Source organism: Bos grunniens, chromosome 6 (assembly GCF_055505025.1).
Source record: "Bos grunniens cultivar Pamir isolate PY7600 chromosome 6, Bosgru_T2T1.0, whole genome shotgun sequence".
In the NCBI taxonomy this organism is placed as follows: domain Eukaryota; kingdom Metazoa; phylum Chordata; class Mammalia; order Artiodactyla; family Bovidae; genus Bos; species Bos grunniens.
In genome coordinates this window covers 88,212,628-88,280,570 of record NC_141170.1, presented here as the reverse complement: position 1 = coordinate 88,280,570, position 67,943 = coordinate 88,212,628, and the positions used below count along the sequence as shown (strand labels likewise).

The 67,943-nt window shown below is 38.4% G+C and overlaps 1 long non-coding RNA gene across 1 annotated transcript; it reads right to left on the bottom strand.

Moving 5' to 3' along the window:
• Positions 1 to 53,200: 53,200 nt before the first annotated feature.
• On the bottom strand, positions 53,201 to 67,039 carry LOC147370977 (uncharacterized). The gene is made up of 2 exons (XR_015165671.1): positions 66,375 to 67,039; positions 53,201 to 55,251 (listed from the first exon to the last, which is right to left on the bottom strand). It is a non-coding gene; the product is annotated as an uncharacterized LOC147370977 (long non-coding RNA).
• Between the last annotated feature and the right edge of the window lie 904 nt (positions 67,040 to 67,943).

The window sequence follows — 67,943 nt, the reverse complement described above, 5'->3', positions numbered from 1 at the left end:
ATCATAAAGAACATGTACTCTTAGAGAACACAGTTCTATTCTGAAACTAAAAAGGCCTCTGAAGGGACTTCCCTGGTGGTCCATTTGGCTGGGACTCTGTGCTCCCAGGGCAGGGGACCTAGGTTTGATCCCTGGTCAGGGAACTAGATCCTACATGCCGAAACTAAGAGTTTGCATGCCACTACTAAGAGATCCTGCATGCCGCAACTAATACCTGGGGCAGCCAAATAAATAATTAATTTAAAAGGCCTTTGAAGATGTCCCTCACGTTGGCAGTATTCCAGAATCAGCTGGATCAGAGTGATACAGCTTAATATAGAACACTGCAACCCTGAAGACTTGTGAAAGCCAAAATAGTGTCTACAGCAAATGAACGTATGATTAATGCTGATGGATCCAACCTTCACTGGGTGACATCTGTCGAGATTTCTTGAGGAATGAGATGTAGTTCCAAAAAGAAAAAATCAAATAACTAGTCTCTGAAATACACAAATGTTAGCGCTATTTTTAAATTTTTTTTCTTTACCTGGAAGCAAAGATTCTGAAGACGTAACTAATCTTCAGTCTAATGTGTTTGACTATTGATTATATATTTTTAAAAAAAACTAGCAAGGGACTTGGTTCATTTTTTTTAGTTAGCTTTTATTTTGCCTTTCAGATAGAAAAAGAGACATACTTTGAATTGATCTGTGCTTGGTGATCACAGTAATGACTATAGATTAATGAAGCAGGAAGCACTTGATAAAACTATCTAGATAGCTAAAATGCTGAGGGTTCATTCAATCATTCAAAAAACATTTATTGTTTGTTCTATGATAGACACCATTCTCTGGAGGGATGTAACTATTGTTAAAAATAAACTAAGTCTGTTTCCTTCTAGAGTTAATATTTTAGTGTGTCTGATAGGCAATAAAATAGGTACAATATTTCAAGTGGTGATAAATGCCATAAAGACTGATAAAGCAGGTAAGGATAAGTGAGTAATGACATGATGGAATGGGATGGTGTTTCAGGATAAGAGCTTTTGGAGGAGGTGATATTTAAGCAGAATGTTGAATGAGCCACACAAGTACATGAGGAAGAGCATTTCAGGTGAAATTAAAGGCAGAAAACAAACAAAAAGATCTTGAGAACAAAATGCATTGAATTTGTTTTCAAATCAGCAAGGAAGCAGGTTTTATGGGAGTGAAGTGTACTAGAGAGAGACAGGTGAGATCAGGGAAATAGCCAAAGGCAAGTTGGCAGGCTTTGTAGCCCATGAAGTCTAGATTTCATTCCAGTGTCCACAATGTCATTGGAGGTTTTCTAATAGGGGTAGGACATAATTCCATAAATTGCCCAGACTTTAAAAGGTAAAAGTAGACTCAGGGAAACTAGTTAGGAGAGGATGGTGGCTTGAATTTAGATGTGGTAATGGTAGATAAAGTAAGAAGTTGTGAAATACTGCAATAACTTAGAAGTGGATATGAAGATATTTGCTAGTGGCTTAAATATGGGATGTGATTTTTTATTTAGGCCATATTTTTCAGTATGCCAAATTTTAGTTCCCTGACAGGGATCAACCCACTCCAGTACTCTTGCATCAAACCTATGGCCCCTGCATTGTGAGCATGAAGTCTTAACCACTGAACTGCCAGGGAAGTACCTGGAGTGTAATGTTTAAGATAAAAAGGAATAAAGAGGGATCTTATATTTTTGCCTTGAATGAGAAGACTGTTAACTGAGCTGCAGACTCAGATCAAGGTAAATGGAAGATCAAAGGTTTTTAAGGGAAAATCAGAGTTAGATTTATGATATAAATATGTGTAAGTATTAGAAAAAAAGAAATCTCAAACTCCTAAGTGCCACAGCATAAAGATCAGATTTACACAAAAATTAGGAGATTCTAACATTACTTATGTTTCTAGAAGGGAATAGACTTGGGTATTGGGAAGAGATGTTTCCATTTTTTAAAAAATGCATTTCTATGCTTGTTCAAGGCTTTAAAAAAATCTTGTTCATGTATTACTTTTATTTTAAAAGTTTTAATATATCAGTAAGAATTAAGTAGTTAAAAGAGAGATTATATAGTAAACAGAATGAAAAATCAATAGCATTTAGCTGCTTAGAGAGATTTTAAAACTATCCAACCTCTAAAATCTTTAATGAGCCTTAGAAGCAGACAGGTGCATCTTTGGCCCTCTCCTCTAACGTGACATTTGGCATCAACATCAACTTGCTCTTAGTTTAAAGTTTGCTTTCTTTCCCCAGCTATGCCTTCTGCTGCTCCACTTGTAGCATGATATGCCCTGCCTCAGGCTCTAAAATGGCTTATATGCATCTATCTCAAAAGCATTTGTCATCTGTCCTAATCCAGTGCCTGCTAAAGACCAAAACCAGTTGGCCTCGATTAGTCAAATGAAGCCTGTTTGTTTGCTCTTTGAAGCTAGGTAGCAAATACAAGAGTTTTCCAACTTGCCATATTACCTGATGCTTCTGACATGAAATCAGTTAGCATAGTAGCTGTCATGAAGTCATTCTTTCTGTTTAGATAAGAAAGTAGCCAAAGCTCTCAGGTTGATTTTAACAGACTCCTATAGAGAAAGGATTAGAGCCTCTATTAATACACTCAGTCCCAGGATTCCTAGAATATGGGCTATTCTACTGATCTTCTCCCCTCACATTCTTCCAATGAATTATTCTTCTCTCCACAGTGGGGTCTTATTTCAAGGGCGTTCACTAGCTCACTTATAATGTCAACTTGCTATTTTTAAAATGAGATCATCAAATCATTAATTCACTTTAATGTCAGCTTTATTGAGGGCCGATTTTGAAAGTACAATTCAACAAGTCTTGACAAATGTACACGGTTGTGAACTCTTCATCACAGTCAAGCTGTAATCAACTCCAGCACTCTCCAACAGGTCACCACTGCCCTTTTGCAGTCATTCCTCTTCCTGACCTTCCAGCTTCTGGCAACCACTAGTCTGCTTTCTGTTACTATATTTTTGCCTTTTCTAGAACTTCATATAAGTGGAATCATACAGTGTATAGTGTTTTTGTGGATGACTTCTTTCTCTTAGCATAATATGTTAAGATTCATCCATGTCTTTGCATGATTTAAGTCGTTTGCTCCTTTTTATTGCTGTATCTCATTATATGGATATGCTATATTCTATTCATTCATTCACAAGTTGATGGGTATTTGAGTTGTTTGGCTTATATAAACTTATAAAAAGGTGCTTACAAATTTTTGTGTGCATATATCTTTTATTTCATTTGGGTAGATACCAAGAAGTAGGGTTGCTGGGAGTTGGATTTAAGTCTACTATTACTTCTGCTATTACTAATCTACACCTTACTATTTGTTTTTTATTGTGTCCATGTGTTTCCAGCTCTTTCACCCCATCCTCTGCCCTTATTCTGAATCTTTTGTAGTAATTATTTTTAGCATTCCATTTTGTCTCAACTACTGGTTTGAGAACTCCATGAACAGTATGAAAAGGCAAAAAGATAGGACACTGAAGTCAGTCAGTGCCCAACATGCTACTGGAGATCAGTGGAGAAATAACTCCAGAAAGAATGGAGAGACAGAACCAAAGCAAAAACAATACCCAGTTGTGGATGTAACTGGTGATGGAAGTAAAGTCCAATGCTGTAAAGTGCAATACTGCATAGGAACCTGGAATATTACGTCCATGAATCAAGGCAAACTGGAAGTGGTCAAACAGGAGATGGCAAGAGTGAACACTGACATTTTAGGAATCAGCAAACTGATGGACTGGAATGGGTGAATTTAACTCAGATGACCATTATATCTACTACTGTGGGCAAGAATCCCTTAGAAGAAATGGAGTAGCCATCATAGTCGACAAGAGAGTCTGAAATGGAGTACTTGGATGCAATCTCAAAAATGACAGAATGATCTCTGTTCATTTCCAAGGCAAAGCATTCAATATCACGGTAATCCAAGTCTATGCCCTGACCAATAATGCTGAAGAAGCTGAACAGTTCTACGAAGACCTACAAGACCTTCTAGAACTAACACCCCAAAAAAGATGTCCTTTTTGTTATAGGGGACTAGAATGCAAAAGTAGGAATTCAAGAAACAACTGGAGTAAGAGGCAAATTTGTTCCTGAAGTACAGAATGAAGCAAAGCAAAGGCTAATAGAGTTTTGCCAAGAGAATGCAGTGGTCATAGCAAACACCCTCTTCCAACAACACAAGAGAAAACTCACACATGGACATCACCAAATAGTCAACATCAAAATCAGATTGATTACATTCTTTGCAGCCAAAGATGGAGAAGCTCTATACAGTCAGCAAAAACAAGACCAGGAGCTGACTGTGGCTCAGATCATGAACTCCTTATTGCCAAATTCGGCCTTGAATTAAAGAAAGTAGGGAAAACCACTAGACTGTTCAGGTATGACCTAAATCAAATCCCTAATGATTATACAGCAGAAGTGAGAAATAGATTTAGGGGACTATATCTGATAAAGAGAGTGCCTGATGAACTATCAATGGAGGTTTATGACATTGTACAGGAGACAGGGGTCAAGACTATCCCCAAGAAAAAAAAATGCAAAAAAGCAAACTGGCTGTCTGGGGAGGCCTTACAAATAGCTGCGAAAAGAAGAGAAACAAAAAGCAAAGAAGAAAAGGAAAGATATACCCATTTGAATGCAGAGTTCCAAAGAATAGCAAGGAAAGATAAGAAAGCCTTCCTCAGCAATCAATGCAATAAATAAAGGGAAACAATAGAGTGGAAAAGACTAGAGATCTCTTCAAGAAAATTAGAGATACCAAGGGAACATTTCATGCAAAGATGGGCACAATACAAGACAGAAATAATATGGACCTAACAGAAGCAAAAGATATTAAGAGGAGGTGGCAAAAATACACAGAAGAACTATACAAAAAAGATCTTCACGACCCAGATAATCACGATGGTGTGATCACTGACCTAGAGCCAGACATCCTGGAATGTGATGCCTCAAGTGGGCCTTAGGAAGCATCACTACGAGCAAAGCTAGTGGAGGTGATGGAATTCCAGTTGAGTTATTTCAAATCCTAAAAGATGATGCTGTGAAAGTGCTGCACTCAATAAGCCAGCAAATTGGAAAACTCAGCAGTGGCCACAGGACTGAAAAAGGTCAGTTTTCATTCCAAACCCAAAGAATGCCAAAGAATGCTCAAACTACCACACAATTGCACTCATGTCACACGAAAGCAAAGTAATGCTCAAAATTCACCAAGCCAGGCTTCAACAATACATGAACCATGAACTTCCAGATGTTTTAAGCTGGTTTTAGAAAAGGCAGAGGAACCAGAGATCAAATTGCCAACATCCACTGGATCATTGAAAAAGCAAGAGAGTTCCAGAAAAACATCTATTTCTGCTTTATTTACTATGCCAAAGCCTTTGACTATGTGGATCACAACAACTGTGGAAAATTCTGAAAGAAATGGGAATACCAGACCACCTGACCTGACTCTTGAGAAACTATATGCAGGTCAGGAAGCAACAGTTAGAACTGGACATGGAACAACAGACTGGTTCCATATAGGAAAAGGAGTGCGTCAAGGCTGTATATTGTCACCCTGCTTATTTAACTTATATGTGGAATACATAATGAGAAACACTGAGCTGGAAGAAGCACAAGCTGGAATCAAGATTGCCAGGAGAAATATCAATAACTTCAGATATCCAGATGACACCACCCTTATGGCAGAAAGTGAAGAAGAACTAAAGAGCCTCTTGATGAAAGTAAAAGAAAGTGAAAGAAGAGAATTAAAAACCTGGCTTAAAGCTCAGCATTCAGAAAACAAAGATCATGGCATCCAGTCCCATCACTTTGTGGCAAATAGATGGAGAAACAGTGGAAACAGATGCAGACTTTATTTTGGGGGGCTCCAAAATAACTGCAGATGGTGACTGCAGCCATGAAATTAAAAGATGCTTCCTCCTTGGAAGAAAAGTTATGACCAACCTAGATAGCATATTAAAAAGCAGAGACATTACTTTGCCAACAAAGGTCCATCTAGTCAAGGCTATGGTTTTTCCAGTGGTCATGTATGGATGTGAGAGTTGGACTGAGAAAAAAGCTGGGTGCCAAAGAATTGATGCTTTTGAACTGTGGTATTGGAGAAGACTCTTGAGAGTCCCTTGGACTACAAGGAGATCCAACCAGTCCATCCTACAGGAGATCAGTCCTGGGTGTTCATTGGAAGGACTGATGTTGAAGCTAAAACTCCAATACTTTGGCCACCTCTTGTGAAGAGCAGACTTATTTGAAAGGACCCGGATGCTGGAAGAGATTGAAGGCGGGAGGAGAAGGGGATGACAGAGGATGAGATGGTTGGATGTCATCACCTACTCAATAGGCATGAGTATGAGAGTTGGGGAGTTGGTGATGGACAGGGAGGCCTGGCGTGCTGCAGTCCATGGGGTCGCAAAGAGTCAGACATGATTGAGCGAATAACAACTGATCTATTGGTTTATTAACCTAAGCTTTCTGCTTTATTTTCTCATGGTTTCTCAAAGTATCTACAATATGCATATTTTAAATCTTATCACAGTGCTCATTCCAATAAGAATATATCCTTTCACACCTAAGTAATTAATAGTATTCTTCCATTTCCCCTCCTCTTTTGTGCTATTTTTGTCATATACCTTACTTTTATATATGTTATACACTCTGCAATGCACTATTATTATTTTTTGCTTTAAACAGTCAATAGTCTTCAGAAGGGATTTTAAAATATAAGAAAAACACCTTTCATAATTTCACATTTTTTGCCCGTGTTTAGGCATCTTTATTTTTTGTGTGGGTCCACATTTCCATCTGGTATTGTTTTCCCTTTGTTCTTCCCGTAACATTTCTTTTGTAGAGCAGGTCTACTGATAATGAATTTTAAGTTTTTATTTGTCTGCACTTCACCTTTATTTTTTGAAAGAGGCTTTCACTGAGTACCAATTCCATGTTGGCAGGGTTTTGTTTTTTCCTTTTTCAGTATTTTAAAGATGTTGTTCCATGTCTTCTGGCTTGCATAGTTTCTGACAATAAGTTCCTGCAGTCCTTTTTTTTGTCGCCCTGAATTTTCTTTCTTTCCCCCCTCTCTCTCAGGCTGCTTTTAAGATTTTTATCTTCATCAGTCTTGTCATCTAGGCATTTATGATGTGTTTTGGAGTGGTTTTCTTCGTGTTTATTTTACTTGGGTTTTGTTTATATTCTTCAATCCATGTGTTTATATTTTTAATGAACTTTGGAAATTTCTCAGTCCTTGCTTCTCCAGTTTTTTGTGCTTCTCTACCCACTCTGGCACTCCACATACATGTACGTCAGAACACTTGATACTGTCCTTCCTGTCATGTTGCTCTGTTCATTATTTTCTGATCTTTTTTCCCTCTGTGTTTGTCATTTTGGGTAATTTCTATTGCTGTGTCTTCAAGTTTGCTAATTTTTTCCTGCAGGGTCTAATTTCCTTTTAATCACATCTAGTATAATTTCTACCCATATATTATATATTTCACCTCTAGAAATTTCATATGGATCTTTAAAAATATCTTCCACTTCTCTCTGCATCATGTTCATGTTTTCTTTTACCTCCTTGAACAATTTTCTTATCTCCTAATTCCATCACCTCTGTTATTTCTGGCCTGTTTCTATTGACTGAATTTTCTCCTGGTTATAGGTCTGGTTATAGGTCTCTTTTTCATGCCTCTTTGCATGCCTAGTAATTTTTTATTGAATTCTGAACACTGAGAATTTTACACTGATGGGAGTTAAATGTAGTTGAATTCTTTTAAATAGTAATTTGCTCTGAGACTCAGTTAAATTTCTGGGAATTAATTTAATCCTTACAAGCTTGCTTTAAAACCTTGTAAGGATGTGTCCAGAGAAGCCTTTAGTCTGTGTTCTGAGTTATCTCATGCCTAAGGTGATATCTTTCCAATCACTCTCTCCAGTGTCTATATATTAAAAGGTTTTTCTGCTCTGGCTGGTGGGAACACAAATTATACCCAACTCTTTCTAAATCACAGGAATTATTTAGTTTGCTGCCTCCTGATGGTTCTGTCCCAAGCTATGAGTAATTAGTATCTCTCACACATGTGCAGATCAGTACCCAGCCAAAAAGTTCAGGAGAGCTTTCTGCATATCTCTGGAGCTCTCTCTTCCTCTGTGCAGCTGACTCCTGTCTTGTAAATTTAACTGCCTTGACCTCCCAGAATTCTGATCCCTGTCTCTTCAATGAATTGAGAACTCTGGGCTCTCCTTGGGTTTCATTCCCTGTGCTACGGTTTGGAAAATTCTTTCAGACCTTAGTCTGGGGCAGTTATAGAGCTCTCTTTATTTGTTTTCCTCTATCAAAGATGACAATGTTGCTCTGCCAGTTGTCCAATGTTGAAAGGCATTGTTTCATATAGAGTGTTCATTTCTTAGTTACAATGGAAAGTAAATTTGGTCTCTGTTACTCCATCATATTAAGAAGCCTAAATCCCATGCATCCTTTTATGGCTATAAAATAAAACCTACAAAGATAAAATACAAAACAGGTCTTTATACTCTTTGCAAAACTCTGAAAAACTCAAATATACAAGCCTGCACACATATGCATGGCCCTTGTGCATTTCGTTATTTTGAAATTAGTATGTGGTTCCCTCTTAGTGTTTAAAAAGCAAAAATTAAGTGCTGTAAAAGATGAGAGCATTAATAAGAATAAGTAAAGAGAATCCAAGATAATGGTGACTTATGGTTACCAGGAGGGAAAGGGGAGAAAGGGATAAGCTGGGAGACTGGGACTGATATATACATGCTGCTATATAACATAAAATAGATAACTGATAAGGACCTACTGTACAGCACAGGGAACTCTTCTCAATACTCTGTAATGGTCTACATGGGAAAATAATCTGATTCACTTTTCTATACGGTAGAAACTAACAGAAGACTTTAAATCAACTATACTCCAATAAAAATTTTTAAGAAAGGGATAATGAAGTAAGCCAGAAAGAAAAACACCAATACAGTATACTAACGCATATATATGGAATTTAGAAAAATGGTAACAATAACCCTGTATACGAGACAGCAAAAGAGACATTGATGTATAGAACAGTCTTTTGGACTCTGTGGGAGAGGGAGAGGGTGAGATGATTTGGGAGAATGGCATTGAAATATGTATAATATCATATATGAAACGAGTCGCCAGTCCAGGTTCGATGCACGATACTGGATGCTTGGGGCTGGTGCACTGGGATGACCCAGAGGGATGGTATGGGGAGGGAGGAGGGAGGAGGGTTCAGGATGGGGAACACGTGTATGCCTGTGGTGGATTCATTTCAATATATGGCAGAACCAATACAATATTGTAAAGTTTAAAAATAAAATAAAATAAAAATAAAGAAAGGGATAATGGTGACTTAACTGTGCAAATGGTTAATAGTTTTTCATTACTGAATAGCTGTTTACATTTCTATAGTGCTCATCTCCAGAATACCAAGCCATAGCACCAAACCTGGTCTTTTTTCTTTTTTCTGATCACATGATTAGACTATTTCTCAGCCTCCTTCAAGTTACATGTGACTGTTTGCCAGTAGAAAATGAGAGGAAGAGGTAAGTACCACTACTAAGCCTAGGTCATGCAAACCTCCCATACACAACCCACTGTGTTTTTCCATCTATTGGGGTGTCTCTGAAAGTCACATATGAAAGATGGCAAAGCCACAGGAAGGAAGGAACTGAATTAGCACTTGCAGTAAAGTTATTCACCTCAGAAATTCCTGTTTTGACTTTATGTGAACAAGAAAATAAAAACAAAATCCCTCATGTTAGATACTGATTTTGGGGAGAATTTATCTTGCTTAAAAAGTGATCTATTATACCTCAGACATGCCATCACTTAAGAGTAATCGTGGGCTTCCAAGGTGGTGCTCATGGTAAAGAACCCACTTACCAATGCAGGAGATGTAAGAGACGCAAATTCGATCCCTGGGTGGGGAAGACCACTCCAGTATTCTTGCCTGGAGAATCCCATGGACAGAGGTGCCTGGCGAGCTACAGTCCATGGGGTCCCAAAGAGTCAGACACAACTATAACGACTTAGCACATACAAAGAGCAATTGTAGTTTAAAATGTTTTTATTAATCAATCATTACTTACTGAAGATAAACAAGAATATTTTCTACACAAATTATAACAGGGTTAATTTTAGATGAATCATTAATAACGTAAAGAAATAAAATCCTCCTTTCCATAGAAACCCCTAGGTATTATCAATTTTAAAATAAACAGGAAAATTCAGATATATTCATAATCCTGTGGTTTGCAATCTGACTTGTGGTTCAAGGCAGAGGATAATTTTAAGCCCCCAAAGGCCCTCCTAATCTTGGCAGAGAAGAGATAAACAGAGAGAAGAGTGTTTTTTTCTTTGCTTCCCCATTTAAGTTACATTGCTACTAATGTGTCTTATCTTACAAATGGTATGCCAAAGCACCTCGTGTTTAAGATTAAAATCCTATTGCATGTTTGAAAACTCCAAATTAGAGTTTAAGCGGTCCTAATATTTTTCTAAACTCTCTCACCAATTGAGCTTTGTGTCTAGGCCTCTGGTCCCACATTTTAAAAATGTTTTTGCAATATCAAGCGTCTGTGTGTTTCTCTTAATTATATAGTAAAAGGCTCATTTCATTTTCAATATTGGATCCATTCCTCAGTAACTAGAAGAGACATCAAATTCTAAGCTAATGAACTACAGTAATTATGTAAGCCACTTTCTTACTCATACTGAACACCACAAAAGACAACTTAGAAGAAAAATTACAGCCTTATAGTTGGCACACACATACATGCACATAAGTGCTTTTAAATGTTGTTATAAGTTTTTTATCTAACTATTCCTTGGGACTTACAAGTGAAAACCAACTTAGGTACATAGGTTATAAAGTAAACATATCACACCAAAAGGAAAACACAGCTTTGAAAAGATATGCTTTGTAGATAAGGTTAAGTTCAGGATGTGACCTTTTTCTTTTCAGGGGTTGGGAGGAAAGAGGTTGGAGGGAGAAAATGAGAGAATATGAATAAATTATAAAGGAATCACATGGATATATATTACAGAAATATATTTGTTATATATTACATATATATAATATGTATGTATATATATACACATTTTGTAATATATATATTATAAAAGTATATTACAGAAAGAAAGAAAGAGCACACTGAAAATTCTATCCTAGATATTGAACTCAAATTTTCTACAACTCCCATATGGAGAGACTGAAATGCTAAATTAATCAACTGGTAACAATATAAAATTATATAATTTGGATTCTTTGTAGTACATGATAATTAGCAAGGCTGAATAAGATACTCCTTCCCCAAATAACTGTGGACTCATTCATATAAATCAGCAGTTAAGTAGATTTTTAAATTTTAATAATTATATTTTTATTGAAATAGAGCTCATCTATTTTCAAATATCAGTTAAACAGTTGTATATGTTTATAATCTTATAAGGTAGTTCAGACAGGTGAGTATAAGAGTAAAAATACTCACCAGTCCGAGATGGGACCAACCACCCTGGATGTTGCTATTTAGCAGCATAGAAACAAGATTTTATTTCTTTCTACATTTTCAGGCATTAAAGAAATTAAAATAATTCTATTGACTGAGTCTAACTGCTTTAACCTCTACTTTATACTGTCAAGCAATTCTTTCACTGTGAATACATTCTGTTATTAGAGGAGATCTAAATGTTTCAAAATCTATTTTATTTTATTTAAAAAACACAAAAATGAGAGTAAACAGAGCTAATGAGTTTCCCTATTTATGAGTATTATTGTTTTCAGTTCATTTCAGTCATTCAGTCATGTTCAAGTCTTTGCGACCCCATGGATTGCAGCACGCTAGGGTTCCCTGTCCATCAACAACTCTCGGAGCTTGCTCAAACTCACATCCATTGAGTCAGTGATGCCATCCAACCATCTCATCCTCTGTCGCCCCCTTTTCTTCCTGCCTTCAATCTTTCCCAGCATCAGGGTCTTTTCCAGTGAGTCAGTTCTTCACATCAGGTGGCCAAAGTATTGGAGTTTCAGTTTCAGCATCAGTCTTTCCAGTGACTATTCAGGACTGATTTCCTTTAGGATTGACTGGTTTGATCTCCTTGCAGTCCAAGGGACTCTCAAGAGTCCAGCACCACAGTTCAAAAGATCCATTCAATTGTTGTTTTAGAGATCGACCAAATCAACTATTATTTTAGAGAAATAAAAACTTTAGGAAACCGTAAATATATTATCTTAAATTCTTGAAGAGTTCCATTTTTTAATTTTTTGGTTGGGGTTTATCTAGTCATTATGTTCCAAACAGCAATCTTTAATAAGCCATAATGTAAAGGAAATAACATATCTTTTATTTAATTTGGATTTCAGAACGCTCTCCATGGAAGAACAAATTCCATGTCAAAGCTTTCTTATCAGTAGGAGCTCATTACCTTGAAATAACTACAAAAAGTAATAAATCATGGGCTGTTGAAATTGGAGATGCTATTTCCAGTTGTACTGTATTGATCAATTATCAGCACAATTGTATTTCTGGGATTGTATTTTTGATTAATTATCTGCATGAATGCACAACTCCCAAGTAAAAGATATCTAATTTGAAAAATTAACTACAAAATTCATGTGGCAATCAAGCCTGGAAATAAAAACTGCAAAGTGGGTGGAAATAGTTGAAACTTGCACAAGAAGGAAAAAACTGAGTGCAATATTTCCATTTGGGACAAGGAGCAAACTCAAAATACAGACAAATAGATGAACCATTTTAGAGGAAGAACATAGTAAATGAAAAGAGAACTTTTCCTTTTAAAATGGACTGTGTATATTGGCAGCTAAAGACCCTAAATTATTTCTTTATTTTAGTAGATTTAGGTCACAACAGATAAGTACTAAAATTGGATTTCCAGAGTATACATTATGTGACTAAATTCAAACATGAATATCCATTGCTTAACTGCTAAGTATTGAGGTTGACAACTTGAAAACTGAAGTTCAAAGACATTGTTTCTGTGAACATCTAAGACCTTTCATCTCAAGCATTAAGTTATATCATAAAGGTAATGTAAACAATGTCTTTACATTTTAAAGGAATAATTATGAAATAGTTTCCTCATGAGAAAATCCAAGGATCTCAAAAAAGAACCTCAGTTCTTCACAGAAACACATAGATGCAGTATTGTGTTAATCAAGGTTCCTCAGACAAACAGAACTATTAGGGTGTGTGTGTGGGTGTGTTTATCAAAAAGGAATGGTTCACGTGATTATGGCCCCATGGAACGTTATAACATGGCCTAAGTGTCAAAGTGCCTGTGTCAGGATCCTGTCTCGACTTATTCCCTGGGTGACCCTGGATAAGACAATGCTAAGTGCTTCTGACTTTTGACTAGCAAATTAGGGATAATAACTTAAGTCCTTATTTCTACTGTTTTTATTGTTGTAAAGATTAAATGAAATGAGATTTCACATGTAAAATACCTAGAAGAATAACTAGCACATAGTAGGAACTCACCAATAATACACTGTATTACACAAAATTCACTGAAACAAAATTCTTAAAAATCATTGTTTTGCATATTTTTTCTTTTCTACTTGATTTTTTTCAGTTTCATACACAAACCAATAGTTTTCACTTGCTTCACCCATTTTTCTAAGTGTTCAATAGCACATATAATAAAACTTATGTTAAAAGGTTTTAACACAATCATAATATGAATGTATCTTATATTGATTAACCAGCATGGAGTGGTTATTAACTGCCATCAAGAGAACACAAAGAAAAGTAAGAAGAGTAAAATATGTTCATTTTTCTCAAATAATCTTATCCCAATTGAAATAAGTTAATAAATGTGACTTAATAAATTAATAAAGAGAAACTAATCCTAGACATTATAATAGTACAATGGGGACAAGAATTCCTCATGGTTATTAGAGGGGAACAAGGATTTCCAGCCTTCTCCTCTCCATCTCAGAAGAGCTAACCTGTTGGCAAAACTGAATTTTGGGTTTGTTTATGTACAGTAAGGAGAATGAGTAAAGCAAACAGAAAGTTAAAAAAAAAAAAAAGGCAGACAAGTGGGTAGATCAGCATAATAAAGAGGAGGAAGAGGGGGAAAGAAAGAGGTGGGGAGAGAAACAAAATTCCTTGGGCTAAGTATCCTGGGTTAGTGGATGGTAGTGACCCAAAGTCTAGAGTTGCTATAAAGTGCAGGATATTAATATGGGTAGCTGGCTGTTCTTTTAAACTTCATCCCATCTTTTTCTGCTTTTGGTTCACCCCTTGTTTCATCCTACTGTTTGATTTTGCTGGAGCCTGAGCTCAAGTTTTGAGACCTTACTCTAATTGCATTTGTCCCCTTATTTCTTTGAGCAGGCTCATGGTCATACTCCCTTCTGGCCTAGCACTGTCACTGATCCGTGCTACTGAGTGAGCCACCTCTGGCGTGACCCCAGAAACCATTTTCCTCCTATGGCTCCTTCTCTGGGGTGAACAGCCTGGGATGAAACAGAAGTGCTCAGACCTTACCAGCCAACCCCTGGCCCCTGGTGTTTGAGTGTCAGAGAGTAAGAACAAAGGTTAGCTGATGCTAATTACTTAATACATGAAATTGTTTTCTTACATATTACTATGAGACAAGTAGCATTCAGGGTAATTAAAGGGGAGAGAAGCCGAGGGGCAAGAGATTATAATAGTTAAGTGGTGAATTACAAAAGCTTGTAAAAGTAACTGCTCCCAGTCAAAAAGATGCCTATAAAGAGAACCAACAGACTGTGGCAACCACAAAGGTAAGAGAGGCAAAATATAATTGGGACAGTTACAGTGACTTTGAGGTCTCGTTATGGGATAACATCAAGACAGTCATGGAACTATCAAATACGATGATGGAGTATTAGATTTGGTGGGTACTGACACTAAAGTGGAAAGTGAAAAAGTTGGCTTAAAGCTCAACATTCAGAAAACGAAGATCATGGCATCCGGTCCCATCACTTCATGGGAAATAGATGGGGAAACAGTGGAAACAGTGTCAGACTTTATTTTTCTGGGCTCCAAAATCACTGCAGATGGTGACTGCAGCCATGAAATTAAAGGACGCTTACTCCTTGGAAGGAAAGTTATGACCAACCTAGATAGCATATTCAAAAGCAGAGACATTACTTTGCCAACAAAGGTTTGTCTAGTCAAGGCTATGGTTTTTCCTGTGGTCATGTATGGATGTGAGAGTTGGACTGAGAAAAAAGCTGGGTGCCGAAGAATTGATGCTTTTGAACTGTGGTGTTGGAGAAGACTCTTGAGAGTCCCTTGGACTGCAAGGAGATCCAACCAGTCCATTCTGAAGGAGATCAGCCCTGGGATTTCTTTGGAAGAAATGATGCTAAAGCTGAAACTCCAGTACTTTGGCCACCTCATGTGAAGAGTTGACTCATTGGAAAAGATTCTGATGCTGGGAGGGATTGGGGGCAAGAGGAGAAGGGGACGATAGAGGATGAAATGGCTGGATGGCATCACTGACTTGATGGACGTGAGTCTGAGTAAACTCCGGGAGTTGGTGATGGACAGGGAGGCCTGGCGTGCTGCGATTCATGGGGTCCCAAACAGTCGGACAGAACTGAGCAACTGATCTGATCTGTTCTGATCTGACACTAATATAACCAAGTTTGTGTTTGCCAAGGTCAGCTTGTTTCAGAGATGGTAAATCTTGCTGTACTGGAGTTATGCTGGAGACGGAGAACAAGACAAGTTATTTGAGTCTCTAAATGTTTGCTGAAACCACAGGATGAAAACTGCTTCCTCAGTAGGGAGAAAATGAAAACAATCACATCAATGCCTCTAAAGAAACATCCAAACAAGTCCTGATTTATGAAGACCTACATGATGGTTTTAAAAAGGTATAATGGTTTCTAAAATTTCCATAAAGGGAAGAAAGTAAAATTAACTCTAAATTGACTCTTTTTCAGGTACTATCACATAAAGATATTTCTGGACTTCTTAGTTGAAGGCTGCTGCTGCTGCTGCTGCTAAGTCGCTTCAGTCGTGTCCTAATCTGTGTGACCCCATAGATGGCAGCCCACCAGGCTCCCCCGTCCCTGGGATTCTCCAGGCAAGAACACTGGAGTGGGCTGCCATTTCCTTCTCCAACGCATGACAGTGAAAAGTGAAAGTGAAGTAGCTCAGTCGTGTCGAACTCTTAGTGACCCCATGGACCGCAGCCCACCAGGTTCCTCCGTCCATGGGATTTTCCAGGCAAGAGTACTGGAGTGGGGTGCCATTGCAAGACAGTTCTTTTTTTTTTTTTTTAATAAAGGAAATGGTTGCCAACTACTCTGTGAGTGAATATTTACTTTTTATAAACTCCTGCTCATGCCTAATAATGTCTCCTATGGAGTTCAGTAATCTAGATTGGGGGAGGATCAATTCCACAAACTAAGTCAAAGGTTCTGACGAATCAGGACCAGCTTTTCTGAAGTGTTGGTAATGCTTCAGTGTAACCTAGGATTCAATAACCTGTATGTTAGTTAAGGTAAAATCTTCAAGCGTTTAAATCTTACACCCGAGTTCCAGATCTCTGAGAGTAGCAATTTCATAATGGAAAGTCAGTTGCTGGGTTTAGCTTTGAGTTATTTCTTTCCATGATCTACGACATTCATAAAAGAATATCCATTCCAAAAGATTTTCAAAATGACATTTATTATGTGTCCCTATGCGCAAAGCTCTGTTGGGTTGTTTTGCTAAGGCATGTTTTTTAAAAATACCATTCTTCCACAGTGTAAACAGGAAAGATTTGGAGTGGGCGGATTAGTCAGAGGATGGAACCAGGGAAAGCATGTGGGGATGGAGACTTATTATGGAAGCATAAAGTGAGAGAAGTGACATTTCTTGGCTCCGTTCCCAGTATTGTTTGCCAGACATGTTTTGTGTGTGAAACAAGCAGCGTTAACACCCGATAGTACCATTTTCTAATCAACTGGTAGTACCTTTAAGGGAAATTAAAATTCCAAAGGATTAATTAAAATTAACCTTTGATATACTTGCCAAAGGCAAACCTAAAGAACAGAAGCAACACTGAGGAGCCCCACTAGTTTCACTTCTGTCATCTGTAATAAATGATTAAGCTTTGCCAAAAGCAAACCAGTTACTTATCCTTACTGTGTCTAAAAGATTCATGTAACTCACTCTAAGATAGCAACTGTGTCCCAAAACAACTGGCAGTGAGTCGTGAAATGGTCTTCAACCGAATTTCAGTCATTTGAGCAGTGTGGCCAAATCATAAGGCTCATTTTCCATGTCCCTAAACCTCAATCCTGTTAAGTTAGGCTACAGGGGAAAAAAAAGGAGAATAAATTAAATCCAGCTGTGATCATTCTGCATCCCTCTACATAACCCTAGAGATGTTTATGCGACTGCAAGGTTTCAAGGAACATGTTATGAAAATCCCTGCAAACTCTTTGTTGTTTACACTGAAATTCCCAGGAAGAATTAGAAACTTCAATAACTGTGAGGAAAACAGGAAAAGGGGCCTTTGATCAACACTTAACCTCTATTGTAGCTTTCAGTGGTAGAGCATCAGAAGAAATGACACCAGTTATTTGTAGGAAGAATTTGGAGAAGGGTGTTTTTACACTAAAATTTAACGTATTCCCTAAAATTATTAGCTAAGTGACTAGTAAGGAAATGTGAGGGTGGAGGCACACAGGAGGCACATCTCCTCCTGGAGAAATGTAAGCGAGAAACTGCAAGTTTAATATGTTAAAGATTACGTTAGTGAGGACAAGAACGTACAGTTTTAGACATGCGGAAATATTGTCTGTGTCTAAAGAAAATCTACATGAAGTAGCTTTTAAAAATCTAGAAGCCTAGGAAGCTGGTTCAAGTGAAGCCCTGATCCTGATTCTGAGCTTCAACTCTGTTCTTTTACCTGTTCCTTGTTTTATTCGTAAGCCCAGGCATTAATGAAGGGTTGAAGTTTAAATTTAATTTACGTTTGAATTTAAATTCATCTAAATTCATCACAGGAGGGAGCTGGAACACCTAAGATTTTGATTGAAGAAACTTTCTAATTCGTAAATTTATAGCCAGGCAGGTAACTGTTCAATTAATTGGTTCTTTGTGTGTATAAATGTTTCTCATTTTTAGTAAGTGAGAAGTCACCAAGAATCAGACTATCTTTCAGAAATGTTGTCAGAAATGTCTGAGATGTTTCCCTTCTAGCTTTTTCTCAAACTGAGGTGAGAGAAGGCTCTCAGAGAGAGGTCCCAAAGCCTCTCCCTTGCTCCCATGGTTGCTACTGAATTAGGAGGAGCTGCCGTAACCAAGGACCGTATTCCTTATATGGACTTAAGCAATGTGCTCTTCAAAGATCTGTGCTTGCTTGTATTGTGCCAGCTCAGCATTGGCTGTTCTCAAGGGAAAAAATTGTGAAACTTCACAAACCTGAGTTAGAATTAGAGATCATAGCAGCCAAGTCATAGTTCATGGTCAAGTGCCAACAGTTTGACACTCAGGGGAGTCAGGATGAAGGGCATCTTATTAATATGGATTGACAGTGTCAGAAAGGTGAAGTTCTGCCTCCTAAACCACCATACCCATTTAAGAGTTTTTCCTTAAAAAGAAATTGACTGGCAGTGAAGATTCGAAATGTAGAAGGGAAAGTTAGTGGCATAAGGTTTAAAAAAAAATCTATACTTTGGAACAGAAAAGAAATAAAGCAACTAATTCAGAGCTGAATGAAAATAGAATTGGGGATGAAGAAAACCATAGAATGTGAAAATGGGGGGAAAATGGAAAAATTAGAAAAATATAATATAACAGACCAGGTAATACTGCAAACTTAAAAACTGCAATAATTCAGTGTCTTACTATATTTGCCTTTTAAGTATTAACTAAATTTGAAGTATTTCTAATGATGGGCAATTTAATACTTTTGTTGGCAACTTAAGTTCTTGGCTGAACTTGCTAGTGCTATTTATGGACATTTTCCCTCGCCTGCCTGTAAAAATACATCACTGAAATATTTTTAACAGCAAACCTTGTATGAGACAGTTTACTTTCATGACCTGTCAGATACCTGTGGTTGCTCCTAAGTAGCCTCACTTGTAAACACTTGTTTGTGGATTATTTCCCCTCAAATTGGTGTCATCTAAAAAAATCGTAGTAGTAGTGTATTCATTGAGGATGCACTATATATGGCTAAAACTTCACTTTACAGGATTTCACACCACTGCAAGCACTTTGGTTGCTTCCAGGAATAATTTTTAGGTCTCAGTGGCCCTGAAGAAGGATCTGCTTCCTCTTTAATACAAACCAAAGCTGCTGCCATGTTATTTTTCTTTAATCTTCAGCACTGTAAGTAACAAGAACCGGAGAGCATAAACAAAACAACAACAACAAAAAGAATTTATTTTTAAAATGAGCTATAGGGGTGGGGGTTTCAGACAAGTATAAAATACCATTCTCTACCAGGAATATACTCACATTATATAGATCAGAAATGGCAACTAAGTTTCCTTGCATGTGTTTATCATGGTCATTGATCACTTGCTATGGAGAATCACATTAAGAAGGGTTTACAGGTTTAGTTCAGGCTCAACAAGAGAAAGTGTTCTGATTTGGAAATCTTCAAGAATTTTCTCAAAAATGTTAAGTTTAGAGGAATTATGGTTATATTTGGCAAGGAGAAATGTTCTAGCCAGTACACAGCACAGAGATGTTTATCTCTACCCACCACTACTATTAGAATACTACTAGTATTCTGCTGAATGAATAAACTCGTTTTCTAAAAAATTAAAGATCTCTGAGACATTTAGAAGAGCTGTTATTGTAGTTGTTTATAGTTTGGTAGTAGTTAATGAAATAATCTAACCCCTAGGTGAGATCAATTGAGCCATGGGAGTGAAATGGGAATTGATTATGGGAGAAGAGAAGAAGTAATAATTTGTGGGCAGGAGACACTAGAAGGCTTCCTAAAATGTAAAATTCTTTTGAGAGATTTTGGCTGTCTGGATTGCCAGTGTCTTATCTAGGTCACTGATGAAAACATCAAATGGAACAAGGCTTTGGTTTGACACCTGCTAAACATTATTTATGTCTTAAGGCTGACATCAAACCATTTGTAACCATTCTATTTATAAGTTTCCTGAGCACCCTTCTGAGTTTCCAGATATAAACTATAGTAGTGCTCTTGGCACTTGGCTGGTAGATTTGCCTGAAAATATAGATCTCTGAATTATCATAGGAATCTTCTTTCATAACTTTACTTTCCTCTGTAGCTCCAGGATGGTGGAAATTGTATGAGACAAAGATAGAAAGATTTGTATTTTAGCTCTAGAGTTCTAGCTTTAGTTAATTGTGTCATTTTGTACAAATTGGTTAATCTTTTTGGACCTCAGAAATGAAGGTAATCCAAGATCAGTATTTCCCAACCTATCGGCCTCAAATTCCAGAATGTCCTATCTACTGCCAAGGGCCCACAAATGCATGTGCACCCCAGAATTGTCTGACTAAGTACACTACCACATGTGAAAGATTGTGGTTACTGTCTCCAAAGAGGACTTTTGAAAATGGAGGAAAACATTGTCATAGTTTTGAACAAGCTTCTTTCTCTCTTAGCCTTTAACACATAGACTCCTTCCTCTATATTTGACAAGAGGAAGAATATTTGACAAGAGCTAAGAATAATCACTTCTGTTTTACAGTAAAATAACCTTGAGGCATAGAAAAGTATAATTAAGCTCTCAAAATTCTCCAAGCCAGGCTTCAGCAATATGTGAACCGTGAACTTCCTGATGTTCAAGCTGGTTTTAGAAAAGGCAGAGGAACCAGAGATCAAATTGCCAACATCTGCTGCATCATGGAAAAAGCAAGAGAGTTCCAGAAAAACATCTATTTCTGCTTTATTGACTATGCCAAAGCCTTTGACTGTGTGGATCACAACAAACTGTGGAAAATTCTGAAAGAGATGGGAATACCAGACCACCTGATCTGCCTCTTGAGAAATTTGTATGCAGGTCAGGAAGCAACAGTTAGAACTGGACATGGAACAACAGACTGGTTCCAAATAGGAAAAGGAGTACGTCAAGGCTGTATATTGTCACCCTGCTTATTTAACCTATATACATAGTACATCATGAGAAACGCTGGACTGAAAGAAACACAAGCTGGAATCAAGAATACCGGGAGACATATCAATAACCTCAGATATGCAGATGACACCACCCTTAATGGCAGAAAGTGAAGAGGAACTAAAAAGCCTCTTGATGAAAGTGGAAGAGGAGAGTGAAAAAGTTGGCTTAAAGCTCAACATTCAGAAAACGAAGATCATGGCATCCAGTCCCATCACTTCATGGGAAATAGATGGGGAAACAGTGGAAACAATGTCAGACTTTATTTTTCTGGGCTCCAAAATCACTGCAGATGGTGACTGCAGCCATGAAATTAAAGGACGCTTACTCCTTGGAAGGAAAGTTATGACCAACCTAGATAGCATATTCAAAAGCAGAGACATTTCTTTGCCAACAAAGGTTTGTCTAGTCAAGGCTATGGTTTTTCCTGTGGTCATGTATGGATGTGAGAGTTGGACTGTGAAGAAGGCTGAGCGCCGAAGAATTGATGCTTTTGAACTGTGGTGTTGGAGAAGACTCTTGAGAGTCCCTTGGACTGCAAGGAGATCCAACCAGTCCATTCTGAAGGAGATCAGCCCTGGGATTTCTTTGGAAGGAATGATGCTAAAGCTGAAACTCCAGTACTTTGGCCACCTCATGTGAAGAGTTGACTCATTGGAAAAGACTCTGATGCTGGGAGGGATTGGGGGCAAGAGGAGAAGGGGACGACAGAGGATGAGATGGCTGGATGGCATCACTGACTTGATGGACGTGAGTCTGAGTGAACTCTGGGAGTTGGTGATGGACAGGGAGGCCTGGCGTGCTGTGATTCATGGGGTCGCAAAGAGTCGGACACGACTGAGTGACTGATCTGATCTGGTATTATATGATGGCTTCATCATTGTAGTAGGAATTGACTGCTATTGTTTGAGTACGTTTGTTTTCTTTAATTAAGTGCAATATATGATCTTTATTATATTTGGTTCCTTTCCCTGATAATTAAACAAGCATAAATGTGTGAGTACATAATTGATTTGATTAAAATGTCCTTTGAGTAAGAGATTTCAATGAGAAACAGGAGCAGTGTTCAGTGAGCTACCTTTATAAAAGATGTAATTTGACTTTTGCCAGAAATGACTGGTGGAGTTTCACTGTCAGCTAACATGAGCTGCAGAACCTTGGCAGTCTGCAGGGCTAGCTACATGCCAGATACTCTTTTCACACTGCCAGAAGATACCTCACCTATGATGTAAAAACTCACAAGACAGTTGAGCTCAGAATGCAGGCTATGTATCCAGTAGGACACCAAAAAAAGTTGCTTGGGTCATACAAACAAACTGTATTTGGAACTGACGTCTTTGAGAGATCAAAATGCCATTGATATTTTAAAAGCTTTATCTTAACAAATCTTCACAGGGAGAACACATGGAGCTACAGACACACGTATGTCAGGTGTCTTAACTGATGAATGCCAGGAATTGAGGAATTTCTTAATTGTATCTAGGAAGATACACATTGTCCATTTCCAGGAGTTGGTAAGGTTAAAAAAATTCTAACCAGAAAGTATGATATTCCAGCTTAAAAGTGGAGGTTTAGCAGGATAACACATAAATTCAATGATTCTTTTCTTTCAGATCACAGACTTTATGCTGTAGGTGAGGGATACACTGTGAGTTTCCTTCAAGAGGTTCATGAACTTGTTTAGGCAAAGAGTCTTAGCCGTTGGCTGATTAAATAATATGTTTTATGTATTTGTACTGCTATCTGTTAAATGTACTATTAGCCACTATTGTGGCTAATATAATCTTAATTTGTCAAAAGGTACTAACAACATTAGTGGCTAACAGGTAAAGAAACCACCTGCCAATGCAGGAGACATGGTTTGATCCCTGGGTCAGGAAGATCCCCTGGAGAAGGAAATGGCAACCCACTCCAGTATTCTTGCCTGGGAAATACCTTCGACAGAGGAGCCTGGTGGGCTACCATCCATGAGGTCACAAAAGCACTGGACATGACTTAGCAACTAAACAACAATGACAACAACAACATACATATATATTTGTTTAATCTACTGATCTTAAGAGTTTAAGAAGTATCACACAGGGGTCAATGAAATTTTGCTTGTAAAGGACCTTCACTGTGAAAAGGTTAGGATACAGTCTTAATGGATTTCAGGTGGACAGGCTGGTGGAGAGATATTTTTGGCAAAGGAGTTTTCTTGCTGCAGCTGCCAATATGATAAAAAAAGAGCAAAGCATATCCTGAGAAAAAGCAACCTTAACCAGCATTCTACATGCCACAGACTAAATTTTACTTGTAAGAATAAAGCTTAGTGTAAGAAGTGATTTCTCTCCCAAATCCAAGATGCCACCTTATTTCTAAGTTATTGGACCAAAATAATAACAAAAACAACAGATTCCAGGTATTATATGCCTCTAAATCACTGGTACTTTAAAGTTAGTGAAACTAGATAACACCTATTTGCTGTAAGAGGTAAAAAATGATAAAGTACTAGCTAGAGGAATATTAAACTGCTATGGGTATAAGAGTTGGGGTTTTCCAGGCGGCACAATGGTAAAGCATCCGCCTGCCAATGCAGGAGACGCAGGAGATGCAGGTTCAATCTCTGGGTCAGGAAGATCCCCTGGAGAAGGAAATGGCAATCCACTCCAGTATTCTTGCCTAAAAAATTCCATAGACAGAGGCTCCTATGGTCCATAGAGGCTATATGGATTATAGTCTGTATGGACTATAGGCTATAGTCCATAGGGTTGCAGAGAGTCAAACATGACTGAGCGACTGAGCACACACCACACACAGCTTTAAGAGGCTCAAGAGAAGCTAGTTATGGCAAGCGAGGTGGCTACCGCCCTCTAGTGGTTAGTGGTTCTCGCTCCCTCTCACCTCCAGTACCCTAGACACTTTGCTAAGAAGTTTCCAGTTTCCTCTTATTCAATCAAGGCACCTCAAAAAAACAAAAAACAAACAAACAAAAAAAACACGGAAAGATAGAAAAAAGAAGTTTGAAATCTATTGCCATTCTCATCTTCAAATCCTAAGAGATTTTATCTTCCCAGGTTAAAGGCACACATACATATTCATATAGTTGGGTTTTGCTGTTGCTCTCATAAATTTTTGCATTTAACAAAAAACATTTCTTGAACATCTACTACAAAACCAATTACACACAAAAAAATTATTCATTAAAAAGTATGACATAATCCTTACCCTGAAGAAACTTTTAATATAGGAGAGGATATGACAAACATATAGAAAGAAAGCTGAGTGCCATAAAGGAAGCTGAGTGCTAAAGAATAGATGCCTTTGAACTGTGGTGTTGGAGAAGACTCTTGAGAGTCCCTTGGACTGCAAGGAGATCCAACCAGTCAATCCTAAAGGAAATCAGTCCTGAATATTCATTGGAAGGACTGATGCTGAAGTTGAAGCTCCAATACTTTGGCCACCTGATGCACAGAACTGACACATTAGAAATGACCCTGATGCTGGGAAAGATTGAAGGCAGGAGGAGAAGGGGGCAACAGAGGATGAAATAGTTGGATAGCATCACTGACTCGATGGATGTGAGTTTGAGCAAGCTCCAGGAGTTGGTGATGGACAGGGAAGCCTGGCTTGCTGCAGTCCGTGGGGTTGCAAAGAGTCAGACACTGAGTGACTGAACTGATACTGATATACAAACATGAATTTTTTTTTACAATAAAGCCGAAGAGTAATAGTGTTTTATTTACTAGAAAAGCAACTCTTTGATCTTACATACTTGACTCACTGGTCACTGAGATGATTTTCAGCATTGAGCAAAATTTTTTAAAAGAAAGTTGTAATGGAGAGGATGCCAGTGTTACAAAAATTGACACAGGTTTATGTGTGATGGGGGAGAATGAGGACACAGTCCTAGCTGTGTCTCTATTTAAACATGTTCTTAAACTGTTATATTAAATTGTTGCTTTGCTTGTAAGAAGACAAAAGGCTGGTAAGCCATTGTCAATAGTTTTCACTCCTTTTCCAGGTCAATAAAAGGACATTATAGGACTAATTGTCACCCTAATGCCATATTTAATAGTGAGCACCTTGTCTTGTGCATGAGTATTCAGAAAACACACAACCTCCTAGTACATTTATACTTCATGATTTCATATTCCTTGCTCTCCAGGGATAAAGTTGTTTATTAAGAACAGAAATGGAGGTATTATTGTTGTTGCTGTTCAGTCACTACGTCATGTCCGACTGTTTGCGACCCCGTGGACTACAGCAGGCCAGGATCTTCTGTCTTCCTCTATCTCTTGGGGCAAGCTCAAATTCATGTCCACTGAGTCGGTGATACTGTCTAACCATCTCATCCTCTGCCGTCCCTTTTCCTCCCGCCTTCAATCTTTCCCAAAATCAGGGTCTTTTCCAGTGAGTCAGTACTTCATGTCAGGTGGCCAAAGTATTGGAGCTTCCAGTTCAGCATCAGTCCTTCCAGTGAATATTCAGGACTGATTTCCTTTAGGATTGACTGGTTTGATCTCTTTGCTGTCCAAGGGGTTCTCAAGAGTCCTCTCCAGCACCACAATTCTAAAGCATCAATTCTTCGGCCTTCTTTAAGATCCAACTCTCACATTCCACACATGACTACTGGAAAACCATAGCTTTGACTATACAGACCTTTGTCAGCAAGTGATGTGACTGCTTTTTAATACGTTGCCTAGGTTTGTCATAACTTTTCTTCCAAGGAGCAAGCATCTTTTAACTTCATGAATGCAGTGATTTTTGGAGCCTAGGAAAATAAAATCTGTCACTGCTTCCACTTTTTCCCTTTCTATTTGCCATGAAGTGATGGGACTGAATGCCATGATCTTAGTTTTTTGAATGTTGAGTTTTAAGCCAGTTTTTTACTCTCCTCTTTCACCATCATCAAGAGGCTCTTTAGTTCCTCTTCACTTAATAAATGTTTCTATAACCATGTTCAGTAAATTCCTATCACATAAGTAAAAGGATATAATTTATACTCAGCATTGCATTTGATTGTGGACCCACATGTTACAGTACTATGTAAAGGCAGTCAGATAATACTGATGAAAGGTACTCTTATAGTTTAAAATTATTCCTAAGGATTTTTTAAAGTTTGCCAATGTGTAGAATGAGTCTCTTTTAAATTTTAATAGGCATAAATTTTTTTTTTAAATTAAGACTATTTTTTAGCATACCTGTAAAAATATTGATTTAGAAGATAACATGACTTGAATGCTCTCATATAAAATTTCTGAAGAACTTAGTTGATTTTATAGGATAAGTATGAACAGATCATATGATATCACAGGAAAAATAACCAATGAAGACATTAATTGCATTAATATAAAGTTTGATATTCATATCAATATTGTTCTCTGTCCTGGGCAGGTATATATGAGATATTGTGCTCTTTTCTGGATATCAAAGTTTAATGATGTCAACTTAATCACAGAGTTGTCAGAAGCAGGAAACTTTGGAAGTTGTACTGAGAACAGCTGGACAAAGTGGGGCAAAATATTAAAGATGATATTTTAGCTCATTTTAAATATGTGTAAGACTACAGTATAGAAGAAAGGGGAATGGGAAAGGAAAGAGATATAGAGTCTAAACCTATAGCTTAAAAATCCCACTGTTTTCTACATAAAATATGTCTCAAATTCATACTTTTCTTTCTTCTCATTTAACAAGTCTCCTAGATTTGTCCCAGTCTCTTTATTCTCAATGTTATTACTTCAATTTGGGTTATATTTTATAATTTATTTTCTTTTGGGCTTTGCTACGTCCTTGTTGCTGGGTGGGCTTTTCTGAAGTTGCGGTGCATAGGCCTCTCATTGTGGGGGCTTCTCTTATTGTGGTGCCCAGGCTCTAGGGCATGTGGGCTTCAGCAGCTGCGGCACAGGGGCTCAGCAGTTGCAGCTTGCGGGCTCTATGGCACAGGCTCAATAGCTGGGGTTTAGGGGCTTAGTTGCTCTGCAGTATGTGGGATCTTCCTGGATCAGGAATCCGATCTGTGTCTTCTGCATTGGCAGGTGGAGTCTTTACCACTGAGCCACCAGGGAAGCCCTTAATTTGGCTTATTATAATAAAAGTGTATCTCATTTTTATAGCACACCCTGACCTCACCCATCTTAATGTTGTTACTAAGCGTTTCTTCTTAAAATATTATTGATGCAATGGAACTACAGCAATTCTAAATTATGGCTTTCAATGCCCCCATTCATAGTATATGCTGAATTCACCTAGGTCTTATTTTCTATTATTTCTGTACTCAAGTTTGTTCCTTCACTATCTGACAAATGTGTCATGTTCTTTGTAAGTTCCACAACTTTGTTATATTTCTCATTTACCCACTCCAAACCCTTTGTCCATAAATTTCTCCCTATGCATCCAATTCTTATCCATTCTTTGAGAGACATTACAAGTCATTCTATCTTTGACATCTTCTTAAACTATTCTAACCATAATAATTTTGTACCATAGTTCCTATGGTGTATTTTGACTGACATTTAGTACATTTAAAATAATAAGGCAATTACAAAATAACACTTATTCCACAATACTGTTCATCAATTTCACTCTAATAAAATTTTATACTTTTGGGATAGATTTTTCAGGGATGACCCTGATTTATCCATGCCTCTTTGTATCTGTGGCCTTGGAGAGACTGTCATATAATAACCCTGGACTTAGTTAATTGACATAATTTGGCCAAAGAGGCAGTACGCAAGTGCAATGAAAGAAAAGATTTGAAAAATGTTGTACACTGGGGCTTGCCTTCTCTTGTTGCTCTTTGGAATCCCAAGACCAACCATGTGAGAGAGCTTAAGCTATCCTGGTGGAGACATGTGGCCCCAGTCATCCTTGCTCCCTGTTTCAGGGTTAATACCAACCGAAAGCCAGTATCAACTGCCAGACATATGAGTGTGACTGCCCTATAGCCACCAGCCCCTAACCAACCCAACCAACCTGTTGCAGCTGCGTGATTGAACCCAAGCAAGACCAACAGAAGAACTGGCCAATAGGCACTGCCAACTCACAGAACTGCTAGTTAAAAAAAAAAATGATTGTTGTCCTAAATCATTACTTTTAAGGGTAGCTTGTGTTGAAGCAAAAGCTGCTGGATACAATAGTTCTGTATCAGTCAATTTTTAATTGAGTATTAGATCTGCTTCAGCATCTATAGGACTTTCCTGGTGGGGTTAGTCGGTAAAGCGTCTGCCTACAATGCAGGAGATCCAGGTTCAATTCCTGGGTTGGGAAGATCTCCTGGAGAAGAAAATGGCAACCCACTCCAGTACTCTTGCCTGGAAAATCCCATGGATGGAGAAGCCTGGTAGATTACAGTCCATGGGGTCGCAAGGAGTTGGACACGACTGAGAGACTTTACTTTCAGCATCTATACTGTGAATTATTTGAGAGCAAGAACCATGAAGTCTTTTCTGAAATCTTCAGTATTTTCACTAATTGATATTGCATAGACAATTTGATTAAAAATTTTCCTTAATAATTTAAATATTGTTTTGCTGGTACCATAAGGATGAAATTACCAATCCTTACAAATAACATCACTTGCATTTTCTAATTTTAGGTAGGATAAAATTGTTTTAAAATACAAAATTCATGATAAGTATAGTCTTTGATTGGAACTTAGATTTTTAAAAAATTTCTATAAAGAATGTTACTGAGACAATTGGCAAAATCTGAATATGGATTACATATTTGATAATAGCAATTTATCAATGCAAAATGTCCTCAAATTTATAATTACATTATGGTTATATAAGAAAATGATTCAGTAAAAATACTGGTACTAAATTTACCAGTACTAAACAAGTATATATGCAGAGAGGGGCAAGAAGGGGATGAGATAGAGAGACAGAGAAAACAGAGTATGGCAAATTGCCAAGAATCTGGTGAGTCTTAGGGAAAGGGTAAAATGGGATTCATTATACTACTCTTATACCTTTTTATACATTTGGAATTTTTATTCAAAATAAAAAGTAAGAAAAAAAGAGGTAGGAGCTACTGCTCACCAAGTAAACATTTTTACTTATAAAAGATGTAAGTCACTATTGTTTAAAATGGAAAGTCGGTTGGACACTAAGAATAAGCTGACAGTTACTCTATCAGCTCTGCTGTCATCATTCATTATCCTAAGGAATTTGTTCTTTAGTATGTGATGAAGGATTGGAGAAGGAACAGCAGGCCATGTTCAATGACTGCTGTAGATTGAGTGGCCAGAAATAAACTTGGGGATTTTAAGGCTTACCAGATCTTGTAACAAATGCAAAATTTACCAGTAGATTCTAAAAACAAATGCTTTCCAATAGTATTCCTAGAAGTAATGTAGAGCTATTCCTACCATTCCCCTCTAAAAGAATGTCTCACTGCAGTGAAGAGCTGTTTGCAATTAATAAATGATAAAAGACGAGCGATTACATTAATTTTTTTTTTCCTTTGGGTAGGTGATCCAGGACTGAAACTCAAACCATTTACTGATTTCCTAAATGTTCAGTCTTTTTCTCTGCAGACTAAACTATGGAATCCCTAGGAATTTAACATAATGACCCCAGTTAAAATTTATCTGAAATTCTTTGACTTCTTTACTCTTGTGTATATGTACAAATAAGAAAAACCTTCATTTTCTGGAAAACTTCTGGAATGCTGCAGACTAATTTAATATATTTATTATTTACGGGAAATTTTTAAAAGAAGGACTTTAATCTTTAATTACAAATTGTTAAAGATACTGTTTTATTGAAATACAAATGAAAACAAGCAAAACAATCTGAAACTAAACTCCAAATGCTTAGTTCCAAATGCTGTAAGAGGGTGAATATTTACTTTAGGCATTTTAGGCATTTTTAAACTTTTTTTTTTTCAAATTATTGATTTTAGTAAGAAGTATAGCTTAAAAGTCAAACTCATTTTATGCTTCTTCTAGATTGGACTTAGTTAAAAATAGTGGCCTTTTTCCTAGATATTCTTAAATAGAAGCATTGAATTAAAGCATAGGAATGTTGAGCTTTGCTGCAATTGACAATTTTGGGAATAAGAGATAAACACATAGGCCGTTAACCAAAGTATTGGCTAAGTAAGGATCAAAGAGGGAAAACTCTGGTTGAAATAGAATTTTTTTTTAAAGTATGCTCAAACTTTTCATTACTGATGGGAAATAAGTCCACAGCCAAGATAAAATCTCCCTGTTCCTTCTCCATCTACACAGTATGCTTGAGTGCAAAGGCAAATGGCCCTAAAAATACTGGAATCATTACTTAGTATCTGTTAACAAAATCATGATCAAGACCTACTGACATGAGACTTTCTTTAACACAGACAAATCCAATGCATGTAACTCTAATAAGAATAAATCAGAGTTAGTATACAAAGAGTAAAGCTCTCTTAAGAAAAAAAATAGTTTCCCATTTTTATTTTAAAAATATTTATCCTATAACTTGAATTGCAGCAGAGGAGAAAAACAATTTATCTTGAAATGCTCAAAAATCCAGCTTCTTATATGGTTTTGTGATTTGTTCTCCTTGTATAAATGAGATAACTGGGTCATAATGCTCATTATTTTAAAATACATTTTACCTTTTCTGACTGAGCCCAGATACCACATACTTAACTACCCCTGGTTTAGCTCCATTGCTTAGTACTTCATCCTGTCACTGGTTGGAAGTGATGAGGTATGTCCTAGTTTCTTCCTATTTATAGAACAGAGGCAATGACCAGAAATGACAGATGGGGCTTATGTTAGTTAGGGGTTAAGTGAAAGTCTTAAGTTCTAGGCTTGTATATAAACTTAATGAATGAGGAGTGGGCTCTTCACAAACTTCTCTTCTCCTTGCTTATCACTTTCAACTAACCAATCATATATATACTTAGAAACTGGCAAAGGCAAATTATCTTCTCTTACTTACTAAATAGAAACTTTTAAATAATTGCAAACCTCTAAATAAATGAAAATTGGGGCTTCCCTGGTGGCTCAGTGGTAAAGAATCCGCTTGCCAATGCAGGAGACATGGATTGATCCCTAAGTCAGGAAGACCCCCTGGAGTGGGAAGCAGCAACCCATTCCAGTACTCTTCCTGGGAAATCCCATGGACAGAGGAGACTGGCAGGTTACAGTCCTTGAGGTTGCAAAAGAGTCAGACATGACTTAGCGACTAAACAATAACAAAAATGAAAATTAGCACATCCTTGTATCTGTTATTCAGGGAATTTTTTTCCTCCTTGCAGCCTGAATCATTAATTGTTCAGTTTTAATATTTTATCTTACTTAAGAAGAAAGAGGATATCTATTATCCTGTTTAAATCTGTTTACATTCTTCAGGGCTTAGAATACCATCCTATAAATTACAGAATATGTGTTCTATTCATCTCAATTATAAATCTTTAAAAGGTCAAGTTGGTCTCTGGATTATGTTTTTCATTCATTCATATAACAAATATTTCTTGAATATGTCATAGACAGGCATGTACTGGCAAGTAAAGAATACATATTGCTCACTCCTATTGGTTTGATATCTTATGCAGGATAAAACCAATTATATTCTAGTGATACATAATTTCCACTTTTTGAAATATAAATATGTGAAAAATAATAAATTACTTTCCCTATAGAGAAGCAAGAAATAAAATTTCTAATAACTTTAGCATAATATAATGAAGCAAATGTACAGCCTTTCTAGTTTCTTATTCATGTTCATCTAATTCAATACAAAGTACTCACTAAGTAGAGTCTGTACCATCTTATTGCTATTTTAATAAATCTTTTCAAAATTTTTTTATTGCCACTTCTTTTTGATTAGATTTTCTACAAAAGCTTTAAATTTTGAGGGACAAGCCAAGCCATTAATAGGGATAATTAGAAAAACATGTTAGTTCAATTTACATGTAAAGTTTTATTTAATTCTATTTTATAAAAATGCAACACTTGTTTTGAAAGTAAAGACGTACTCATGATTTTATTTAGTGAGAAAACTCCCAAAAAGAGAAATATAATCAGTGTCTTGAAAAAATAAATCTTCTTAAAGGCATATATAAAACAACTGTATCTTCTTTGGTTCCAAGAGAATGACAGATTAGATGCAGAATATCCTTATGAGAGCTTCCCTGGTGGCTGCAATGCAGACCTGGGTTCGATCCCTGGGTCAGGAAGATCCTCTGGAGGAGGGCACAGCAACCCCCTCCAGTATTCTTGCCTAGAGAATCCCATGGACAGAGGAGCCTGGCTGGCTGCAGTCCATAGGGTTGCACAGAGTTGGATATGACTGAAGTGTCTAAGCAGCAGCAGCAACATTCCTTATAAAGGCCCTGATGTAATCAAAAGAATAATTGTGTCCATTGCTAACACCTAACTAGAAGACTGGAAAGGGTCACCAAAGCTGTAGGACAAATAACAAGATGTAGACCAGAGACAGCTAAGTCAGCACATCTCCTGATCAAGCGTGTCTTTTAGGAACAAGAAAAAGCGAAGTTGCTCAGTCATGTCTACTCTTTGCGACCCCATGGACTGTAGCCCACCAGGCTCTTCCATCCATGGAATTTTCCAGGCAGGAGTATTGGAGTGGGTGTTCATTAAAGGGAAAAGTTAGTGCCTGGAATATGTGAAAATGTTATTTCTGTGTCTTCTATCCAAAATGTTACATGTAATATTGGGCATACCAGGTAAGGATCAGTAAATGCTAGCTCCATCTTTATGGTCATAGAAAACATAGCTGCTTGAATATTTTTATAACAGATTTTGTTTCAAATGACAGACAAATACAAATTAAACTTTATATCTATTTTTATATTTAGTAGAAGTATATTTAGTCAAAACCATTCTATTTTGCTATTTTGTTTCTGTGGAATATGAAAACGTGAATGCTGTTGATTAGAACTCTATTACTTGGCAGAAAATGAAGAGGAACTAAAAAGCCTCTTGATGAAGGTGAAAGAGGAGAGTGAAAAAGTTGGCTTAAAGATCAACATTAAGAAAACTAAGATCATGGCATCTGGTCCCATCACTTCACGGGAAATAGATGTCAGACTTTATTTTTTGGGGCTCCAAAATCACTGCAGACGGTGACTGCAGCCATGAAATTAAAAGACGCTTACTCCTTGGAAGGAAAGTTATGACCAACCTAGATAGCATATTCAAAAGCAGAGACATTTGCCAACAAAGGTCCGTCTAGTCAAGGCTATGGTTTTTCCAATAGTCAGGTATGGATGTGAGAATTGGACTGTGAAGAAAGCTGAGCACCGAAGAATTGATGCTTTTGAACTGTGGTGTTGGAGAAGAGTCTTGAGAGTCCCATGGACTGCAAGGAGATCCAACCAGTCCATTCTAAAGGAGATCAGTCCTGGGTGTTCTTTGGAAGGAATGATGCTAAAGCTGAAACTCCAGTACTTTGGCCACCTCCTGTGAAGAGTTGACTCATTGGAAAAGACTCTGATGCTGGGAGGGATTGGGGGCAGGAGGAGAAGGGGACAACAGAGGATGAGATGGCTGGATGGCATCACCTACTCGATGGATGTGAGTCTGAGTGAACTCCGGGAGTTGGTGATGGACAGGGAGGATTGGCATGCTGCGATTCATGGGGTCACAAAGCATCGGACACGACTGAGCGACCGAACTGAACTGAACTGAACTTATATATATGTGTGTGTTTATGTATGAATATGATGGATCACTGAGATTATTTAAACAAAAATAATACTAGGTTTATGAAAATAGAGTATAATATGCCCAAAGTTAGACTTACATGTTTCATGTTTTTCCAGTAATACGATATAACTAAACCTCAGTCCTGAATATTCATTGGATGGACTGATGCTGAAGCTAAAGCTCCAATACTTTGGCCACCCGATACGAAGAGCTTACTCATTGGAAAAGACCCTGATTCTGGGAAAGACTGAGGGCAGGAAAAGGGGGTGACAAAGGATAAGATGGTTGGATGGAATCACTGACTCAATGAACGTAAGTTTGAGCAAACTCCAGGAGATAGTGAAGGACAAGGAAGCCTGGTGTGCTGCAGTTCATAGGGTCACAGAGTCAGACATGACTTAGCAACTGAATAACAATAGCAAAACCTCAATGGCTTTCTGTTTTATAGTTTTTTCTCTCCAAATGTAGCTTAAACCCAAAAGGGAAACTGTAGGTTTTAAATGGTAATGCCAAACTCCTTACTGTTTTTAATACCAAAAATCTTTCTTCAAAGCATGAACTTAAATAACATCTTGGAAAAGAGTATTATCCATTGTTATTCAAAATAAAATCACTGTTTTCCAGACTAAATCTTAGCTGACGTACAGATAATACTTGGATATTCAGACATCAGAAAGGAATTTTTAAACTTAAGTTTAAGAATGGAAGATTTTCATATCTAAACCTTTATAATGAAATATAACTGGAACTCATAACACTGAAGAAATGCCAAGTGATGCTAACTATAAGGATCACAACATGATCCAAAAGCTGTAAGTTCAGGAGTCTGATATTGATTTATACTTATCTTGTTACTAACCACAAACTACAGGAGTGAAAAGCTAATATAATGCATTGAAGAAAGGCATTTGTTGGTTTTATGAAGATTAAGCTTTGGATCCCATGCAGCCACATGGTTGTATTATGTTTCTTTAACTATGTCTCTATAAAACTTTTGTTTGTAGGTATGATGGGCAAACTTCAAACTAGGAATCCCTGCAGTTTCAAATAGTAATTATTCCATAAATATTTGTTGAATGAATGTAAGTCCTAAGTAGCTAGACAGATATTATAAATGGATAGAGAACTGAAACAACTTCTAGTATTTTTAGATGTTTATATTTTCTTGATTTCTTCATTCTATTTTGTAACTAATTACAATGAATTTGTTTCATCTTTTTTCTACTAGTGAAGTAAATTTTAATGTCCTAAAGACAAGTGCTTTAGAAAATGCATTATTAGCACTGCTTTTCCTTATGCCTTTTATTTAGGCTTCATACCAGAACTTGCAAATTATTTTTGTGTTTTGATTTTTACAACAATTCTATTGACAAAAGTTATCAGTATAAGTTCTATTTTATAGATAAGGAGACAGATTCAGAAACATTAAGATAAACTTTCATTAGAACCAAAATCTTCTGATTCTCAAATAAGTTTTTTTTTCCTAGTAATAATCTAAGGCAGTATTTCTATAAATCAATTGTAATATTTCTATATATGCCTCTAAGATTTTCTGGCTAGCCATAAGTGAGCACAATTCAGGTGAAAATTAGTAGATTTTCATACACAATAATTTTCTTTGTAATTAAAAAACAGCAAAGATATTTATGCAGGTGTTTTCCTAAACCAGGAATAAAATGTCTTCAACCACTTCCATTTCTTTAAAAATTAAAATTCAATTATTTAATGTATTGAACTCCTCCTTCCTATGAGCTAGACAGCATGCTACAATGTAGACACATGCACACACAATACATCACACACACAGGAACCTACCATACAATTTCCCTGCTCTCTTACTTCAGAAGCTGGTCTTTTACTACATCAGGAAGAGGCAGATTAGTGTGTGCTGAACTGAACATCAAAAGAAACTGATTAAGAAAATGGTATTGGGAAGAGATCTAATATTGTAAGCAAGCCTGTTCTGGGGTGTTAAAATTTCTGTTCAGTCTAACAGTCTGCAAGATGTGCAGGAAAGCAGAGATAGAGAATCAACAATAGGTAATATTCATGTGGTCCCTATAGGCATTCACTAGTGGGGACTAAACAAGAGTATATATGTAATGCAATTTCAGAAGGATACTTCCTAGTTCTAAATGAGTTTTTTGAAAAGTTTAAATCCTATACGAGAGATTGTTTAACTGTGTTGTGGCCTTCTCACTCCTTCAATCTACCCCCTCAATTCTTTTATATATATTTCTTTCCTTCTCAAAGTTAAAAATCTATTTTTATAAAAAAGCTAAAAATCATTTCCTCACAACTGAAGAAAGCTAATCTAAAGGCTTGAGTTCCATGAACAAGGTATTTCTCTTTATACTATGGGAGCAACTTAATTTCTAGTAATCAATTCTTATGTGATGGTAACATCATATACAAAGTTTTCCTGTCATGACATTGATTGGTAGGATATTGTTTAAAGTTCTAACTACATGAATACTCTGTTTAAGAAGATCTTGTGAGAGACATTTTAATCCCCAGTGCTAGGAAAAGTTATACTTGACCTAATCAACCAGAATATTCAAATTTCATGGACACTGAATTTTGAATTCATCATATTTACTTTTAGAAAATCAAGGAATTTTGTAGATGAACTCCAGCATTTGAGTAAGAACTTAAGATTTCCAGTAATTAGCTTCATCCTTGCCTTCATCTCATTATCCTACTTTTTCTTGCCTTGAGTTTTTTTCATTTTATATTCTTTTTATGCATTATTTTTGCAAAATGTTAATTGATTTTGTAAAGTGAAAGAGGAGAGTGAAAAAGCTGGCTTTCAAAATTAAAAAAACTAAGATCATGGCATCCAATCCCCTCATTTCATGGCAAATAGAAGGGGAAAAGGTAGAAGCAGTGACAAGAGTTTCTTTTCTTGGGCTCCAAAATTAGTGCAGATGGTGACTGCATGAAATTAGAAGACACTTCTTGGAAGGAAAGCTATGACAAACCTAGATAGCATACTGAAAAGCAAGGATATCACTGCCAACAGAGGTCTGTACAGTCAAAGATGTAGTTTTCCAGTGGTCCTGTGTGGATGGGAGAATTGGACCATAAAGAAGGCTGAGGGCCAAAGAATTGAGGCTTTTGACCTGTGGTGCTGGAGAAGACTCTTGAGAGTCCCTTGGACTGCAAAGAGATCCAACCAGTCCATCCTAAAGGAAATCAATCCTGAATATTCATTGGAAGGACTGAGGCTGAGGCTGAATCCAATACTTTGGCCACCTGATGTGAAGAGCCAACTCACTGGAAAAGACCCTGATGCTGGGAAAGATTGAAGGCAAAAGGAGAAGAAGGGGGCAAAGGATGAGATGGTTGGCTAGCATCACCAAATCAGTGGACGTGAACTTGAGCAAACTCCAGAAGATACTGTAGGACCGGAAAGCCTGGCATGCTGCTGTCCATGGGGTCACAAATAATTGGAAACAACTTAGCAACTGAACAATTATTTTTAATGATACTATATTTGTGTGTATATATATGGTGGTGGTGATTCAGTTACTAAGTCATGTCTGATTCTTGTGACTCCATTGACTGTAGCCTAGGCTCTTCTGTCCATGGGATTTCCTAGGTAAGAATACTGGAGCAGGTTGCCATTTCCTTCTCCAGGGGATCTTCCCAACCCAGGGATCAAACCTGCATCTCCTTCATTGCAAGTGGTCTCTTTACAGACTGAGCCACCAAGGAAGCCATTATATTCCATTACATGATGACTAATCTGTGGGATAATATGTCCATTTTATAAATAAGGAAACTGTAGTCCAGACTTGCTGGACTTCTATGTTTCATATGAACTAACTAGTGTCTAGAGAGGAATACATTCTTATTTCAGTAACAGTAAATGCTTAATAGAAACAGTCTCAATTTAGTTCTACAATCTGAGAAACTCCTTCAGGAAAGATGAGAATACTAAGCAGACTATTGACAGTAAGTTATTTGCCCTTCATTCCATCATCACCTCCTGCCTCTGCAATTATGCGGCCCTGAAACTGCTGCTCAGTCATTAGCACAGACCCTTTTTCTCCAAGCATTGTTTCCACCTGACTTATTGCAACTCCAGTGTTCCCTAGCAGCCCAGTGGAGCAGTGGGTGTGATTCTTCCAATCCTTATAAACTTTACTGAGGCAAGATTTGAATCCTTTCTTCTCCTCATTACATCTTCAAGATCATTATCCACCCCGTCTCACAGTAACCCTACTCCTTTGAGGCATACGCACTTAGCCTTTATGACCTGATCATTTTGTCACTGTTATCTGTCTCTTGACCATTCTCCATTGTTCATCAAACACTTTGGCATCAGACGCACATTCTTTTCTCAGTTCCAGTTCCTGCCATCATTGTAGGTGGCTTTAATATTCAGTGTTCTTTCAATACTCTGGCCTTTCATTTCCTTACCCTCCTCATCTCTATGGCCTTTTCTACTACACCTCAACTACCTCTTCCCATGATCATACTCTGAATCTTTTAATCAACAAAATCATTGATATTTCAAACCAGTGATGTAGATATTTAACAATCACAACCCCATCTCTCATATTTCTGACTTGCTTCTTCAATTACTTCCACCTTGGCAATTCCTTGATCTCTTTGGACTCTCCGATAAGAGACCAGTCTCTCTATCTGTATCTTTCCCTCTTGGCTTCATTTTCTTCCTATTCAGTTTACTTTCCATGGTTGATAATTTTAAGAATTATCAATTTTGTCAATGCCATAAACTGTCTTATCTGTCTTATCTCTTCTTCCTGGAAAAAAATCCTTCCAGTGTGATCCAACTCTTTACTTTTTCCATATATTTATCTGTAAAACAGAACAATTGTAGGGGGAAAAAAATCACAGGACATATTAGTACCAGCAGATATTTATGATCACCAACTTCAACTGGGCTCTCAGAATGGCCCAGAAATCCTAGCGTGTTTCACTAAGCAACTTGCTTTCATGTTTGCTTAACTATTTCACATTTCTCAGTCTCCTAAATGCCTGTTATCCCATGTTCCCTTTCACTTCCTAGTATGAAAACAGTCAACTCCCTGTTACTGCCCAACTCTTGCCCCTCTCTGTCTGCATTTTTCCTGGTGCAACTGAGGAGAGTTTTTTTTCTCTCCTCTTGGCCAGTTTTCCATCTGTGTCCAAGAAGCTGTCTTTTCTTGCCTTTCAACAACCTTACAGGGACTCTCCTGGTGGTACAGTGGATAGGAATTCAGGTGACATGGGTTTGATTCCTGGTTTGGGAAGATTCCACATGCTGTTGAAAGAGTCAATTCCTAGGCAGATTGATAAGAAGTCCAGGGGGTCCCCAAGGAGAGAGGGGTCTGGAATTCTCAAGGAGGAAAAAAGACAAACTTTTTTCCCTCTACATTCCTTAGGATTATATAATGACAATGTATCCTGCTTGAGGACAGTCTCTGGAAAAAACCTTCTGGCTAATCCTGTTATCTTAAAATGTAAATTATGGGAGTAAACCTCCAGACATTCTTTTGATTCACTGTAATAACTAATTAGAGAGTATATAACTCCATGACTAACACTAGCAAAGGGGTACTCTTTCTGCCCCCTTCTGATGCCTTTATACTTTAATAAAACTTTATTACACAAAAGCTCTGAGTGATCAAGCCTCGTCTCTGGCCCCAGATTGAATTCTTCTTGTCCAGAGGCCAAGAATCCCGGCGTCTTTCTGTGGTTCAGCAACGACCTTTCACTGTGGTGCAACTAAACCCCTGTGCCACAACTACCGAAGCCACAGGCCACAGCTGCTGAATCCTACGCACTCAGAGCCTGCGCTCCGTAGCGAGGGAAGCCACTGCAATGGGAAGCCGGAGCACCACAACTAGAGAGCAGCCCCTGCTGTCTGCAACCAGAGCAAGGCTGCAGCAGCAAAGACCCAGTGCAGCCAAAATAAAAAATATTTTTTTTATAAAAGAACCTTACAGAACAGATTCTCCCTCTTCACCTGTGTCTTCAACCACTACTCTTAATGAGGTTTTCTCATCAACATTTCAATTTGATCTAATCTTTCTCAGCTTAAAAAAATAGCCTTTCCTCAAATACATGGCACATTTTAATATTACCAATTTCAGTATCATTAACAGTCTTACTACTGGTACAATTTATAGAACTTTATGAGGTAAAGCCTCATCAACTTTCCTTTTCCTGTATGATGGAATCGAAGTGCATTGTCAATATAGTTTTTAGGGTTAACTAGCACCCTGGAAAATCCCATGGACGGAGGAGCCTGGTGGGCTGCAGTCCATGGGGTCGCTAAGAGTTGGACACGACTGAGCGACTTCACTTTCACTTTTCACTTTCATGCTTTGGAGAAGGAAATGGCAACCCACTCCAGTGTTCTTGCCTGGAGAATCCCAGGGACGGGGGAGCCTGGTGGGCTGCCGTCTATGGGGTCGCACAGAGTCGGACACGACTGAAGCGACTTAGCAGCAGTAGCAGCAGCAGCACCCTACCGCCAGCAGGTGGCTCTGTGTCAAAAAAAGGAAAAAGGAAACAAAAATACAAACTGAGAGTACAACCTAGGAATTGGACCCAAGTTCCTGTCATTACTACTTATTCTATTTATATTTTAATGGTTACCAAAAGATAGCTTTCTGTCATTTCTACTTATTTTGTTTACACATTAATAGTTATCATCTGAAAGCTGTTTACTATCCGGTGAAGAAGAGGTTACCCATGAAGGGACAAACAAGTAAAACACTGAAATAGACCAACAGTTCTTTCAAGGAGATAACAAATGTGCTCCAGATCTATAATGAGAAGTTGGCTTGGACTTGTTGCTTTTTAAAAAAAAAAAAATTTATGTATTTATTGGCTGCATTGGGTCTTTGCTGCTGCTAGTGGGCTTTTTCTAGTTGTGGAGAGTGCGGGCTACTCTCTCCACAACGGGTGTGCAGGCTTATTGCGGCGGTTTCTCTTGTTAAGGAGCACAGGCTCTAGGTGTGTGGACGTCAGTAGTTACGGCCTGGTGGGCTCAACAGTTGCAGCTTGTGGGCTCCAGGGCTCCGTCTCAGTAGTTGCAGCACACGGGCTCAGCTGCTCTGTGGCATGTAGGGTCTTCCTGTACCAGGGATCAAACCAATGTCCCTTGCATTGAAAGGCAGATTCTTAACCATTGGACCACCAGGGAAGCCACTGTATTATTTTTTCATTTAATTTTATGTATTTATTAATGTAGTCAAAGAGAGAAGAGGGGAAGAAAATGGCAAGAACATTAAAAGGAGCTATTGGTTTATCTTGATTTTCTGTAGCTAGGGGCAGAAAGAAAGGCTTTGAATATTACTCACATGTCCAACAAATACATATACTATAAAATAAATATCTATGCATGCCACCTATCCCAGCAAATAGAACATTATCTGGCTCGTGAAGGTTATGTGAAGGTTCCTTTTTGACAAAGGTAATGATGTTCTGATTTGCATGTTTATAATTTTTGTCATTTCCTTTCTTGTCACTAGAGTTTTGCTACATATATACTATTCCTAGAATATTTTTTTAACTTTTTATTTTGTATTGGGGTATAGTCAGTTAACAATGTTGTGACAGTTTCAGGTGAACAGCAAGGGGACTCAGCCATACGGTGTACATGTATGTATTCTCCCCCAAACTACCTTGCCATCCAGGCTACCACATAACGCTGAGCAGAGTTCTACATGCTGTACAATAGTAAAAATATAATGCTTAGTTTGGTATAAATGATACCATACTATGTTCATTCTTCTGTGACTTCCTTTAATATTAACATTTATATCTGTGAGGTTCATGAATTTTGAGGTATGTATTCCATTGTATAAATAGACCACAATATATTATTGAGTCATCACATTTGATCAATAAAGAACTTAACCAACTGAGTGCAACCAAGGGAAAGAAGAATGTAAAATTAATATTGGGAAAAAACTTATAAGTTTTGTCCATTGGTCAGTTGCAGAAATGGGAAGTTGTAGTAGTCATCCATATTTTATCTTATCATGTTTATATTGTGTGTGCTACTGCTGCTGCTGCTGCTAAGTCGCTTTAGTCGTGTCCGACTCTGTACGACCCCATAGATGGCAGCCCACCATGCTTCCCGTCCCTGGGATTCTCCAGGCGATAACACTGGAGTGGGTTGCCATTTCCTTCTCCAAAGCATGAAAGTGAAAAGGGAAAGTGAAGTCGCTCAGTCGTGTCCGACTCTAGCGACCCCATGGACTGCAGCCTACCAGGCTCCTCCATCCATGGGATTTTCTAGGCAAGAGTACTGGAGTGGGGTGCCATTGCCTTCTCCGTATATTGTGTGTATACATAACCAATTACATTTTCCCCTTTCTTCCTTCCCTCTGTTGTTTTGTGTGGCATGGTTGATAGTGGTTGACTTAACAAATTAGCTTATACAGGTACAGGGGAGGTAAAAAAGCTGCAAAGGGTGTGAGATTTTCCCTACTTTGCAAGTTAACCTGACAGTTCCATGCTGGTAGAAGACACAAGACACGGGATCAGAGATGAAGGGCAGCTTATCGTTCACACTTTGTGCTGGTCCCCGAGCCTCAATTTTTACAGGACTAGTCAAAGAGGGTCAGATAACACCTGCATATGCAATGGGTTGTGTTTCAGGAAAACAACCTGAATCTTTTATAATGAGCAGAAAACATGCCTTCTTCTTTGCTCCAGAAGAAACCCTACTTTTATCTCCCAAGGCCATTAACTATATAAACTTTCATGAAAAGAATAGATATTATACACATTGTATTACATTCTGACTCCCACTTGTGACATACAACAGAGGCATTTAGATATCCTTGAGGAAATATAATTGAGTGCTAGTGGTATATCTATATCCACTAAGAACCTCTTTCCCCCTTCAGATATCTAAACGCTTTAACTGAATAATGTCATTAATAGCAAAACATGTGGCCCAGAATCATACATTATATTGGTTATTGTATCTCTCTAGTTTCTTTCAATCTGGGGACTTCCCTGCTGGTCTAGTGGTTAAGAATCCACCTGCCAATGCAAGAGACATGGGTTCAATCACTGGGTCTGGGAAGATTCCACTCACCTCAGGGCAACTAAGCCTGTTAGGTACAGATAGTAAGCCTGTATTCTAGAGCCCACGAGCCGCAACTAGTGAAAACCTGTGCACAACAATGAAGACCCAGGACAGCCAAATAAATAATAAAATTTAATTTGGAGCTACTCTCAATTTTTCCTTGACTTTCATGGCATTGACACTTTTGAATATTAAGGCTAGTTATGTTGTAAAATATCCTGCATATAAAAAGTCTTTCCTAGTAATTAAACTCAGGTATCTTTGGCAGGATTATGACAGAATTGATACTATGGTCTTCTGACTGGAAAGAGAGACAAGGAAAAGGAGGAAAGAGGAAGAAAAAAGTAGAATAAGTTTTGTAAAATTTAATGGGTAGAGAATATATTCTCTGAGACAAGGAGTTTCAGGTAAACTCAGAGTTTCTGAGATGTAGTTCTGACTTCTCTAATTACCAACCATGTGACCTTGGGTGATTTATTTGACTTACTTGGAATACACTTAATAAAATAGGAACTTACAAGGTTCTCAAAGACATTAATAAGGTAATAGGTATGGAAAGTTCTAATAGCCAATATTAAACATGAGATTTTTACAGAGGCAAAAAAATGTCCGTCATTAATGGCATGCTCCTGCTGCTGCTGCTGCTGCTAAGTCGCTTCAGTCATGTCCAATTCTGTGGGACCCCATAGATGGCAGCCCACCAGGCTCCCCCATCTCTAGGATTCTCCAGGCAAGAACACTGGAGTGGGTTGCTATTTCCTTCTCCAGTGCATGAAAGTGAAAAGTGAAAGTGAAGTCGCTCATTTGTGTCCGACTCTTCGCGACCCCATGGACTGCAGCCTACCAGGCATAAATTATATAAAAACTAATTTGTAAAAACAGTGACAACTATAGCCAATGTATATTGTCTCATTAGGAAATTTGGAATTGGACATTACATGTTTAATTTTCCCTGTGTACACATACATGAACAATAAGGCTCATGCTTACCTTATCTGATTTACTCATGTAAGAGCAGATGGTCAGAGCTGTTCTTATGCCAGGGACATAAAACAGTTTTTATTTTTTCTTTTGAATGAAAAATAAAGGCTTAAATACATGCAAAATGAAGATAAAACACCATTGTTCTGAGAATACTGTGGTCACTTTCAATCCTGTTTGGTTGGCAGTTGAAATATTGGATTAGCCAAAAAGTTCATTTGGGATTTTCAACATTTTTTTTTTGCCAAACCAATAGATTCACTATCTGAAAATACACTGACCTAGGGTCTCCTTGAAATAGTGCTCTGGCTATAGGGTGATAAAAATATTGGGATAAAAACTGTCAGATCTTATAATATCTCCTTTTCAGTGATGAATAAGGCAGTATTTAATTGTCTAGAAGGTCTTAAAAGGCTGAATTGTTTTTTGACACCAGTGAAAAGGAGCCACATATATTTTAAATGAAGTAAAGGGAAACAACAAGAAAAGTGTACTGGTGTGAGTAAAACTCTCAACTACTAAGACATTACTTCTCAAAAAGCAAAACAAAACAAAAACAAAAACTTCCCCCTGCAACAAAAACACATGGATATCTGCTTGGGTGGAAACATACATCTGATTGTATTGACTCATTAAGGATTTTGAGTTCTTTAACATTCTCTGCAGGTTCTCACTGCACTCACTGCAGGCAGATGGCAAAACACTTTACATTCTTAAGAGATATCCAAGGAAGGAGACTCTATAATGCCTCTCAGGAATTTGTTCAGTACTTTACAGGCTTTGCTGTCAGGAAACTATTCTTCATGTTTAACCTAAATCCCACAAGCCAAAGTTTAGACCCATTTCCTCTGATTCAGCCCTCAGTGAGATGGATAACAGCTGCTCACCATCTGCATAATATTCCTTTATAAATTAGAAGGCTGAGGTCATTCCACAGTCTTCCCTTCTACTGCATAATGATCCCATTCATTTAATCTGTCCTCATATCACCTATCTGCAGATCTTTAATCATTTTAATTCATGTCTGTGAACTCAAAGTTTTTCATGTGTACAAGACACTTGAATATATGTGCCAGAGTTGGGAACAATGTCTTTTCTCTGTTACAACTAAGCCCTTAAGATCCTGTATCATATCCACTTAAAAATAATATGCAATTCTAATACATCATTAGTCACTGTGTTCTCTATGATTACTATCTTCTTTTTAGCTATGCCATACATTCTTAAATTTAGTGTATTTTTTCTTCTTCTGTATCTGGGTCACTTTATGAATCTTTAAACGGAATTCCATTTTTTCTGGTTAGGACAAAATATTTTATTTTCATGAGAAATATCTTATTATTCTAATTGAAATTATTGATGATTTTAAATATATGCTCTATATTCCATTAAAAAGGTGATCATCAAATAAAATATGAAAAAACAACAACTAGATCTGACATAAACACTACAAAATATCTGGCTTCTAGGTTAGTGGTCGGAGAAGGCAATGGCACCCCACTCCAGTACTCTTGCCTGGAAAATCCCATGGACGGAGGAGCCTGGTAGGCTGCAGTCCATGGGGTCACTAAGAGTCAGATGCGACTGAGCGACTTTACTTTCACTTTTCACTTTCACGCATTGGAGAAGGAAATGGCAACCCACTCCAGTGTTCTTGCCTGGAGAATCCCAGGGATGGGAGAGCCTGATGGGCTGCTGTCTATGGGGTCGCACAGAGTCGGACACGACTGAGGCGACTTACCAGTTAGCAGGTTAGTAGTACCTTTGAGGACTATTCTTATTTTCCCTAGGAAAATATTTCCATCGGACAAAAATAATAGCTAGGCAATCTTTGGGAGCAACACATACACACATTCCGTTTAGGGGGTTATCTGCATCACTGCTGCACTGAGTTTGCTCCTCAAGCATGATTTTCTTTGCTTCTGTGGACAGACAAGAAACGGCCCACTGTGAGCTTTAGCCATTTGGCTTTGGTGATGCTGGCCTGTCGTGCAGGGTTTTGTTGGAGCATCTCACTCCTGCTGTGTGCCACCAAACCGTGGCTGCAGGCTGTTGTCAACAAAATTCTTACCATAACCACAAAAAGCAGTACGTGCAGAAAACACATTTATAATCTGACTAGAAAAATCACTGAAAGGAGTTGACATTCATGCCAGATTGTATTTTTCTGGGGTCATAATTTCCATTCCCTCAGTGATCCTATTCAAGTCAAGATAAATTATACCTATTCTAACTAGTTCTGTCATCCTCGTCTGCAAAAGAGCTAGATTGGTCCCGCAGGCTATTTTTTTCACAAAATCGTGCTGCTTATTATTCTTTTGTTCCTAAGGTGTTTGCCAATTGATTTTTTAATGATTAGATTTAGCCCTTTGGAGGGAATGATTGTTGAACTTTTTAAACTTACAGTTTCTAAGGAGCATTTGGAAAGAAGAGGCAAAAATCCCTTAACTTTATAATTTCTAAAGAGCCTCTTTCTTTTTTAGAAAGATGGGCACTGCATTGGCTCTTACTGACAGAATTTACAATTAATCAAAAAATACTACAGACAGATATTTTAAAATCAAGGCAATAAATCAATTCTTGATTTTGTCTTTAAAAAACATGTTACCACAGAATATGAGACTTTCCATGGAAGTTCTCTGTTCTATTCCAAAGGCAGACGTACAGAGAATGTTCTGTTTTAAGGTGATTGTGAATTAGGTAACAGTTTCTCATTGCTCTGTGTTGAAAAGTAGTCTGTGTCTCTTAGTTCATTCAGACCTACATTTCACAAAATGACTTAAAACAGTTTTCAAAGTTAACACTGTTGACTTATCAAAAAATGAAATCATAATTTGAGGTTACAAGATTCTCATTTAGACATGTCTCATTTGAACTTATAGTTCTATTATGAAATAGAAAATCATTCATAGCAATGGTTTTAAAAGTAGTTTGCTTGAACATCCCCTAAAGGATTTCTATTTATTTATTCAACAAATATTTTTTGAGCAGGTTCTGTAGAGACAGGTGTTGTTCTATGTTTTTACAATCCATCAGTAAACAAAACCCCAAGATCCTGCCTTCAAAGGAACTGACAGTTTAGAAACAGACAGTAAACGTAACAAAGAAATTAAATAGTACATATGAAGGTGATGTGTGTTATGCAAAAAAGAGAAAAATAGAGGCCAGGAACACAAAAGTAAAGAAAAGCATTAGGGAGCTGGTAATATTAATAAGATTTGAGCAATGCACTAAAAGAGGGGAGAAGTTGGCTAAGCAGGGGAAACTCATTCTAGACAAAGGAAACAGCTTATGCATAGACCCTAATATAGGAGCTTGCTGGGCAGGTTCAAGGGTGCCAGTGTTTCTGGAATATGGTAAGGAGTGAGAGCAAGGATAGTAGAAGAGGAATTCAAGCAATTGGAGGCCAGATCCTGAAGGGACTTTGCAGCCTTTATAAGGACTTTGGTTTTAGCTCTGGGTTAAGATGAAGGGAGAGGGCAGTAGAGGGTTTTAAGATGGGAATAACATGACCTAAACTACAGTGTTTCTTCCAGTTTTACTGAGATACAATTGACATATAGCTCTGTATATATTTAAGGTGTACTACATAATAATTTGACTTACATACATCATGAAGTAGTTATCACAGTAAATTTAGAGAACACCCATCATCTCATATAGATACACAATTTTTTAAAGGATCACATGTTGATGTGTGGCAGGGGCCACCACAGTGTTGTGAAGTGATTGTCCTCCAATTAAAATAAATTAAAAAAAATTTTTTTAAGGATCATTCCAGTTACTTTGTTGAGAATAGACTATCTAACAGTGAAGGTAGAAGTGGGGAAACTTCTAAGAAGGCTATTGAAAAACTGAAGTGACAAATGATGGTGTCTCAGAAAAGGCTACTGAGAAGTGATCTGATTATGGACTTGTTAGAAGGCAGTCACGAGATCGCTAGATGCATTGAATGTGCAACATGAGAGAAAGGAAGGAGTAAAGGATGGCTTAGAGTTTGACATAAATAAATATATACAACATAAAATTTGTAGGTAGGTCTGGAGTTCAGGAGAAAATGGCAATGTATGATAGTCATTGGTAATATGATAGAATATGTTAAGGCCATGAAGTTGAATGAGATCACAAAGGGTGTGTGTTGAGAACAGTTGAAGATCAGAGACTGGACCACATGACAGACCAACATTTTGAGGTTGGAGTGAAGGAAGAAGAAAAAACAAAGGAGACTGGAAAAGAGAGACCAGTGAGAGAGAGAGAACAACAAGACTGTGTTTAGCCGAGAGGAAAATTTATATTAAGGAAGAAAGATTAATCAACTACTATATTAAATCCTGCTGATAGATCAAGGAAAATGAAGCAGAACTGATCATTGGATTCAGTAACTGTGAAAGTTATTAATGAACTTTATGATAAGCTTTTGGTATAATGTTGGGTGTCACCTAACTTTGTGGCACTTCATAGGTTAAGGAGAGAATTGGAGAAGAGGAATCAGGGGAAGCAAGTATAAACAATTTTTGAGGAGTTTTATTAGAAACAAGAGCATAAAAAGGATAGTGGTTTTCAGAGTAAGTGAAGTTAAAAGAGTGTATTTTAAAGAAAGGAAAAAAGCCTTAATCTGTTTGGATAATGATAAGAATTTTTGTGGAGTGTGAAAAATTGATGATGTGGGAAGGGGTGGAATTGCTATTAATAGTTTCAGGTCTTGAGTAGGGAGACAGAGGATAGGAGCTATGTCCAAGTGAAAGAATTGGTTTTCCACAATAGCATGATAGCCATCGATACTATCAGATGAGAAAGCAGAGTATACGGTTACATTTACTGGTGGGTGAATTTCTATGGTGGTAGGAGACTGTGGAGACATTGCAGTTACTGGAAATGACAAGGTCTAGTCTATGATCCTGAAAGTTAATGGCTAAAGTAGGGTGAAGCACAAGATCATTGGAGGAGAAGAGTTTTTTTTTTGTTTTTTTTTTTTTAAAGAAAAAAAATGAATTCACTGACTGGATGAAATAAGGTGCTGTTACCTTTGGTATGCATTACTGATACTCTCTTTGTATATTCTCATTGTACTGCTCCTCAGAGGAAATATACTTTTGTTGCCTATAACTAGGGGAGAGAAAAGGAATTATCATTAAACAAAAAAGTCATCTACTCCTACTCTACAATATATATAAATTCAGAACATTCTAACATGGGCCAAACCACTGTTTCTAACACCATGCATATGTATAAAGCCAGGATATATAAATTTCTACTATGGATTTATGGCACTTTGCTCAAATGAGGCTTCATTGACAGCAATATTTTGGGCCTTTCCTGTATTTGGCACTGTCAGAGATTTTCACACCCTGGCACAATGCACATAGCAAAATTCAGTATGGCTGAACTGTTCACCTCACTTTTACACTGTGAAAGGGAAAGTGGGAGAGGAAAATTGGCATGATTCCTTGAGGCAGATCACTTTTAAGGAAAAATACATATGAAAGTTGAGAATAAGGAAATTGATGCCCTTAAAACTTTCTGTGTTCACTCCCACATAAGAAGTCTTCCTTTGCCCTAGTTTTCAGATTATCAATATAGATTACTGAAAATTTAAACAATTTGATTTATTAATATTCCATCTGGGAAAAAAAAAAACCTGTCACAGTGTAATATATTCAAGATGAATGCTTAGTTCAATTAAAGCAGAAGACAAATGAAACAAAAGACAAATTGGAGCTCTCCAGAAAGGAAAGGACTTTCATCTTCTAAATGAGTAACTATACTACCCTTTAGATAACATTTTCATTGGGTGTTTATTCTTGAACTTTTATGACACTGTATGGCATTTGCTTGGCTGGACAGTAAATCAAGGATGGTAATAAACCCATCCTCCAGAGCAGGACAGATTCAAAGAAACTTGCCCCAGCAGTAATGGCTGACAACACAGATTTACTCTTCCAGGAAAGCCTGTATCCAGGGGTTTCAACAGTTCTCAAATACAGTCCAAGCAAACATCAACATGGGCATTAGTACAAACTGAAGTGCTTGGGTATCCCAACAGGTTGTTAGAGCTTATGACACAGACTAAAGCAAGGCCATTTAGAATTTAAGTGATATAGATAATCACCATCAGGGAAGCTTATCCATGGGTAGAGCTGAACCAAAAATCTATAACTTGACTGAGAACTCCACTTCTGCAGCTATTACCAAGGTAATGTTGCTCTGTAGAAGGAAAGGATGACAACTCTCACTGATAAATGGAGAATAACTAGTAGAGACTATTTGCTTCAATTAAAACAGAGACTTCTGGACATGCCAGGACATCTCTACCCTCAGCCAAACCAACTCCTCCTCTAGGAGGGTCTGGTGAGGGTCTAATGCACATTTCACTTCAAAGTAACTGACGGGGGCAGATAATGGCAAGAATCACCATGAGTTCAGCAACACTAGGACATTTTACTACTTTTAAGAGCATCTACACAAATCTGAGAATTGTTAATATATATGTTTGCAAGACATTTTATTCTCAATAAAGTTTATCTTTGATAGACTCCTTACTTAATTTCAAAACCTCCTATGGTCTGTCATGTGGGTTAGAAATTGAATGTCATTGTTCTAATATAATTCTTGTCCACCTTGTATTACCTTGCTTCAAGGAAGCCTCATTCTCCAGTGGTCAGCCTTGAAGTACATCATCTATATTCATAATTCTAAAACCAAGTTTTCTGAAAGATTTATAAAGAAATCTCTTTATATCCTAAAATGTGGTGGTGAGCACATGGGCTCCTTACAAACTTGATCTGAAGTCTTCAGTTCAGAAAAAGACAATATGAAATTTGTGAAAACACAATTCTGTGAAATGTATAAAGATCTTTGTATTGTAAAGTGTTTTGTTTTCAATCCCCAGCATCTCTACCAAATTAAAAAAAAAAAAAGTGTTTTGTCAAGAGTTCCCAGGAAAACTATAAAGATTACTTTGATACCAAGAGCACTTAAAAATCAGAACATAGGTTGATTTGAATAGTGTGATATATAAGAAAAGATTTCTCCAGTAAAAAGCTACAGTCTCATAAAAATGTTTTCCTTTATAGAAAAGAGTGAAGGTTATAAATAAAGTGCTGAGGAGAAAAATAATTTTCAGCATTTTCTTGTCTTAAAGCACCACCAGAGAACTATAAAAACTTCTTTTGTGTTTTCCCAAGCATTGGCAAGAATATTTGTGATTGGAAAAATGCATTTTCAAATACTCTTATGTATTTGTTTTGCCATATGTTTAAAACTAGGTTTATAACTGTCTCCCTGGATAAACCCATGTGCTTACAACAGTGCTTATTTTCAAAGGAATCTTGGAGAAAATAAGAAAAATAACAATAAATGAATACATGATTTTCAAATGTAAATAGATTTAATATAAATTGAAGGGCTTCGTTTATTTTCCCTTTCTTAAAACCTTCAAAAAAATTTAACTGCAAAAATTAAATTAAAAAATCTAATCATATGTATTAGCATTAAAACATGTATGGCAGGTCCTCAAAGTATTTAAGCTTAACTTACAAATAGTGGCTTGTATAGGACAACCTGCCTTAAAATGCTGAGAGATATTCTCGTTTCCTTCCAGCTATTGATCTTGAGACCTTTTTCTGCTCTCTCTCCACCCTCCCACCTGCATTTCCTTGAGGCCAGGTCTTCCTGCCTATTCTCCCAGCACCACTTCCCTACAGTGTCTATGGCAAGAGATGGGTGAGGGCTAAGCAAGAAAGGAAGCCACTCTCCAATAGATTGACTTGTCCTTCTCCCTGTCCCACTATCAGGCTCATCTGGCTGCAGGATGTCCATTGCTAAGTCTAAGATCTCTGGCATCATATAGGGCCTCCATCCTATTCTCCCAAATAGCTTTTATTCTAACTCCAAGGGTGAAACACCAAAAGGAGATGTCTGAGCAACAGTTTCAAATGTTCCACTGAAATATACGCCGTGTTACTTCAATCCATTTTGAACAGAATGGCGAACATACTATCACCAAGTGGTCTTGTATTTCCTTAGAATATAAGTAAAATAAATAAGAGGCAGAAAAAAGTCTCTTTAAGCCCCAAAAGGAGCATAGCTAGTAAAATTAAGAGTTGTAGATGGATTAGAATAATCACTTCAGGTAAAATAAGAAATGGTTATCTTGTACATTATTTCTTTCCTTACTTCCCATTGTCTTAACAAATATTTATATAGATCTATATATACCAGGCACTGTTCTCTATTCTAAGCTTATTTCTCTCTCTCTCTCTTTAAAAAATTTAATTGGAGTATAGTTGCTTTACGTGTTGTGTTAGTTTCTACCGTACAGCAAAGTGAATCACCTATAGGTAAACATATATCACCTTTCTTTTGAATTTCCTTCCCATTTAGGTTACCACAGAGCACTGAGTAGAATTCTCTGTGCTATACAATAGATACTTTTAAAAAAAGTTTTTAAAATAACACTTCTTCATGGCAAATAGATGGGGGAAAAGTGGAAACAGTGATAGATTTTATTTGGGGGGCTCCAAAAATCACCGCAGACAGTGACTGCTGCTGCTAAGTCACTTCAGTCGTGTCCGACTCTGTGCGACCCCATAGACGGCAGCCCACCAGGCTCCGCCGTCCCTGGGATTCTCCAGGCAAGAACACTGGAGTGGGTTGCCATTTCCTTCTCCAATGCGTGAAAATGAAAAGTGAAATTGAAGTCGCTCAGTCGTGTCCGACTCCTAGCGACCTCATGGACTGTAGCCCACCAGGTTCCTCCGTCCATGGGATTTTCCAGGCAAGAGTACTGGAGTGGGTTGCCATTGCCTTCTCCTAGAGCCATGAAATTAAAAGACGCTTGCTCCTTGGAAGAAAAATAAATGGCAAACCTAGTCAGCAGGTTTGACTTTTAAAAAGCGGAGATATCACTTTGCTGACAAAGGACCGTATAGGCAGCACTTTGGTTTTTCCAGTAGTCATGTACGGGTGTGAGTGTTGGGCCATAAAGAAGGCTGAGCACCAAAGAATTGATGCTTTCAAACTGTGGTGCTAGAAAGACTCTTGAGAGTCCCTTGGACAGCAAGGAGATCAAACCAGTCAATCCTAAAGGAAATCAACCCTGAATATTCATTGGAAGGACTGATGCTGAAGCTTCAATACTTTGGCCACCTGATGTGAAGAGCCAACACATTGGAAAAGACCCTGATGCTGGGAAAGATTGAAGGCAAGAGAAGGGGGTGACAGAGTATGAGATGGTTGATGGTATCATTGACTCAATGGGCATGAGTCTGAGCAAGCTCAGAGAGACAGTGAAGGACAGGGAAGCCTGGCATGTGGCAGTTCATGGGATTGCAAGGAGTTGGACAGGACTTAGGGACAGAACAACAACGAAATATCATTTATTTCTTAATATGTGCACAATAGGAAACCAAAAAACACAAGAAGTAAGAAACAAAGTCACCATAATCACAAGCAGGATACCATTTGTTGCATCCTTCTAGGTCTCATGTGTATTTATACAGCTATACATCCATTTTTATGTCACTAAGATCATATAGCTATGTATCATGCTTTTTCAACATCATGAATATTTACCATTTCAAAGTCCCAAAGCTATGAGAAGCAAGAATTTTGAAAAGCTAGAATATACTATACCAACTCTATCTGGAAGGAAAAAAATGTAATCCTGCCTTTCTTGGCAACAAAAGTTTCAGAAAAGACATAAATAGCAACAGGTCTCTAGATAAAGATATTGGCAGAGTTACGATTAAAATGTTATGTTCCCTTAATGTTCAATTAAAAATGAGACATGAAGCAATAGAGTACATAAAGTATAATGCTTCTCAGGGGATTCATTATCTGATCTAAACTACTGAAGTATTAGCAAGGAGGTATGGTTTCACTGAATTACTTAAAAATGTATTCCTACAGTATAGCCGAAGATGCACACACATCAATGGTTATCAAAATATAAATATGAACATATCCACATATATTCCTACTTTCATACTTCCTTCTCCCTCTTGGGTGTCAACCTAGTGAATAAGTTCTGACGTACATTTGTCAGACGCAATTTAAAAATTCCATGTCCAAGATGCTGCTTTTTCTTTTTTAGCAATTATAACAAAGATATTTACAAATTGGTTAATTCACTAGCTCTACTTTTTCTCACACAGTGTCACCTCAGGACATTTAGAAAGCCTAGATCTTGCAAAATAAAGAATGAACTTTGTCCACATACAGAACTATGGTTATAGCCTAAAACTGTCTTCTAGATATGGAGATATTAGCTAACAGCCCTTCCCTTCACCCTTCTTACCTCTCCTCCAGCATTTCAGCAACTAAGCAAATTTCTAGCTCCAAGACGTATAGATACTTCAAGATACAGCCCTTCCTAAAAACCAACAAAAGGACATTAAGGGATTATTTTACTATCTCTACTTTTAATATACTTTGGGCATTATTAGGACTTGCTCATTCTTTACTACACAACAATTTTAACTAAAACACACCAGTAGAAAAATGGTTAGAAAATCTGAACTTGTCTAAATACTGATGGACACAGAACCCTTCTCTTTTCACTTTCTTTCCTGTTCCCTTCTCCTCCCCCACCACCCGGTGACCAGCCAACTTACTCTCCAAGACTCAAATTTAACAATTCAATTTCTCAAATAAAACCATTCCTATGAATTATTAGAAAAAACACTTAGAAGGTGTTAGTTTCACTCTCTACTTTCAACATAGTTTGTGTACTTTTACATATCTAGAAAGGCTAGATGTTTCAAATAAGGATTTAAGTTTGTACACTATATATGCACCTATTAACACTGAATAAACAGCACACAAGAGCTATCATCTCAGAGTGTTTTCTAAACAGGAACACTCTGGTGAAAACACTTCCCCTTCTCTATCATCAACCCAGTGGACAAACATAATATGCATCTATAACACTTGGAGGGGGATTTTTAACAATTTCATGTCCCCAGTTTTCATAAGTCTTTCCTATGAATTTTAATATAGAGTGTACACAATGTATTTGTTTGCTATTTTTGTCACATACTGGCAATCTCTTTCACATCTAGGAAGACTAGATGCTGTAAATTTGAATAGTTGTCTTTTTTGCACATTATATACACAGCTACCAGAGAAGGCAATGGCAATCCACTCCAGTACTCTTGCCTGGAAAATCCCAATGACGGAGGAGCCTGGTAGGCTGCAAGTCCATGGGGTCATGAAGAATCGGACACAACTGAGCGACTTCACTTTCACTTTTCACTTCCATGCATTGGCGAAGGAAATGGCAACCCACTCCAGTATTCTTGCCTGGAGAATCCCAGAGATGGGGGAGCCTGGTGGGCTGCCGTCTACAGGGTCACACAGAGTCGGACACGACTGAAGCGACTTAGCAGCAGCAGCAGCAGCATACACAGCTAAGTAAAACAAAATGCAGAGACATATGGGACAATGGTTAATTTTGCCTAACTAGAAACATACTGGTATAAAGTCCTTTGTACTTTCTCCTTTCTCCCTGAACCACCACAAATAAATAATGAGTACTGCTCAGAGATGTGGTTTGATCATTTTGATCATTCTATTTCTAAAAGAATATTTCCTGTCTTTTAGAATTTTAAAAGGATTTATTGAAGATGGTGAAGAAATAGGATGGGGAGACCACTTTCTCCCCCACAAATTCATTGAAAGATCACTTGAACACTGAGCAAATTCCACAAAAAAATTTTTGAATGCTGGCAGAGGACACCAGGCACTCAGAAAGGCAGCCCATTCTCTTTGAAAGGAGGTAGGACAAAATATAAAAGATAAAAAGAGAGACAAAAGAGTTAGGGACAGAGATCTGTCCTGGGGAGGGAGTCGTGAAGGAGGAGAAGTTTCCAAACACCAGGAAACCCTCTCACTGGCAGGTTTGTGGGGAGTTTTGGAATCTCAGAGGACAACATAATTGGGAGGAAAAAAAAAAAAACCCCACAGATTATGCACCTAATTGCAACTCCCAGTGGGGAAGTAGCCCAGACGCTTTCGTCTACCAGCAGCAAGGCGGGGGCTGAACAGGGAGGCTTGGGTTGCATGCTTAGGGTAAGGACCAGGCCTGAATGCCCTGAGGACAATCTGAGGGAGCTTTGAGGACAATCTGAGGACAATGTGAGATAGCAACCTAAACTGGGATAGCCAGAGAGAGAAAAAAGAGAGAGAGAGAGAGAAATTTCCCATGAAAACCTCTAAGGCACAACCTGACCCGCTCACAGAACAAAGGACTGAGAGGATACCAGAGGAGATATAGCTGGCTGTGGACTGGCCCCTCCCCCCACCGGAGGCAGAGAGGCAGGCAGGCGACAGCCGGAGCCAGAAGGCAAGGGGCAATCTTGGCACCAGAGACTCCACCAAACTGTGAGCAGGCTCCCAGTTGCTAACCAAGTCTTTCTGGGATCCTGGACTGTTGACATCTGCCAGGAGGGTTGCAGTTAGAGATCAGCTCCCCAGAGGAGACACGTGGCACACCTGAGATGGTGCTCTCTCAGCGCACCCAGGAAACCGAGCAGCTGGCACAGGGGAGGTGATAAGATGCACTGCCCACCTGGGGAGAGTGTGCTCACCAAGCACTGGTCACCTGAACTGCTCAGACCTGGGAAGGGCACAAAACAAGGACAAACCAAGTCTATGCCTTTGTGGAGTACCCCAGAACCTGAACCTGAGTGGATCAGACCTGGGAGGTGCACACAACCCAGGGCCCGCTTTAGACAGTTCCCCTGCAGAGCAACCTGGAGCCTGAGCAGTGTAGACTGGGAAAGCACACACGCGGTGAGTGGGGGCAAACCCAATGTGGCCCAGACATTGCGAGCACTCCCCACACATGCCAGTGATATTTGTTTGCAGTGTTCCTCCCTCCCCACAGCACAATTGAACAAGTGAGCCTAAATAAATGACCACCTTTGCCTCCTTGTGTCAGGGCAGAAATTAGACACTGAAGAGACTTGCAAACAGAGGAAGCCAAAATAAAGAAAGAAGAAGGAACCACTTTGGAAGTGACAGGTGCAACAGATTAAAACCCTGTAGTTAGCATTGACTACATTGGAAGGGGGCTATAGACCTTGAGAAGAAGTATAAACTGAAACAAGGAACTATCTGAAACTGAAATGACCCTACACTGCCTTCAACAGCTCCAGAGAAATTCTTATATTTTACTACTATAATTTTTAAAATTTTAAAATATTTAAGTTCTTTATTACACCTTTAATTTTCATTTTTAAGACCTACTATTACCTTGCAAAAAAAAAAGACCCTATTTTTAAAGCAAATTTTATATATATATTTTTTATAATTTTTACAATTTTGTTTTGTTATTTTAATATTGTATTTTTGAGAGTCTAACTTCTATTCTAGATTTTTCATCTTTGCTTTTAGGCATTTGTTATCAATTTTGTACCTTTAAGAATCCAATCTTCAGTACCCATTTTTACTTAGGAGTGTGATTACTGGCTTGATTGTTCTCTTCCCTTTTGACTCTCCTTTTTCTCCCCCAGGTCACCTCTATCTCCTCCCTCTCCCTTCTCTTCTCTACTTTGTGAATCTCTTTGGGTGTTCTGGGCTGTGGAGAACACTTAAGGGAACTGATTACTGGCTAGATTTGTCTCTTTCCTTTTGACTCCCTCTCCTCTCCTCCTGGTCACCTCTATCTCCTTCCTCCCTCTTCTCTATGTAACTCCATGAACCTCTCTGAGTGTTCCAGACTGTGGAGAGCACATAGGGAATTGATTACTGACTAGATTGCTCTCTCCCCTTTTGATTCCCCCTCTTCTTCTTCTGGTCACCTCTATCTCCCTCCTCCTTCTTCTCTTCTCCATGTAACTCTGTGAACCTCTCTGAGTGTCCCTCACTGTGAAGAATCTTTTCACCATTAACCTAAATGTTTTATCATCAGTGCTGTATGAATGGAGAAGTCTTGAGGCTACAGTAAGAATATGACTGAAAGCCAGAGGCAGGAGGCTTAAATCCAAAACTTGAGGACACCAGAAAACTCCTGACTCCAAGGAACATTAATTGACAAGAGTTCATCCAAAAGCCTGCATACCTACACTGAAACCAAGCTCAACCCAAGAGCCAACAAGTTTCAGAGCAAGACATACCAAGCTAATTCTCCAACAACGCAGGAACATAACCCTGAGCATTAAAACACAGGTGGCCAAAAGTCACACCAAACCCATGGACATCTCAAAACTCACTACCAGACACTTCACTGCACTCCAGAGAGAAGAAATACAGGCCTACCCACCAGAACACTGACACAAGCTTCCCTAACCAGGAAACCTTGACAAACCACTAGACAACCCCACCCACAGTGAGGAACCTCCACAATACTAAACAAGATAAAAAGGCAGAGAAATACTCAGCAGGTAAAGGAACAGGATAAATGCCCACCAAACCAAGCAAAAGAGGAGGAGATAGGGGTCTATCTGAAAAAGAATTCAGAATAATGATAGTAAAAATGATCCAAAATCTTGAAAACAAAATGGAGTTACAGATAAATAGTCTGGAGACAAGGATTGAGAAGATGCAAGAAAAGTTGAACAAGGACCTAGAAGAAATAAAAAAGGGTCAATCAATAATGAATAATGCAATAACTGAGATCAAAAGCACTCTGGAGGGAACCAGTAGTAGAATAACTGAGGCAGAAGTAGGTTAAGTGAGGTGGAATATAGAATGGTGGAAATAAATGAAGCAGAGAGGAAAAAAGAAAAAAGAATTAAAAGAAATGAGGACAACCTCAGAGACCTCTGGGACAATGTCAAACACCCCAACATTCGAATCATAGGAGTCCCAGAAGAAGAACACAAAAAGAAAGGCCATAAGAAAATAGTTGAGGAGATAATTGTGAAAACTTCCCTAAAACAGGGAAGGAAATAGTCACCCAAGTCCAAGAAACCCTGAAAGTCCTAAACAGGATAAATCCAAGGTGAAACACCCCAAGACACATATTAATCAAATGAACAAAGATCAAACACAAAAAACAAATATTAAAAGCAGCAAGGGAAAAACATCAAATAAGACATAGGGGGATTCCCATAAGGATAACAGCCGATCTTTCAATAGAAACTCTTCAGGCCAAAAGGGAATGGCAGGACATACTTAAAGTGATGAAAGAGAAAAACCTACAACCCAGATTACTGTACCCAGCAAGGATCTTATTCAAATATGAAGGAGAAATCAAAAGCTTTACAGACAAGCAAAAGCTGAGAGAATTCAGCACCACCAAACCAGCTCTTCAACAAATGCTAAAGGATCTTCTCTAGACATGAAACACAGAAAAGGTTTACAAACTCGAACCCAAAGCAACAAAGTAAATGGCAATGGGATCATACTGATCAATAATTACCTTAAATGTAAATTGGTTGAATGCCCCAACCAAAAGACAAAGACTGGCTGAATGGATAAAAAAACAAGACCCCTATTATGCTGTCTACAAGAGACCCACCTCAAAACAAGGGACACATACAGACTGAAAGTGAAGGGCTGGAAAAAGATATTTCACAGAAATGGAGACCAAAAGAAAGCAGGAGTAGCAATACTCATATCAGATAAAATAGACTTTGAAATAAAGGCCAAGGAAAGAGATAAAGAAGGACACTACATAATGATCAAAGGATCAATCCAAGAAGAAGATATAACAATTATAGATATATATGGACCCATCGTAGGAGCACTGCAATATGTAAGGCAAATGCTAACAAGTAAGAAAGTGGAAATTAACAGTAACACAAGAATAGTGGGAGACTTTAATACCCCACTCACACCTATGGATAGATCAACTAAACAGAAAATTAGCAAGGAAGCACAAGTTCTAAATGATACAATGGACCAGTTAGACCTAATTGATATCTATAAGACATTTCATCCCAAAACAATGAATTTCACCTTTTTTCTCAGGTGCACACTGAACCTTCTCCAGGATACAGCACATCCTGGGCCATAATCTAGCCTTGGTAAATTCAAAAAAACTGAAATCATCTCAAGCATCTTTTCTGATCACAATGCGGTAAGATCAGATATCAACTACAGGAAAAAAAAAACTATTAAAAAGAAAAACATATGGAGGCTAAACAACATGCTTCTGAATAACCAACAAATCACAGAAGAAATCAAAAAAGAAATCAAAATATGCACAGAAATGAATGAAAATGAAAACACAACAACCCAAAACCTATGGGATTCAGTAAAAGCAGTGTTAAGGGGAAGGTTCATAGCAATACAAGCTTACCTCAAGAAACAAGAGAAAAATCAAATAGATAACCTAACTCTACACCTAAAGCAACTAGAAAAAGAAGAAATGAAGAACCCCAGGGTTAGCAGAAGGAAAGAAATCACAAAAATTAGGGCAGAAATAAATGCAAAAGAAACAAAGGAGACCATAGCCAAAATCAACAAAGCTAAAAGCTGGTTCTTTGAGAAGATAAATAAAATAGACAAATCATTAGCCAGATTTATCAACAAAATTAGAAATGAAAATGGAGAAATCACAACAGACAGCACAGAAATACAAAGGATCATGAGACTACTATCAGCAATGATATGCCAATAAAATGGACAACTTAGAAGAAATGGACAAATTCTTAGGAAAGTATAACCTTCCAAAACTGAACCAGGAAGAAATAGAAAATCTTAACAGACAGAAGCACGGAAAGCTTACAAGGACAGAAATCGAAACTGTAATCAGAAATCTTCCAACAAACAAAAGCCCAGGACAGAATACATAGCTGAATTCTACCAAAAATTTAGAGAAGAGCTAACACCTATCCTACTCAAACTCTTCCAGAAAATTGCAGAGGAAGGTAAACTTCCAAACTCATTCTATGAGGCCACCATCACCCTAAAACCCAAACCAGACAAAGATGCCACAAAAAAAAAAAAAGAAAAAAGAAAACTACAGGCCAATATCACACTGATGAACATAGATGCAAAAATCCTTAACAAAATTCTAGCAAACAGAACCCAACAACATATTAAAGAGATCATACACCATGACCAAGTGGGCTTTATCCCAGGGATGCAAGGATTCTTCAATATTCACAAATCAATCAATGTGATATGCCACATTAACAAACTGAAAGATAAAAACCATATGATTATCTCAATAGATGCAGAGAAACCCTTTGGCAAAATTCAACATCCATTTATGATAAAGTGAAGTGAAAGTCACTCAGCTGTGTCCAACTCTTTGTGACCCCATGGACTATACAGTCCATGGAATTCTCCAGGCCAGAATACTGGAGTGCGTAGCCTTTCCCTTCTCCAGGGGATCTTCCCAACCCAGGGATCGAACCCTGGTCTCCCACCTTGCAGGTGGCTTCTTTACCAGCTGAGCTACAAGAGAAGCCCCATTTATGATAAAAACCCTCCAGAAAGCAGGCATAGAAGGAACCACATAATAAAAGCCATATATGATAAAACCACAGAAAACATTATCCTCAATGGTGAAAAATTGAAAGCAAAGACAAGAGCGCCCACTCTCACCACTACTATTCAACATAGTTTTAGAAGTTTTAGCCACAGCAATCAGAGAAGAAAAAGAAATAAAAGGAATCCAGATTGGGAAAGAGGAAGTAAAATTCTCACTGTTTGCAGATGACATGATCCTCTAAATAGAAAACCCTAAAGACTCCACCAGAAAATTAATAGAGCTAATCAATGAATATAGTAAAGTTGCGGGATATAAAATTAACACACAGAAATCCCTTGCATTCCTATACACTAACAATGAGAAAACAGAAAGAGAAATTAAGGAAACAATTCCATTCACCATTGCAATTAAAAGAATAAAATACTTAGGAATAAATCTACCTAAAGAAACAAAAGACCTAGATATAGAAAACTATAAAACACTGATGAAAGAAATCAAAGATGACACAAAAAGATGGAGAAATATACCATGTTCATGGATCAGAAGAGTCAATATAGTGAAAATGAGTATACTACCCAAAGCAATTTGTAGATTCAATGCAATCCCTATCAAGCTACCAACGGTATTTTTCAGAGAATTAGAACAAATAATTTCACAATTTGTATGGAAATACAAAAAACCTCGAATAACTAAAGCAGTCTTGAGAAAGAAGAATGGAACTGGAGGAATCAACCTGCCTGACTTCAGACTATTCTATAAAGCTACAGTCATCAAGACAGTACGGTACTGGCACAAAGACAGAAATATAGATCCATGGAACAAAATAGAAAGCCCAGAGATAAATCCATGCACCTACGGACAACTTATCTTTGACAAAGGAGGCAAGAATATATAACAGAGAAAAGAAAATCTCTTTAACAAGTGGTGCTGGGAAAACTGGTCAACCACTTGTAAAAGAATGAAACTAGAACACTTTCTAACACCATACACAAAAATAAACTCAAAATGGATTAAAGACCTAAATGTAAGACCAGAAACTATAAAACTCCTAGAGGAAAACATAGGCAAAACACTCTCTGACATAAATCACAGCAGGATCCTCTATGACCCACCTCCCAGAGTAAAGGAAATAAAGCAAAAATAAACAAAAGGGACCTAATTAAACTTAAAAGCTTTTGCACAACGAAGAAAACTATAAGCAAGGTGAAAAGACATTCTTCGGGTTGCCATTTCCTTCTCCAATGCATGAAAGTGAAAAGGGAAAGTTAAGTCGCTCAGTCGTGTCCGACTCTTAGCGACCCCATGGACTGTAGCCTACCAGGCTCCTCCACCCATGGGATTTTCCAGGCAAGAGTACTGGAGTGGGGTGCCATTGCCTTCTCCAGAATGGGAGAAAATAATAGCAAATGAAGCAACTGACAAAGAATTAATCTCTAAAATATACAATCAGCTCCTGAAGCTCAATTCCAGAAAAATAAATGACCCAATCAAAAAATGGGCCAAAGAACTAAACAGACATTTCTCCAAAGAAGACATATAGATGGCTAACAAACACATGAAAAGATTATCAGAGAAATGCAAATCAAAACCACAATGAGGTACCAACTCACGCCGGTCAGAATGGCTGCTAGGAAAAGGGTACAAACAATAAATGCTGGAGAGGGTGCAGAGAAAAGGGAACCCTCTTACACTGTTGGTGGGAATGCAAACTAGTACAGCCACTATGGAGAACAGTGTGGAGATTCCTTAAAAAACTGGAAATAGAACTGCCATATGACCCAGCAATCCCACTGCTGGGCATACACACGGAGGAAACCAGAACTGAAAGAGACACATGTACCCCAGTGTTCATCTCAGCACTGTTTACAATAGCTAGGACATGGAAGCAACCTAGATATCCATCAGCAGACAAGTGGATAAGAAAGCTGTGGTACATATACACAATGGAATATTACTCAGCTATTAAAAAGAATGCACTTGAATGCATTCTAATGAGGTAGATGAAACTGGAGTCTATTATACAGAGTGAAGTAAGCCAGAAAGAAAAACACCAATACAGTATATTAACACATATATATGGAATTTAGAAAGATGGTAATGATGACCCTATGTGTGAGACAGCAAAAGAGACACAGATGTAAAGAACAGAATTTTGGACTCAGTGGGAGAAGGCAAGGGTGGGATGATTTGAGAGAATAGCATTGAAACATGTATATTATCATATGTGAAATAGACCACCAGTCCAGGTTCAATGCATGAGACAGGGTGCTCAGGGCTGGTGCACTGGGATGACCCTGAGGGATGGGATGGGGAGGGAGGTGAGAGGGGGGTTCAGGATGGGGAAAACATGTATACCCATGGCTGATTTATGTGAATGTATGGCAAAAACTACCACAATATTGTAAAGTAATTAGCCTCCAATTAAAATTAATTAATTTTTTTTAAAAATAAAAGGATTTATCTACAAAACATGTTATTTCACTACTTCTAGTTTTAACATATTTTGTGTACTTGTAAACATCTAGAAAGACTAGAAGTTTCAAGTAAGGACTTAAGTTTGTCCACTATATACACAGTAGTGTTGAATAAACTACATACATGTAACAATGGTTATATCTGAAAGTGTCTTCTACAAAGGAATATTCTAGTCTAGAACCCTTCATTTTTCCCAATTCCTCCTCTTTGTTATCCATCCAACAGTGGGCAAGTACAGGTACACGTGTCACTTAGATATGATTTACAATTTCACTTCCAAATGTCCTTTTCAGGAGGCCTTTCACTGAACTTTAACACAAAGTATACAAAATGTATTAGTTTGCTGATTACTTTTGTCATACACTGGCAACATCTTTAATATCTAGAGACTAAATATAATGAAATCAGGATCCATTTGTCCAATATATACATAACATATACAGTAAAGTTAAAGGAAATATATGCAACATATAGAGTAATGGATTAGCTGAAATGTTCTAGTTCACACTAGTAAAATCTCTTTTGCAATCTTCCCTCCCACCTCCCTCAGCCCAATGAACAAGTGCAGAATATATTGTTCAGAGAGGAGGTTTAATTATTCCATTTCCAAAGACAGTATTTCTCGACTTTTTTTTTCTCTTTCTGGCCACACAGCATATGGGATCTTAGTCCCCCAACCAGAAATTGAACCTGCAATCCCTGCATTGGAAGCACAGAGTCTTAACCACTGGACCACAAGGGATGTCCCTCTCATCCATTTTTAAAAGCTATTTACAAGAAGCATTATTCTACTACTTCTACTTTTAAATACATTAAGCACTTTTAAATATCTAGAAAGGCTTAGATATTTCACAAGAACTTACTTGTTCAATATGTACAAAACACTGTTAAATAAAATTGCACACATGTAACAATGGTTATGGGTGTCCCTGGTGGCTCAGCATCAAAGAATCTGCTTGCGATGCAGGGGACACAGGTTTGATCTCTGGGTTGGGAAGATTCCCTGGAGAAGGAAATAGTAACTCACTCCAGTATTCTTTCCTGGAGAATCCTATGGACAGAGGAGCCTGGTGGGCTACAGTCCCTGGACTTGCAAAGAGTCAGACATGACTTAGTAAGGAAATAACAACAACAACGGTTGAAATCTGAGGTATCTACTAAATATGACCATTTTGGCCTGAACCACTACCTCCCTCACTTGTTTCTGTCTACAACAGACAGAATAGGCATGTGTAATGCTTAGAGGTGGTTGAACAAATTCACATCCAAAAGTCATTTACAGAAGACAAGCTTTCCTATGAATTTCAATACAACATGTACAAAATGCACTAATTTTACCACTGTTTCATACCCTAGCAGTCTCTTTAACATCTTGAGACTAGATGTTGCAAAGTTTGGACTCATTTGTCCATTATGTACACTATGCTGCTGCTGCTAAGTCGCTTCAGTCATATCCGACTCTGTGTGACCCCATAGATGGCAGCCCACCAGGCTCCCCCATCCCTGGGATTCTCCAGGCAAGAATACTGGAGTGGGTTGCCATTTCCTTCTTCAATGCATGAAAGTGAAAAGTGAAAGTGAAGTCGCTCAGTCGTGTCCGACTCTTAGCAATCCAATGGACTGCAGCTTACCAGGCTCCTCCGTCCATGGGATTTTCCAGGCAGGAGTACTGGAGTGGGGTGCCAGTGCCTTCTCCATATGTACACTATATACACAGCAAAATATAATGCACACAACATACAAAAAATGGTTTTGTCTGAAAATGTCCAGGTATGAGCATGTTAGCATATTAGCATATTACCTTTTGCAATTCTTTCCCTCCCACCTGCTCCAAACCACTGAACAAGTACTTGACAATAGTATACTGCTCACAGACGTGGTTTTGTTACTGAAACTCAAGTCCATGTGCCCAATGCACAGTGAGGCCAAAGAGTACCAAAAGTATCAGTTTGGAACCGAGGAAGGTTTATTACAGGGCCCTGCAAGGAGATGCCTTAAAAACCCCAAATTCCCCGAAAGCTTTCAGCAAAGCCCTTTTCTAGGAAAGGTGAGGGAGGGATGTGGTGAGTTGCTGCAAACTTTCTGGCGTCAGAACCTTTGTTTTTGAGGTCGGGTATGGGGTCGCACAGAGTCCGACACGACTGAAGCGACTTAGCAGCAGCAGCAGCAGCATGGTCAGAAAACAATGCTCCTGTAACTCTCTACCAAATGAAGGTTACTCTCTGTTCTGAAAAGAAATGGAAGGGTCCCAAGGCACAACCTTCCCCCTCAGAGGTTCCGGTCCGTGCTAAGAGGAGGCAGATCTCAGCTGGTGGCTCCCTCAGAGCCAGGTCCCCAGACCTGCCCAGCTGTCATCACTGAGGGACTGAGAAGCCCAACCCAACTGGCCCTCAGGCTCCTCAAGCCACCCAAACAATGGAGGGGTGGGCGGCTAGGTCCTGCATACTGCTACCCAGGCGACTGCCAGCTGCTATTAGGTCACAGAGGCAGGGATGGGGGAGAGGTTCACTCCTGCTTCAAGGCAGGGGCCCAGCCAGTGGGTAGCTTCCGCGAGGGCTCTGGAGCCCTGCGGGAACACAGCCTCCAGCCTGTTCCCTGGGTCCCCCATCTCACCTGCTGACCAGGTGAGCTGGAGGGCCTCGGGGGAGAAGGCCAAAATTCATCTCTTACCTGACTCTCCACTTGAGGACCACCATTCCGCACTCCACCGACACTTGACTGAAAATCAACCACTAACGGTCACTCATCGACAGTTGGTCGCTTGGGGGAGGGGCCACGGTGGCATGGACCAATGGCTGAGCAGGGCCACTAATTGCCTTTGGGTAACTGCTGCCTGTTAAGGGGGAGGGGGATAACTGAGCACAGCCACAGCCCGGTGCTAAGGGCTGTGCTTGGCTGCACCCTGTTACATTTTAACACTTAACATCCCCCAAGACAGTACTTCGTATGAATTTGGGCAAAAAGATATTTACAAAGTGATATTTTACTACCTCTACATTTAACATATTTGTTGTTGTTTAGTCACTAATTTGGAGAAGGCAGTGGCACCCCACTCCAGTACTCTTGCCTGGAAAATCCCATGGACGGAGGAGCCTGGTAGGCTGCAGTCTGTGGGGTCGCTAAGAGTAGGACACGACTGAGCAACTTCACTTTCACTTTTCACTTTCATGCATTGGAGAAGGAAATGGCACCCCACTCCAGTACTCTTGCCTGGAGAATCTCAGGGACTGGGGAGCCTGGTGGGCTGCCGTCTCTGGGGTCGCGACTGAAGCGTAGCAGCAGCAGCAGCAGCAGCAGTCACTAATTTGTGTCTGACTCAAATTATGGGTTTGTGTGCGAACCCATAGGCTCTAGCCCTCCAGGCTCCTCTGTCCTTGGAATTTTCCAGGCAAGAATACTGGAGTCGGTTGCCATGTTCTTCTCCAGGGGATCTCCCCCGACCCCGGATCTAATATGGGTCTCCTACATGGGCAGGCAGACTCTTTACCACTGAGCCACAGGGTGGCTGTTGGAACCCTGTTCAGCCTGTTGGCAGAAACCACCTGCCAATGCAAGAGACACAGGAGACTCCGGTTTGATCCCCAGGTGGGAAGCTCCCCTGGAGAAGGAAATGGCAACCTAATCCTGTTTTCTTGCCTGGAGAATCCCATGGACAGAGGAGACTGGTGGACTACAGTCCAGGGGGTTGCAAAGAGTCGGACACGACTGAAGCAACTTAGCAGTCAGTCTTTGCCACACAGGGAATTTGCAGTGGTATGTAATCATGCATGCATGGGTGCTAAGTCGCTTCAATCCACAATCAACTCTTTGTGACTCCATGGACTGTAGCCTGCCAGGCTCCTCTGTCCATGAGATTCTCCAGGCAAGAATGGAATAGGTTACCATGCCCTCCTCCAGGGGATCGTTCCCATCCAGGGATCAAACTCTTGTCACAGCATCTACCTCCATTGGCCACCTGGGAAGCCCAGTATATAATCATAAGACAATACAAAGATTAGTTCTAGTCTCCTAAGTATTGCTTTCTGTAACTATTTGTTGGGTGAATAAGTGAATTCAAAGAGGAGCCAGAACATAGGATTTGGGAAGGTGAGATGAAGAAAATACTGGGGCTAGTGTTAAGAAGAAGTTGGATTGGTTTTCAGTGTTTTTCAATGGAGGATTTTCTTAGAAATCTGGGTCAGACAATTCTTCATTGTCTTAATTCCCCTTTGCAATACAGGATATTCACTCCAGGGTGCT